The sequence below is a fragment of the Vicia villosa genome, unplaced genomic scaffold, assembly GCF_029867415.1.
Source record: "Vicia villosa cultivar HV-30 ecotype Madison, WI unplaced genomic scaffold, Vvil1.0 ctg.000029F_1_1_1, whole genome shotgun sequence".
NCBI lineage: Eukaryota > Viridiplantae > Streptophyta > Magnoliopsida > Fabales > Fabaceae > Vicia > Vicia villosa.
Window position 1 is genome coordinate 164,051 of NW_026704961.1, and position 72,089 is coordinate 236,139.

General features: G+C 33.1%; 3 protein-coding genes across 7 annotated transcripts; 1 reads left to right on the forward strand and 2 right to left on the reverse strand.

Annotated features, from left to right (window-relative positions):
- Positions 1 to 22,372: 22,372 nt before the first annotated feature.
- On the reverse strand, positions 22,373 to 29,961 carry LOC131622315 (pleiotropic drug resistance protein 1-like). The gene is made up of 24 exons (XM_058893341.1): positions 29,531 to 29,961; positions 29,304 to 29,424; positions 29,129 to 29,217; positions 28,956 to 29,040; positions 28,705 to 28,864; positions 28,389 to 28,465; positions 28,227 to 28,280; positions 28,042 to 28,132; positions 27,596 to 27,897; positions 27,207 to 27,488; positions 26,729 to 27,045; positions 26,253 to 26,413; positions 26,045 to 26,148; positions 25,707 to 25,863; positions 25,519 to 25,623; positions 25,283 to 25,434; positions 24,764 to 25,096; positions 24,385 to 24,675; positions 24,197 to 24,280; positions 23,947 to 24,080; positions 23,651 to 23,878; positions 23,383 to 23,554; positions 22,923 to 23,177; positions 22,373 to 22,777 (listed from the first exon to the last, which is right to left on the reverse strand). Exons 1-24 carry the CDS (start codon positions 29,842 to 29,844, stop codon positions 22,508 to 22,510), a joined length of 4,338 nt encoding a protein of 1,445 aa, XP_058749324.1. The 5' UTR covers positions 29,845 to 29,961; the 3' UTR covers positions 22,373 to 22,507.
- A 6,583-nt stretch (positions 29,962 to 36,544) lies between these two features.
- LOC131622316 (large ribosomal subunit protein uL18-like) lies at positions 36,545 to 40,325 on the forward strand. Of its 5 annotated transcripts, none has more exons than XM_058893345.1 (7): positions 36,545 to 37,107; positions 37,986 to 38,065; positions 38,624 to 38,740; positions 38,838 to 38,960; positions 39,058 to 39,225; positions 39,490 to 39,562; positions 39,666 to 40,323. In XM_058893345.1, the coding sequence occupies exons 2-6, from the start codon at positions 38,057 to 38,059 to the stop codon at positions 39,523 to 39,525; spliced, it is 453 nt and encodes a 150-aa protein (XP_058749328.1). In that variant the 5' UTR covers positions 36,545 to 37,107; positions 37,986 to 38,056; the 3' UTR covers positions 39,526 to 39,562; positions 39,666 to 40,323. The 5 variants fall into 5 exon arrangements, with proteins under 5 accessions (XP_058749328.1, XP_058749327.1, XP_058749325.1 ...); XM_058893344.1 differs by having other exon boundaries at positions 39,506 to 39,562; XM_058893342.1 differs by having other exon boundaries at positions 39,506 to 40,324.
- Positions 40,326 to 50,663: 10,338 nt separating this feature from the next.
- On the reverse strand, positions 50,664 to 58,477 carry LOC131622292 (pleiotropic drug resistance protein 1-like). Its single transcript, XM_058893315.1, has 24 exons — positions 58,165 to 58,477; positions 57,937 to 58,057; positions 57,762 to 57,850; positions 57,589 to 57,673; positions 57,329 to 57,488; positions 57,098 to 57,174; positions 56,937 to 56,990; positions 56,761 to 56,851; positions 56,311 to 56,612; positions 55,923 to 56,204; positions 55,450 to 55,766; positions 55,001 to 55,161; positions 54,791 to 54,894; positions 54,448 to 54,604; positions 54,260 to 54,364; positions 54,003 to 54,154; positions 53,318 to 53,650; positions 52,937 to 53,227; positions 52,750 to 52,833; positions 52,499 to 52,632; positions 52,196 to 52,423; positions 51,930 to 52,096; positions 51,519 to 51,778; positions 50,664 to 51,345 (listed from the first exon to the last, which is right to left on the reverse strand). The coding sequence occupies exons 1-24, from the start codon at positions 58,473 to 58,475 to the stop codon at positions 51,076 to 51,078; spliced, it is 4,335 nt and encodes a 1,444-aa protein (XP_058749298.1). The 5' UTR covers positions 58,476 to 58,477; the 3' UTR covers positions 50,664 to 51,075.
- Between the last annotated feature and the right edge of the window lie 13,612 nt (positions 58,478 to 72,089).

Here is a 72,089-nt window from a genome sequence, read left to right on the forward strand (position 1 = left end):
AAATCATTTTCGGTGTTCATGCCTTCATCACAGATACATAGCACATATAATTAAAACGAACAATTATAACATTTAATTTAATCCTCGAAATCACTTCATTAAACAAAATTATTTAATCTCGCAGCGGATTCACAAAACTTCATAATTTTCAATTTAATCATAAGCTTTAGGCTACAATTCAACAATAAAACATCACTAAAAATTTAGCAAGTAACAAATAATTAAAACACGCATTTATCCCCCCGAGTGCTACGTATCAGAGCGACCACCGACTCAACTCACAGCGTCTAATTCTTCATCAAGCTATCACCTGCACGTTACCAGTATAAAGGTAACGGCGAAACAAAAGAAAAGGGTGAGATATCAAACAAGATAAACAGGGTGATGATAAACAGTATATTCAGGTTCAAGTTATAATAATTATCGCCTTGCGGTATAATCGTTACCGTCTAGTTTACTTCACTGTTTCAATCAACAACACAAATCACAATATCTCACATAAGATCATATTCAAAGTTCCCAACAAGTCACATAAATTCACACATCAAACCACATAACATCATAATCACACAAATGAAATGTGACTCTAACAAATGCACATGCATGTGGTACCCAGGGCTTCAGCCCCCATCGCCAATTGCCAGGTAATAAAGGCATCAAAACAGGCATAAGCCTTCGTCGCTGTTTGCCAATCCAGGCCGTCGCTAAAACATGCAAATCATGAGACACTGATGAAATGCAACAAATCACAAACATCACAGAACAACGTCGCGAGGCATACGCCTATATCACAAACACGTCGCCAAACATCGTCACAAAGGCATTCGCCTACATCGCCAAAATATATTAAAAGTTATTGATAAACAATCGTCGCCTTAAATCCTGTACTTCGCAATAATTCACAAAAACTCGTCGCAACATCGCAATATATCACACGACAAATCAACAACAATAATTCATCACAGATAATTCACGCAAACATTGCCATACTTCACAAAACTCACAAAAATACGTCACGTGGCAACATTACCAAAACACCGCAAGCACAACAGTTATCGGATTATTCCCGAACACTCCTAATATTATTCAACTCGCTATATATTTTTTCGTCTATTATTATATTCCTTTTCTATTTATATAATGTCTCTGTTACGAAATTGGTCACTACACTGATGGGCAACAAAGTGCTACTGTTATTTTCATTAACTCCTTCTATATTATTAACTCAAAAAAAATTATAATAATATATAATTATAATTCGACAGAGTTTTGAAGGGACTCTAAACAACTCTACAATAATTCATACAGCTCTAAAGTGCCTAAAAATACCCTACTGACAATTCTTATTATATATAAGGGTAACTGTTATGCATCAAATTGACTAATAGTCTCACTCAAGTAATAATAAAACAACTCTAAAGGGTCAAATACCTTCAATTTTAATCTATAGTTTATCAGATTTTACTCTAAACAACTCGAAAGCAACTCTGACAACCCTATTGACAATTCTAACAACACTGTTGAAGATAGTTTAAATTAACCAAATAATACAAATATTCATCTCTAACTCAAAACTCCTAAAAGAAAATATTACACTACTAACATTAAATTATTAATATTATTATTATTATTATTATTATTATTTATACAAACAAATTAATATATTAACACACTTGAAATAAATAATTAAATAGATAAGCATTCACTAAAAATTGATTTGATATATAGACTTACGTAAAACTACCTCCAAGCCAATTTATGTTATTCCTTTTATCTTTAGTTTACCACTTTCACTACTTTGGGTTCAATACATACACCGTACAAGAATAAAACAATTAATGAATTTTCTTATATCTAGAATAGACATTGTCTAATTAACAATTGACATAGTTTGTTTGGTTTCCAAACATGGGCAAGCGATACACAATATATATTCACAGTGCTACAATAACTGCTACTCTTTATTCTCAATCGTCTCCAATTCCACCAAACTGGGGCGCCCGTCCTCAAAGGTGTGGCCCCCGTCCCACTAAGGGCGCCTGTCCCCTGCACATGGGCCGCCCGTCCTCATAATTTAGGGCCCAATTCTTTTTCTTTTCAGACTCAATTTTTAACTTTGGTATCAGTTTTCAACTAAAAACAAATTTAAATTCCAGGAAATTTATCATCGCAGCGTCACCAAACCAATTCACAATACAAAATATACAAATTTATCATGAAATATAAATTTAATTCATTCCAACTCACAGGCAACACAAAATCAACAAATATTCACAAAGCAACCAATCTTCATAAACGGTTCACAGAAAATTTCACACAATAACAATACCGACGCCAAAATCATACCAACACACAGAGACAATATTAATGCCCTAAACCCAACATACGGTCCATCATATCCCCGTTTATAGAGCAAGAACCCCACCCTTACCTTGTATTCGGAGTCCGCTCTACAACTTCCGGTCGAATTCTAATTTCCGGCTTCGCGTAATCCTTCCGGTTTCTCCTTCCCGACACAGCTCTCGTATCCCTTTTCCAACCACCGAGCTTCCAAACCCTTGTATTGTTTCTCTACGTACCACAACAAAACCTATTTCTTTTTCTTTTATTCCACTTAACTAATAATAATAATAATATTATTAATTCATTGGGCCTAATACTCATACCTTCTTATTGCTATTTCACCCACTACCGACAAACCCAACTACATTAATTAAATAATGTCCAATGATAATCATATTACTTCTAAAATTTATTTTCTGATTAAACCAACTAATTTAATCCGACTTTCAATTCAGCCGCTCAAACGATATAATAGTCCATTTACGTCCCTTAGATTAATTTCGATAAATTCCCAACTTCGACAATTCCAATAAATAAATTCTTAATAATTTAATTAAATAAATAATTAAATTTGGGGCATTACACTAAGTAGTTTGAGTTACAAAATATACATTAATTCAACTAACAAATGAAACAACTAAATAGGTCCCCCACGGGCTATGTGTCATACCCGAGATAATCCTATAAAAACTTCACCATCTAGGTTTACCAAACCCATGAGGTTATCCACAATAAGACCAATCATGGTGAAGCGCTCCTAGTCATCTGTGCTTGGTGGAGTAGGTGGTTGGGGCACGTCGCCATCTTGTACCTCATCCTGTAAAAACCCGGCATCGAAAGACCCTACAGTAGGTGGTATGATACGAGGGTGTGATATAGGGAGATACCACTCCAGGTAAACCATCTTCACATTGCGAAGGGTGTTGAACCCTCACTGCGCTAGCCTTAATGGCACAAGAAGAACTGATGATATTACTCTAAAATTATCTGTCAATGCCCCCCAACTGGAACATCCAGAACTGGTCAAGGGATACCCTGTACATAACCATATTGTCGTTGACACCTCTTGGGAAAGTGTCTAGCCACCAAGGTCTCCCACCTCATATGACGTGAATATAAGGAAGACTTGTCAAACTCTCAGTGGGTCTGATGACCTGTGTATGGTGCCTAGATGACATCATCTACTACCAGAGCACAAGCCTCCTCATATACTCTGCAACACCATCATGATGAGCTTGCTTCACCTTCCATCTCGTCATCCGTGGAGCACCTACTATAGCGTGTTGCACTCTTCTATCACAGATGTTGGAAAAATGCGCGTATATTCAACACTAAAGAAAAAAATTAACTAATGTCACAAACAACAATTAAATAAAAGCAATTAAGAAATGCTTGTATACCTGGAATAAACTCAAATAACCAGCAAACTGTCTGATCTCAAAGGTAGTCGCAACTCCAAGTGTCGTATAAAGCATGGTTAACACAACTACTCCTCAAGCCCAACATGGAGCCTCTAGGCTACTAAATAGCGTCAAGTATCGAACATCAATTTAATCATGAGACTTATCCGCAAATAGAGTACATACCATCAGATGTAGCTTATACGCTTTAGCGACAGCCTCATACTTATGTGCCTCAACAAGCTCATGGTACATGTCCCGAAGCCAAGATGTTCGAAGGTTAGCTCCTCTGTTAGCATCAAACTCTGGGAGCACGACTGCCTTAGTGACTTGCAGATCTTCTACAACCTGATGCAATGTCGTCATATGGTTTATGACAAAAGCAGTAAAGAATCTACCAGCAATGGGGATATGAAACAAGGAGGAGACATCATCCATAGTCATAGTCATCTTCCTAAACGGAAGATAAAAATAAGATGTCTCCTTGTTCCCTAATAAATAATTTGCAATTAAAAATAATAACATATATATCTCTCCCTGTCATACTCTGTATGCGACATGGTCAACATACTCTGTGAGAACAGATCGATCATTAGGTCCTCCTAGGAAGGCTTCACCTGTGTGAACAGATGCCTTTGTAGAAGCTGGAGTCATAGCTTTTATATCTATTGGAGTATCATTATCAACAACCTCCTCAGCAACCTCAACATCATGTATGGGAGCCTCCTCGGAAACAAGTACCTCCTTGGCAATCTCCTCAGCAACAGGAATCGCATCAGCAACCGAAACCTCATTAGCTAGGAAGACTATGCCTTAGCAGCCCTAGACTGGGTTACCGCTCTATCGGTCAACCTGCATCCAATGTACCCGTCCTTCCCATGGTCTCAGTGAAAAATGAAAAAAATGTAAAACAAAAAATTAGAGTAAGAAGACTGTACCAGAAATTTTGAAATTTCCAGAATTTTTAAAATAAAATTGAACTACCAAAAATATCAAATTTCCTATAACGTAACCTAAACAAATTCCGGAAATTTTGAAGTTGCTAGTAAAATATACCGGAACTTTCATAATTTCCAATAAATTCTCCCGGTAATTCTGAAATTTCCGGGTAAATCTTCCGACAATTTCAATTTTTTCGGTATGTAACTTACTTTTTCTAAAGAATATCCGGTATGTACTTCAAATTTCCGGTATCTCCTATAAGAATTTTTGGTATGCACTTGAAATTTCCGATATCGCCTAGGAGATTTGAAATTTGCGCTTTGTGTAAGTTAATTTTGAAAAAGTTGGAAACTTGGATTGGGGTTATTATGGTCTTTTGCTTCAAGTTGGGGGTGTCAGGATCAACATAGAGGTGGTAAGTTAAATTGTCTTTAACTTGCCACTCCCAAGTTGAACCTAACACCCTTACATAATGGCTCCTATAAACTTTATGCCCTTATAAAAAAATTATGAAATTTTTTTTTGTGTCTACCGAAATTTTTTGAAATTTCTTAAAGAAATATCGGATTTATCGAAAAAAATTGGTACTTCATATTCAACAAAATATATTTTTTTTATACTATCGAAAATTTCCGATAAACTACAGCACTTTTCGATATTTCAGAGTGTTAAAAAAATTTTTTAAAAATTATACCGAAATTTTGGTATGTTATTGAAAATTTTGAATAATCTGTCAGAAATTTTGTTCTTGCTACCCTTCCAAATTTGTCCATGAACAATTTGAAAATTATAAAATTCCAAATTTAATTGTGGGGTGGCAAGTTAAAACCTCCCCCGTTAATCCTTAAAGAATAATAAATTTATAGACATTAGATAGTCAATTCTTCGAATTTATGAACCAACTTTTCAATTTTGTTAAAAACTTTTTTTTTTGGCTTATGTTCAAAGAATTTATGCAAATCAAATGGGAATTCACTTTCCTTAAATGATGTCCAAAGTTTGACTAGACAATGCTAATAGTTTACAAATATCTAGCTACATTGATCTTGGGAAAAAAAAATTTAAATATCTAGGTTTCATAAAAAAAATACGAAAAAAACCATGTTTTCGGGGTATTTACCAAACTGTCTAGGTTTGGCATACCAGAACACTGAATGCGCCAAATGAAATGGCGCATAGGTGTATATTTTGGGTGCATGCGCCAAATGAAATGGCTTGCCCTAAAAATCCCATTGCATGCGCCAAATGGAATGGCTCATAAGTCTAGGGTTTTGCCCTAGAAGCCAAACCATTTGGCGCCATAGTTCTAGGGCCTTTTTTTTTATTTTATTTTTTCAATTTTTTTTTAATTCATTTTAAATTGGGAAAATGATAATTTTATTTTTTATTTTTTTATTTGTTATGATGTTTACTTAACAAAATTAGTAGAATATTTTTTTCGGCTTTAAAATGAAATGCAGAAAACGATAATCAAAAGTGTAACATCGATTGCAATATAAATTAAAAACTAAACATCGATTACAATATTTTTTAAAAACTGAACATCGATTACAATATAATTTAAAAGCTAAACATCGGTTACAATCAAATTCAGAAACGACACAGAAGACTAATGAAAAGTACAACAAAATGATCAATGACGGCCATCACCAAGATAGCCATCCGTTCCGCAACTTGGTCTTGTAATGAGCCGTTTACCGCGATCGTTGATTCCGCCGCGAATATTGACACCGCCTCTTGCCCTAGCCCTACCCCTGCCCCTTTGTGCTTCTTGTTGGGTTTGTGTCACCGGGGCTGGTACTGGGATGTCACGTGGATCGCTGTCTATGAATTCGTCGATGCCCCCATAATTATCCGGAAAACCGCTGTTGTAAAGTCGGTTACCCATTCCCTCAAATGTGTTTAGTCGTGGCGGTGGTGTTGGTTGGGAAAAGACTTCGGGTTCATAGCATCCAACAGCACTAGAACTACCTTGATTAAATCCGAATTGGTTTGAAGGCGTTGCGAAGCCGGAGGGGGCGCCACGGTAAGAGGATTCGCCATGAGGCCCATCGTCGGGACTAAGATGAAGGCTAGATGTACCAGGGGTTAGGTTTTGGCCGAATCCCCTTGATGACCCAGCAAATGTTGAAAATCCGAATGGTTGCGAGTGGGTCTGATATTGGTCAGAGGAAGGATGGCGGTCTTCATACCCTTGTAATGGTTGAGATTGGGATTGGAACATAGTTGATTGGCGGATGTTGCGTGCGGAACGGGATGGAGTACTGAAAATGTTTTGTTGTTGTTGCTGGAGTTGTTGTTGTTCCTGGAGTTGTTGTTGTCTTTGTTGTTGTAGGAGTTGTTGTTGGCGGTGTTGCAGGCTTTCTTGTTGTCGCTGGTGAAGTCGTTGTTGTTGTCGGAGTTGTTGTTGTTCATGTTGTTGTTGTTGTTGTTGTTGTGGTTCTTCTTCTGGTTGTTGTTGTTGTGGCAAGATGTAGTTTTGTGCACGGGGATCAATTAAATAGAACGGAGCTGCAAGAAACAAGTTTGGGGTTGTGGCTGTACGATACCAATTCATGTATTCAGGAGATGGTTTCATTTCATGGTCACTAACGGGGAAGTTCAGGACATACTGGCGACGGTTCTTCCACATCTGGCGATGATCGGGTGCAAAATCCTTCCAGTGTTGGTGTGTCCATTGATGGTTCACTCTTTTTAGGTGCCACACTCCCAAGTCAACAGGAGGGTCGGGTATCCGTTGACGCATCCCAAACTGAAGCATTACCCGGTCGCTGTGATGCATTTCTATTATGTTGTACCGGATTAAGCAGCACTTTGTCGTCCAGATTTCTGCATCCTGCGCTCTAGGCTCATACTCGCACTCGAGATACGGTCGCCATATGAACTGCATGCATGAGATTTATACATTACTTTGGGAAAAAATATTTACGGAAAATACTTATAAAACAGAAGAAAAGAATTAGAGATAATACCTGATGGGGACCAAGGTGATCAATTAGAGATCGGTACATTGTTATGTTTGATCGAGGATTACGTGTGAAGTCCATTTTTTTCACACAATATCTACAACAAAAATATAATGATTTAGTTAGAATGGAGTAGATTGTGTAAAGAGAAAATGGTATACTACAAACTTACCTCAAGGCATACGGAAAGTCCCAACTACCGTTGTTAACCGGGGCCAGTATGGGCATCTTCCACCACCCCCACACCTGCACCAACAGGGCGCATCCGTAGAATGTGCAGGACTCAGCAACCGCGTTTTTGCATAGTGACTGGTACAAGGTAGCCAGTACCGCAGACCCCCAGCTGTACAGACCAACTCTACTAAAATCCATTAGCAAACGAAGATACATAAAGTTAACCGTGTTACCAGTGCTATCTGGGAACAAAACGTTTCCTATAAGCAACAATAAGTAACACCTAGTTTTCTGCAGTATGGTCTCTTGGGGAGACGCATCATTCAAGTGAAATTTTTTATAATAATCCTTTAACCTCTTGAGGTTAACACCTTGCCCCCTAGCACCAACGGCTCCTTCTATCAAGTCTATTCCAAGTGCCTCTTGGCATAAGCTATTCGCCTGCATAACACAACCATTAATTGCCTTACCATCAACAGGAAGGCCTAGTAGCATATGGACGTCTTCAAGGGTGATGGTGCACTCCCCTGTCGGAAGATGGAAGGTGTGTGTTTCTGGCCTCCAACGTTCTAGCAAAGCAAGAACAAACTTGTGGTCAATAGAAGACTCGGCGATCCTGCTAATCGGACCGAAACCAGCAATGTTCAGGTATGGTATAATGCGTTCGTCCGGGGCGATGGTATGTTTACTACGAGTGCGAAAGCGTTGAACGTTCTGAAAAGAGTAAGAATGCCAAAAAAAATCAGTTAGTTTATCAGTTAGCAAGGCGTGATTTTAAAGTAACACTAATACACTTACGAAGGTAGCGATGTTCTGGGGGGTTCCTCTGTGTGTTTCGCCCATGGTTAGGAGAGACATGGTTGAAGGCTGAAAATTCGTAAGCTGATTGCAAAAGGATTGTTCTAAGAGTAGATGAGTTACAATGGTGATGTATCTGCAGAATTCCAAGTGCTTTATATATTGATGAGGGAAAAACGGTAACATCATGCATGCTTGACATGTCAACACAGCCATAATTGTTTGGTGTTGCTTCTGCAGGATGTGTTGGCATGCATGCAGTCAAAGTATCGGTGACAAGGCATGGTTAGATGCATGCAGCTCAGGTCTATGTGACAGCTCGGGTAGCATGCATGCAGGAGTAGGAGGAATCCTGGCTGGAATCTGATCAGGAATCTTAGCAGAAATTTTTACAGTCGCATGCTTGTTAACAGTAACTCCATGCTGGTTTACAGTAACTCCTGGAATCGTTTCAGCACATGCATGTGGGGACCATGTGGGGCCAGGTGGTGGTCCACACCAACAAGGCATGAGCCAAATCAATTGGCATTTATTTTAAAAAATTCTTCTAATGCGCCATTCCATTTGGCGACTTCCAGTAAAGAAAAGGCACTAATGCGCCAATTCAAATGGCGCATTAGAAGGATCATTTTTTTTTTTTCAAAATTAGGGTTTCCGTTTATGAATTAGGGTTTTGGTACTGTCACCTACTTGGTCTTCCCAGAAGAAACCCTAATGAGAAAATGAGGCAACGGCAAGACGTCTATGCCTCTATAAATTAGGGTTTCGGGCGCACTAGTACCCACACTGAAAAATGAGAACTCGAATAAGGCCAGATGGTTCGCACCGGACTTCTGAGCCTCCACCTCCTGTTAGGCGTCTGAATTATCAACCGGACGTTCGTAGAAGGAACGGCTACGTTATCTTCTCGGCAGTCAAACCTCCCATGCAAGTGATGTTCTGGAATATCCAAACCATGGAGCAGCTTAAGAGAAACATCCTCAGGTTTCTGGACGGGGAGTTCGTTCCAGGCGAACAAATCCGATCTATCAAGAGACTTCGAACAAGGGGAGGTGTTTTTCTCGGAAGGCAGCGTTGGTGGGAGACTATGGAAGACGACATCCAATGCACTCTAATGATGGAGGACAGAGAAGACATTGTTTTAACCGTTGTTATATCCTAGGCGCTACTATTTCTATATCATTTCAGTAACTTCTGTATTGTTCAATTAAATGCTCTTAGCATATCTGTACCTTTCAATTAAATGTTGTTAACATATTTCAATGAAATGATATTTTATTAAAGTTATTAATAATTAACAATAAAATTTCCCTCTGCCTTCCACCCGCTATAAATAGCAGTGTCTGTGTGGAGTTGAAGTCCCAACCCTTCTTTCAGTCATAGTGTAAACACTTAGAAATGAACTCTGTTTGGGCGGTGGTCTTCTATGAGGAAGGTAGTCACATGCGGGTTTGCCTCAACCCTCACTGGAATTTCCAGAGAGTTGTTAGAGCCATCAACACTGGGTTTCGTCAACTCGATGGTCCAACCAGAAAAGTTAAACAGCTAGAATACCGGTGTCCATACATTACGTTGACCGATAATAACCCTGAAGGCACCTACATGTATTATTGGGATCGTGTGAAAGACGATGTGGACGTGGATCTAATGTTTTGGACACATAGTGGAGAAGTTAACCGAGGCGTTGAAGATCCCCTTGTTATTGCAGTGACACTAGAGTAATTTAGATTAACTGTTGTTTTATTTGTTGCAAAGAGTACTAATTGTTCTGTGTTCTTTTCTCTTCTTTTGTATTCTGCAACGTAACATCGTGATTTACCGATGGTTTTGTGTTGTCAACGCATGGTCATGGAATTAAAAAAAATGTGGTTGTTGTGTTAGTTGTTTTCGTCTGGACAATATTTAACCTAGTGGACGGGTACAATAATTAACATACATATAATTGATAATTTATATACGTAATTATTAACTATAGTTATAATTAGTAAAATATATTATTAAAATACAAATAATTATTAATTACAAATTTATTTGTTTATTAAATAAAATATATATGAACAGACCTAGATCAGTGTGACTGTCCTTTTTTAATCAATTCGGAATCTGGTGGCAGGCATAGATCAGTGTGTCTGTCTTTTACAGTCAATACGGAATCCTGTTGCAGACCTAGATCAGTGTGTCTGTCTTTTATAATCAATTCGGAAGATAGTGGCAGACCTATACTAGTGGGTCTGTAAGAACCACCATATATATATATATCTATATATATATATATATATATATATATATATATATATATATATATATATATATATATATATATATATATATAAATCTATATTTATATATAATTATATATATATATATATATATATATATATATATATATATATAAATATATATATATATATATATATATATATTTATTTATATATATATATATATATTTATTTATTTATATATATATTTATTTATTTATATATATATATATATAATTATATATATATATATATGTATATATTTATTTATTTATTTATTTATATATATATATATAAATATATATATATATATATATATATATATATATATTTATATATATATATATATATATATATATAATTATATATATATATATGTATATATTTATTTATTTATTTATTTATATATATATATATATAAATATATATATATATATATATATATATATATATATATATATATATATATATATATATATATATATATATATATATAATTATTGCAGAACTAGCTGCCAGATAGGGTTGCATGCATGCTCTGCCTAGGGGAATCGTTACAGGAATCTTATCAGGAATCATTTCAGACGCGTGATGGGGTACAGGACATAGATCAGCGTGTTGAGATAATGCAAGGACATATGAACCTCAATTTATAAGACATCCAACATATACTGAACATTACAACTCACACCAACAATTTTACCTAATCTGACCTGAGATTACAACACCCGCACACTTTCCCCTCCAAAAAATGACTTCATCAACCCAGTATCTTGTCCATGCCCATCTAAACGGTGAGACCTACTCTCATGAGATAGCCGGTTTTGTGATGAGAAACACTCAGGTTGTACCATTGTTGTTGAGCAAAAGAGCAACATTTTCGTACTTCATTCAACGACTGTACTCTAAGATTGCAATGGGTCCTATTGCAAGCGTTTTTTACCAATGTCCCAATTTCAATGAAGACAACACCGTCAAGTTTTACGAAATGGAGATTGCCAATGACGAAGACTTGCAAGATATGTTCACCACCCACGAATACTGTGGGTTGGATTCCATCGAGCTGTACGTCACTCTTCAGGCTGAGACACAAGAAACTAATGTTGTCCAGTCACAGGTTATTGACCCACCAGTCAACGAGCAAGACGAGGTTGACGTCATTGACGAGGAAGAAGACGATCTGGAAACCGAATTTGACGACATGGTCAACGAGGAATCCGACGACGAGCAGCAAACCTTGGTGCCTCCAGCTCATGCGTACGCACCTCCAGCACATATGGGTAACTTGAACCTCCAAGGTGACAAACCATCATCTGACATCTTCTTCACGCCCTACATCCAAAACGACGAAGAATTAAAGGAAGGAGACAAGTTTCCGTCTAAGGAGGCATGTCTGAGAAGAATAAAAAAATGGCACATGGCGAACAACGTTGATTTTGAAGTAGACCGTTCAAACCTGGAACGGTATGTAATCACTTGTAAAAATCCAGAGTGCGGGTTCAGACTGTTGGCCTCTTATAGGAAGAGAAGTAATGCATGGAAAATAGGGTCGATTACGCAGAAACACACGTGTGTCAACCCTAACAATTCCCAGGATCATACAAAACTCAGTGCCGATCTTATGTGCCAGGAGATCTTGCCTCTCATAAGCTCTGATCCGTCTCTGAAGGTTAAAAATATAATATCCCACATCGTCACAACCTTCAACTACACTCCATCTTACAGAAAGGCGTGGGTTGCAAAAACAAAGGCAATTGAGACAGTCTACGGCAACTGGGAGGAGTCATACAAAATTCTTCCCCGATACCTCAATGCGCTACAAAGTTACGCACCTGGCACTGTTACGATTCTAGAGACACTGCCCGCGCATGCCCCGGATGGAAACCCTGTCCAGGGAAACGGAATATTCCATCGGCTTTTTTGGGCGTTCAAACCTTGCGTCCGAGGTTTTGCACACTGTAAACCCATACTTCAAATTGATGGGACATGGTTATACGGCAAATACAAAGGAACCATGCTCATGGCGGTTGCACAAGACGGTAACAGCAACATATTTCCAGTGGCATTTGCTATCGTCGAAGGTGAAACTGCAGCGGCTTGGAGTTTCTTTCTAAGGAACCTCCGGGAACATGTTGCTCCCCAGCCTGACATATGTTTAATCTCTGATAGGCACGCTTCCATAGAGAGTGCTTACAACAATCCAGCGAACGGATGGCATGACCCCCCTTCAAAACACGTATATTGTATTCGCCACATCGCCCAAAACTTCATGCGGGAGATCAAGGACAGACATCTAAGAAAGGCCCTAGTCAATGCTGGTTATGCGTTAACCCAACCCACATTCCAGCATTATCGGAGTGAGATTGTAATGACAAATCCAGAGGCAGGTACTTGGGTAGATAATCTTTCCAGGGACAAATGGACAAGGGCTTACGACAATGGCGTGCGATGGGGCCATATGACAACTAATCTCGTGGAATCCATGAATGGCGTTTTCAAAGGCATCCGTAACCTACCAATCACAGCACTGGTGGAAGCCACATACTTTAGGATGGCTTCACTCTTCTCAACAAGAGGCAGGAGATGGGGTGATGTTAGGCAAGCTGGTCAACTATTAAGCGATAGTTGCATGAAATTTATGCAACAGCAGTCGGCAAAAGCGAACACTCATCAAGTGACTTCTTTCGACCGATTCAATCGCACGTTCAGTGTGCGCGAGACAATTGACCACAATGAGGGACTGCCAAGGCAACAATATAGGGTTCTTCTTGACGAAGATTGGTGCGACTGTGGAAGGTTTCAAGCTTTTCGTATGCCTTGCTCACACGTCATAGCTGCATGTGCGTATGCCCACCGCGACGCTATATCACTACTGTCTCCGATTTACAAGACTCAGACGTTGCTCAGAGTTTACAGTGTTGCGTTTCCTGTGGTGGCCAAGGAGGATTACTGGCCTGAGTATGATGGAGAGGTAGTTTGGCACAACGACGCAATGCGGCGAAAGAAAAAAGGGCGTCCCAATAGTACACGGATTAGGACTGAAATGGACGTCCGCGACAAAATGGAACGAAAATGCAGCATTTGCCGTCAGGTGGGGCACAATATAAAGAGATGCCCTAATCGTGGCGCGACATCGTCGCAAGTTTAGTATAATCTGTATTTTTTTTAATGCAATGTATCAGTTTCGCTTACCACCTCTTGTAACCGTTCACCTCTTGTAACCCTTCATCGGTCTTTCATCAATAAATTGAGCTTTAATAAAAAACCGATATCGATAACGCATACATTACATTATTTAGGGTTAATAAGATTTTACAAACTTGATTTATTAGACGTTTTTACGAAAATAATAGACCGAAATCGAAAACGGTACGCGAAAATACCCGAAACGGGTTAATTTTGAAAAAAAAAAATGGCCCACACATAGGAGCCAATTGGTTTGGCGCCTATGTGTTAATACATGGCCACATGCGCCATTTCAAATGGCTTGCAATTTCTTGCCCTAATTTTCCTTCTTATGCGCCAAATGGTTTGGCTTGTGTGACATGCATGCGCCATTTCATTTGGCGCATTCTCTTCCAATATGTCCCAAACCTAGACAGTTTGGTAAATACCCTGAAAAGGTGGTTTTTTCTGTATTTTATTTATTAAACCTGGTTATTTTAATTTTTTTTCTGATCTTGGGCCACATGTGAAGATATGGTGTTAAATGGTTACTGTTAAATCTTGCTACAGTAGAAGTAATTTTTTGACTGAAGATAATGGACAATATTGCCAACGCAATTGGAACCTTGCAAGTTGGAGGCTGCTCACTTGCAATAATTATCAATAGGCTTCTCCCACTTTAATAATATTATAAGATATCATCAACAAATTATTATTCTCATGTGCTTTTCGTGCCACATTTGTATTAGATTGAACAGATAGTATAACATCTTTGATGAAAAGAAAACTATGTGAAGGATTTGTTAGTAAGACATAACAGAAGCATTCACAAACATTTACAAAGATGTTGTCTTAAGTGCATCTCTGTGCCATAAAAAAAATCAAATAAACAAAATTTGCATAACATATTCTACTTTCTACGAGTACTAATGTTATAATAATACTCTTTGCTAGAAAACCAAATGACAAGAGAAACAAACATAAAATTCTAATTTTTCGAGACAGAAGATTCAAATATATCAATGCTAGGCTGGTTGATCATACAAACAACTGTTCTTCCAGTGTTTATCGTGTTCTTAAATGTTCTCTACATTCTTTATATTCATTCAAATTCTTAAGAAAAATCTTAATTTATAGACTCAGTGAAAAATTCTTAAAAAACGATTTCATGATAGGAGTTTTTATTCAAATGAAAAGTAAACATTAAGGCTATGTTTGGGAGTTTGGAGGGAAGGGGAGGGGAAGGCTTTCGAAAACGAATTTTTAAAAAAATATAGAGAAATATTTGACATTTTTTGAAAAAATAATTTTGTTTAGAATTATAAAAGAGTCATAATCATTACAAAATTTTTAATTTTCAAAATAGTATAACAACCTAACAAATATTTGGAAAATTTATATAAGCCCTTCAAAACCCTCCAAAACCCTCCTTCAATACAATTTTTGAGTTCCCCCATTTTATGGGGTTTTTGGTGTTATGAATAAAACCAAATCCTCCAAAACCCTCCTACTCAAAATCCTTTTATTTTTTTCACCCAATTCTTCTTATTTTTTAAAGCCCTCCCCTCCCCTTCCCTCCAAACTCCCAAACATAGCCTAAATGTGGTAGCCAGATTCCATGCGTTTTTTTTTTTTTTTACAATGTGGTAGCTTTTTTTATTAGAAAAAAATTGAAACTATACATAGAGTCTAGAAGCGAGGAATCGAATTCACATTCTGTTACTACCAAAAAGAAACCCGCAACGGTGGGCTACTTTAGATCTGTTCATCAAGACTGCAACTAGTTTTATATAGTGTTCAACTTTATATTTATATTAAGCCCAAAGACAAAGTTTGAGGCCCTTAAAATGTGGAGGCCCTGTGCGGTGGCACTCCTTGCACACCCACAGGGTCGGTCCTAGTGGAACGTTGGGTCATTCCGTAGAGGTTGGTGGAGTTTGTAAATAATTTTATACATGAGATGAAGGTTGATCTTGTTAATGATACCGAAGAGAAGAAGAAATCATGTATATTGTGACTCATCTATTACATCATGAGTCAAGCAATATAGAAGAGAGAGAAAAGTTTTTTTTGTGATGAGAGGCCTCTTTATTTTTCTCTTTCATTCACGGTGAAGCTTGTTAGCGGTTATGTATTTTAATGTGTTTGTTTTCTTGCAGACGAGATGAACAACGCGAGGAAGTTGTTTGCTAGAAAGAAATGGGAAAAGTCCTCGTTGTCACTTCCTCGAAGCCAGAAGAAACTTGTTTCTTGTTGGAGGTGGGGGCGGGGAACAAATATTAGCCCTGACCAGATTTGAGGGCGGGGGCTAGTCTGGGTGGCGGGTCTGGGTATGCATAAACCCGCCCCCGATCCGCCCCATTTTCATTCCTATAAGCTAGGGGAGTCTGCTGTAAAAAAGCAGAAGACAAATTCTGCCGTGAAACATTTCATTCGGGGTGATAATGAATACTCACCTCCTTCTTCAATGGTTGTTGTCGCAACGGACCGATGGGTTCAAAATCCTATTTACTTCACAAATTCAAATCTGAATCTAACAAGCATCAAGAATATAAACTCAAACTCGACGCAAACGATTTAAGGATAGGTTCAGTATCCCCACTCCATCATTTGTTTATTTATTGAAATCAATTTTTTAATAAAAATATTCATTTTTCCTAATATCAAATTGCAGGGGACTACTAAGGTGGAGATTAAATTAGCACTTAGTTTATCCGTTAGATTAAAACAAATCTTTTAAATATTAGTTCTCTCTCCCAAAATAAACGACACATTTGTAAAAATTATTTGTCAAAAAATAAGTGTCACTTTTAGTTCTCAATACAATTTTAGTTTTTATCTTCCAATTGTACCTTTTAATTAATACTCTTCATTTACTATTTCTCTCGTATTATATTAATGAAGATAAGAATACTCCAATAACAAATAAGTATAATTTGGTAAAATTGTGATTCTCTCTCTTTCATTTATTATATTTTCTTAATATGTGTGAAAGTGTCAACTATGACACTTATTTTGGGACGGAGGGAGTATTAATTAGGGGTGGATAAATTTGAATCGTCTGTTAAAAATTGACCGAACCGTTGTTTTTTGTGTAAATGGATCGGGTCGGATTGATTCAGTTGTTTAATTTGGATAATGTAGTATTGTTTCGGGCAAGTTCGAATGATTATTTTAGACCCATCAAAAATCAAAACCGACCAAATCTAATAAATATTTATTTTTATTATTATATGACTGGCTCAATATAAAAATAAGATTTATAATATTGTGAGATTATTATTTTTATAATTTACTTTTATAATTTAATTTAATTGTGTTATTATGTACTCACAAGAATACATATACATTATAAAATTTTAAATATTATTTGATTTGTAGCTTAAATTATGGTAATGATTAAATTAATGTCAAATGATATTTAAAATATTATCATATAATAATTTTTTTTCATTAATAAAAGTATAGTCTTTCTTTAAGTTATTTTAAATTTTAATAAAATTTTTAAAATATTAAAAAATAAATATTTGTGAATTTAATAAAAGATGAATTATTTTTATAGATTTATTTAATAAATATTAAATTGATAAAACCTACTTGATTTATCAGTCAAGCCAATTTAATCGAATCCGTTGAAAACAAAAATATTATTGGTTGAAATTTGACCTTGCTGGTTTTATTTTACATATTTATTTATAAATATATACAATATTTTTTTAGGTCAAATTTATTTAAAAGATGCTTTATAAAAATTATTCTTAAAAATAAGTGAAAAATTTAATTGAAAGGTAAAAAATGAATATTAATCTATTAAAAAATGAAAGAAAAATAAATAAACAAAATAGGCAGGCAAGCTCGTGCACCCTCCACCTTGGCGAGGCGGGTATGATTTTTATGTCCATTTTACTTGGCGGGCTTGCCTGTCCCGCTCTCTTTTCGGCGGGCTTTAGACAGGGCGGGGCGGGCGATCTGTTTTGTCACCCCTAATATTATGTGAGAAAGAAGGGATTGTGCATGAGATGGTGTCACCCTACACTCCACATCAGAATGAAACTGCAAAAAGGAAGAATCGAACCATCATGAATATGGTGAGAAGTATGTTGAAAGACAAGAATTTACCTAAAGACTTTTGGGGTGAAGTTGTGTCAACAACAACATATATTCTAAACAGATGTCCGACGAAGAAGCAAGAAGGAATAACTCCAGAAGAATGTTGGTCTGGTGTGAAGCCTAACTTGAGTCATTTGAAAGTATTTGGATCTATAGCACATAGACATGTTCCAGATCAATTCAGAAGAAAATTTGATGACAAGTCGAGTCATATGATCCTAATAGGATATCATTCGATTGGTGGTTACAAGTTGTTCAACCCAGTGAATAAGAAAGTAGTGATCAGCAGGGATGTGATCATAGATGAACTTAAAGAATGGGATTGGACTGAAAATGCCTACAAAGATTCAGTGGGAATCTTACTCGAAGAACCAGAAACTCAAGTCGAAAGAGAAGTTCCACAATAGGAGGTTAGAGATCAACCTAGTATAAGCAGATCTCAGAGAACAAGACACATTCCTGCAAGGTTACAATTTTATGTGATTACATCAGATGATATGGTCAATGATGAAGGTGAGCTAGTACATTACGCTTTCTACGCAGATGTCAAACCTGTCAATGCATTTGAGGCATTGAAGGATTCGAAGTGGGTGAAAGCTATGAATGAGGAAGTAAAATCCATCGAAGACAACAATACTTGGTCACTTGTCGAATTGCCTCAAGGCAAAAAGGAAATTGATGTCAAATGGGTATAAAAAGTGAAGATGAATCCCAAAGGAGAAATAATTAGACACAAAGCAAGGCTCGTGGCGAAAGGATTTCTTCAGAAGGAAGGAATCGACTTCAATGAAATTTTTGCACCTATTGCCAGGATCGAAACAATCAGGTTAGTTGTTGGTCTAGCGGAAATAAACAGATGACACATATGTCAGATGGACGTGAAGTGTGCATTCTTAAATGGACCCTTAGACGAAGAAGTATATGTTTCACAACCAGTTGGGTTTGTGAAACATGGCGAAGAGAGAAAGGTGTACAGGCTTCATAAAGCCCTTTATGGATTGAAACAAGCTCGAAGAGCTTGAAATAAGAAGATCGATGGTGTCCTAAGGGAGAAGGAATTTGTGAATTGCAAAATTGAACATGGAGTATATGTAAGAAGAAGCAAGAATTAATTGCTTATACTATGTCTCTATGTCGATGACTTGTTAATAATAGGTAGTTGCAAGAAAGAGATCGAAGACTTCAAAGGTGATCTCAACAAGGAATTCAAAATGTCTGATCTAGGTGACATTTCATATTTCCTTGGCATCGAATTCTACAAGAGTAATATAGGCCTAATGATGCATCGGCGAAGATATGCAAGTGAATTTCTCAAGATATTTGAGATGGAAGAATGCAATTCGACTTTGACACCTGCTAAAACAAGACTGCAACTGTCGAAGAACCCAAAAGAAGATGATGTCGACCCAACCTAATATAGAAGACTTATTGGGTCACTAAGATACCTCTGTCATACGAGGCCTGACTTAGCATACAATGTAGGTATGGTAAGTAAATTCATGCAGAAGGTAAAGGTATCACACCTAGCAACGACGAAGAGGATATTGAGGTATCTAAAAGGAACGCTCAACTATGGCATTTTATTTTTTGCAGCTGATAAAGGAAAAGAATGTAAGTTAGTGGGGTACACTTATTCAAGTTGGTGTAGTGATGCTGAGGATCGAAAATCCACAGCAGGATATGTGTTTATGCTGGGTGGTGCACCAGTTGCTTGGAGTTCGAGAAAGGAACCAGTAGTGACATTATCATCATGTGAAGCAGAGTACATAGTTGTTTCTCTTTGCGCATGTCAAGCAACATGGATGGTGAATTTGGTCGAAGAGATAACAAGTAAAGATCATGGAGAAATTACCATGAAGATCGACAGCATGTTAGCTATCAACTTGAAAAAGAATCCGATAGCGCATGGTCGAAGCAAGCACATCAAAATGGGGTTTCATTATCTTCGAGAGCAGGTAACAGATGTGAATATGAACTTGGAACACTACAAAACTAAGAATCAGATTGCACACATCATGACGAATGGAGTGCAGGTCGAAATATTCAGAAGACTAAGAGTTATGATGAATATAGATAGCTTAGACACAATGAATTAGGTGGTGTGTTGAAAGTGTAATTCCTTGTGTCGAAAGAGTTTGTTCGACAGAGACAAGGGAGTGTCGAAAATATTTGTTTTAGATCTAGAGAGATTTAATTTAGATTTAAAATAGATTAGATTTGATTTAGTTCCAAAATATGCATTTTGGACCTTTATAGTTTTGGGCTTTTGGCTCAGGGAGCAAGCTAACCAAAATCTATAAAATAGGGAGTAACCCTTATTATTTTGTAATCAAGTCAATTGAGTTGTATTCACAGAATTTGTAGTTGCAAGTGAATAATAAAATTTTCCATAGTTTGTGGGCAGAGAGAAACTATGCAAAAAATCATTGTCTTTCTTCCTTTCTTTTTTTATATTGTTCATCGTTATTGTGTGGTGATATCAATCTTGTTAATCCAGATTGGTAGAATTTCATTGGGTCTGTTTGATAAAATTAGCGGTTGACAGATAGGCTAGCTGATAGCTTATAGCTTATGACTGATGGCTGATGACTGATGACTTATAGCTTATAGCGGATGGTTGAGACTGATAGCTTATAAGCTAATTGAAGTGTTTGGTAAAATTAGCGGTTCAATTAACTAATAAATGTAAAATGACATAAAAGATATTTAATATATATTTATTTTATTTTAAATTAAAATAAATTATAAGCGTTAAAAATGGATTTTAATTAAAATAATAAGGATAAAAAAAGGAAGAAAAAATGATAAGCTATAAGACATAAGCTAAAACGCTATTTGAAATAGCGTCTGAAAAATAAGCTATAAGCTAGTAAAATAAGCTATAAGCTCGTGATGAAAAGACCGTTACCAAACGGGTCTAAATTATCATATGAGCTTATAAGACATAAGACATAAGCTATAAACTCGAAAACATGACTTACCAAACAGAGCCATTATAGGTTTTGGTAGATTTCCAACCGACATCACCCAAATTACATTATAAATAATAATAAATTTACTAATAAAAAAAATATTACAAATAATAAAATAATCTTAAAAAATTTCATAATTATATTTCAAAAATTTTAAATAATAAATAAATTTCAAAATATCAAAATATTAATATATTTAACATTCTAAATTATTAAAATTAAATAATAAAATACATAATAAAGTAAACGCCCGGGTTCGAAGGTGGGTTTACGTTGGGGATTAGTGTCCCCATTACCGACACGTCACCATATTTTGTACTCAGAAAAAATTTAAACTAAGTCAAAATTGATTTTTTCCATCAAACTTGAGGCACATAAATTTAGATGAGTCATTACATATACGGGTTATGTTGTCATGCCTAGTTACTCCCGGTTCAGGTCCTTTCATGCTCCCATCAATCTTACCTTCTAATTGTTAACCAAGTGAATTGTGATATAATTTTTCTTACAAATTTAGAAAGAAAGAAAAAAACAGTTTTAAGGTTAACTTTAAGAAAATTAGCTAAAGATGAAAACAAGTACAAAAAAATAAATACAGAAGACAGAAAAATAAATATATTGGAGAAGAACACATAGGATTTTATCCTGATTTTCTCAAGAACACGTGTGCTATGTCTAGTCTCTAAGAAGTGACCCTTAAAATTTGCTCTAGTTCCTAAGGAGTGACCCTTAAGATTTTGCTATCAAGGAATTTTTACAATTGTATCAGCTCACAATTTTCTTATAGTAAACTTATATCTCAAATTCAACTTGCAACCTTTCATATCTAAATATCAGAGCCAAGAGAACAATCATTTCTTGATTACAGTTACATATCAATAGTAGATTACGCAAGATAACTCTACATAAGTATTTGCTCTCTTGGTACTAAAATAGTATCTTATGTAAATATGAAATTTGGAAGAGTAGTAGAAAAAAGATCATGAAGACTTCTTTAATCGATTATTAAATGAGTTTTACTCGATTACCCAAGTGGCATAATCATTTAGAGGGGGAAATTTTACTTCATAATCAATTAAGCAAACTTTATAACCAATTAAACTTTGTTTTTAAAAGGCTTGACCACCAATAAGTTTTAGAAGATGGTTTTTTGAAAAAATGAAAATTTGAAAAATATTTTTAAGTGTGTGTGTGATACTAACTTATTAATTTGGGAGCATATTCTTTTACATTTAATCCTGTAAGAAACCCAAATGACCAGGTACAGAATAAAGGAACAAAGGAACAAGATAATGATTTGAATTTCTATACAGTAAAGGTTGTGGGATATTTTATTTCATTAGATGGAATTCATATACAAAAAATCTTAATTGATATTCTTAGCGCTTTTGGAAATTAAACATCTTAATTGATATGGCAAAGATGAAAGCAAAAACTATTGGAAATGCAACATTAACAACAGCAACAACTCCTAGAAAATCATGCTTGAAACCAAAGTAATCGCTCAAAAACTCATCCACTGTTGTTACTCCTCCATCACTGGCTTCAATCTTGCTTTTTACATCTCCATATTGCGATACAACCAATCCATACAAACTCCAAGCCACTGGATTTGCCCAACTATACCATCTCCACCATACTGGAATTTTCTGTTAGCACAAGCCATAAAATTATACGATAATTTAGCTATATACTTCTATGCTTAAAAAACATGAATACCGTTAAGGTTACAAAGACAAACTTTTTAACCTTAAAATGAAATGTGCTGAGAATTTGAGGAAATTTAAAACTTACTGGTCTTGGGACTATGAATCCTGAGAAGAGATTCCATACTGAATAGAATGCAGAGGAAACTATATTTGAAATGTGGCTGTTTGGGGTCACGGCCACTGACATCATACCATAAAAGGTGAAGTAGAGGAAGGTGAAATACGTGAAGAATAGATACCAAAAAACTTTAGCCACAGACCACTCAAAACCAATCAAAGCATAAACTATTAATCCATAAACCACAGCTTGTATAAAAACATATGGAAGCTCAATTAAAACCTGCAATGCAAGAAAATAAAGGTGAAGTAAAAGTAATATTGAATATATAAATTGTCAACCTTTTTTAATGTTCTTTAAGATATTAAACGAGAATGTATATTTTTATAATTGATTTAGAAGTTCTTCACTTTTGTTTGGGATAAATTGATTTAGGAGGATGTTACAGAAGTCAAACAACAGAAAAGTTTTAAAATTAGAGGCTTACCTGAGCAATGGCATATGGAAAAGCTGAATACATTCCGGCAGCTCTTTCTCTATAAAACACAGTTCTTTCAACGGCAACCACTGGCTGCACTGCATTAGCATTCTTTACGCCAATGAGGAGGACAGCAGCATACATGGATCCCATGGCATTAAAAAGATCCTGAACCTTATCGCTGCAATAATTTGATATGAAGTTTTAATGTTAGATCCAAAAAATATATAGAAACACAAGAGTTTAAAGCTGTAAAATGTTTCCCATTTGATCTTACATTTTGGAGCCAAGGTTCCAAAACATGGTTCCAACCAAAACAGCTACCACGGTTGAGAAGAGAAATCTTATAGCAGTGTATATAGGATTGCGCCAATAAGACCAATGTTGTTTCCATAAGCAAGCCAGGCATTGTGTATAAAAAGATCGGGAGTACTGTGAACGAAAATAAAGATCTGTCGAACCAGGAGCAGCAGTACTCAATTCTTTGATGAGTGTTTTGTTTCTCCTGAAACAGTTAAAGTAAATTATTATCCAATGACTAGCTCTATATTCGTTTCATATAAGTGAAAATACCTGTATAATTCTGAATTTTTGTAAACATCTGCAAAATCAATCCCCAATTCCACTTCTTTAGATGAAGATGTCACTTCCAACATCCATGTTGCAGGATTATAGCCGTCTTTAATCTTGTTAACGCCTTGGTTTCCCTTTAATACAAAAATGAATGCATGATGAACTTGAAATTTAAATAAGATAATAATTTGAATCATAAAAATTAATTCAGTATTCTCTATTTTTCATTGGATCTATATTTTATACCAACCTCAAGATAGCGGATTAAATTGGAAGAATGATGTCCAAGGGGCCCCACATATATCTCTTTCCCTCCTTGCTTTAATAGCAAAAGCTGCATTTCATTATGAGAAAAATATTAGACACATAGTAAGTTGTAATGGAAGAAAACAAACATAAAACTCTTAATTTCTAGATTTTTTCGACTTTCTATTTCACCTCATCAAAAGATTCAAAAATATCAATGCTAGGCTGGTGGATGGTACAAACAACTGTTCTTCCGGTGTCTACTGTGTTCCTAACTGTTCTCATAACAATAGCAGCAGCTCTTGCATCTAGCCCAGAAGTTGGCTCATCCATGAATATTATAGAAGGATTAGCTACCAACTCAACTGCAATAGTCAACCTTTTACGCTGCTCCGTTGAGAGACCACTTACACCAGGAAGTCCTACTAATGCGTTCCGCAGCTGTTTCAGTTCCACAAGTTCCATAACTTCCTCAATAAACATCTGCAACCATTAGTCAGTTTCAAACTTAGCAACATATATAAAACATGCTAGTCTTTATGAAAAAATCTCCGGTGATTCAGATGCTAACCTTTCTGGTTTCATCATTGATATCCGGGGACAATCGGAGCCACGCTGAATAGAGCAAAGATTCATGGACAGTAACATGAGGAGAGTGGATATCATTTTGCTCACAGTATCCAGAAATTCTTGCAAATGTTTCTTGCTTCTTAGGATATCCAGAAATTCTGATGTCCCCGCTTATATAGCCACCAGTTTTTCTACCAGCGAGCACATCCATTAGAGTTGTTTTACCAGCACCAGTCACACCCATCAAAGCAGTGAGAACACCTGGTCTGAAAGCTCCACTTACACCTTTCAAAAGAACCAACTTATCCTCAACAACACCTCGGTTTTGCATTTCCTGAAAGTTCAGTTCAAGTATTTGATAATCTTTTCTTCACAATAATGCTTTAAACGTTCAATATGATCTTTTGCCACGGTCAGTGTAAAGATTTTTATACTGTCAACAATTAATAGTTGCTGACTAGGTAAAACTTTTTATAGTGTATTTTAATTAAACTCTTTACTTATTCGGCTTCTATATTACCTGTGGCATGTCTACTGAATATGTTACTTCATCGAAGGTGATTGAATGTGGTTCAAAAGGAAGAACCATTCCTCTTTTCGTACTACGATTTGTCTCGGCAACTGTTTCTTGTCTACTGGATAAAGTACTAGGAGAGGTGCTTCCATTTATCACTGTGATTGTCGCTCAAATGTTATCCATAAGGTGTTATGTGAATTGAAAACATTACATGGAATTTAGTTATGAGATGAAAGTACCTTTCATTGAGTGTTCTGAAAAAATATCCTTCATGTACTTCAATACATTAGTTCTATTTATGCTTTGAGATTCCTCTGGTATAACAGTTTGATGCTTCCCAAATGCTGCATAATTAATTTTGTATAATTAGTACATGAGCTTGTCGTAACATTTTTTATTACACATTTAAGGTGAAGAAGTAACTCACGTTTCAAGAAAGTGAGAGCAAGGATATATCCAATGTTGAAAAATAATGTATATCCAATCAAAGCACCAACACCTATCCAGTACCAGTATGACTCAGTAAAGAATCCGCGAGATTTCAAAACTTCAATTCCCAGCGGCTCCGTTGAGTTAGGAAGCACCTTTCATAAGAAAAAGTTTCAAGGCATCATTATATTATTCATACTCTTTGATGAGTTCGAATTGAACTCGGTACTCAAGAGTTACAAATTACAACGCTAACATCCATTTGGCACCAACCACTTGGACTATATGTTAAGGATAACATAGAAAATGAATAGATAAAATAGTAAAAGAACTTACATGTTTCCAGTTATCCCCAAGGAACTCATTATTTACAATTGCATTTTGTCCATACATCATAGGTGATATCCAAAATCCCCATATCCACCCTTTCTTTATACCGTCTGTGAGCATAAAGCAAAGAAAAGAGGGGAGAACTCTTAGTAATATAAGACATAAATGAGACACACCGTGATTGTTTAATTGTTTTATATTCATGTTATGATACCTTTTGATAGGACAAAACCACTCATAGAAAAAAGGATGGCAAATGTAAATGATCCGAATGTTAGAGCCACTGTCATATCCCTCCCAACTGCCGCAACAAATCTGAATAATCCAGAAGCCATCTGGTGTACTAGTACAAGAACAAGGTATTGCCTAAAAAATCTGCATTAGGTAGCAGGTTGTTAAAACAATGTAAACAAAGAACACAATATTAGATTAAGGAAGTTGGTCAATTGTGACCGGGTATCTGATTCCAGAGCGGCCGCGATATCTTTCTATTATTTAAATTTAGGATTTATAGAGTATGGCTTGTGCTTAAATACTACAATCTAGTTTACAAGGTTGGAGTCATAATTATCGGTAAACTATGAGTCACACCCAACATAGACAAACAAATGCATATCACAATATAGAAAATGAGATTAGGGGGAAAAAAGGATCAATTTCACAAGTATACTTGGGACATATCACTCTTACCTTTCAATATTTGGATCAAAACCAATGACATAGTAGGTGAGGAATACCCAAACAGCCACTTCCACAAAAGTCAGGGGAATTTTTAGAATCCATCCTGGAAGAGCATATGCCCATGGAGGGAAAAAGAGGTATCCCCTTTGCTTGAAGAAAACAGGAAGCCTTGAAACAACCATGGAAATTTCAGCCATTCCATTGAACATGACCACAACAACAGCGTAGAACAATGCACCTACATATATTCCTCCATGATCCACTGAATCTCTGTGCATCTCAGTCCGGAGAAAGATGGTCATCGCAACCATTGCCATTATAGATAACTAAAAGTAGAGGGAAATCATCAATAAAGGATTTGAATAATGTAAACAGGCAAAAATGTTTTCACATTGCTAGGGAACCGAGGCTAGAGGCGGTTTATACAAGACCCAAAGTGAATAATACCTTGGAAAAACACATTACATAATCAAATTTTCAAACTTACTTGACAAAGCTTGAAAATGTAGACGAATGAATTGCGTTTCATAAGTAAATATTCTTTTGACAAGCAGGCTTTTAACAGTTCCAGTTTTCCCACTCCATATTTCTTGGTTGTCAAAGCAGCTGGGTGGCTCTTAGACTTGTCAAATTCATTATCAAGTTCATCACCAAGCCTAATGCCAACATGAAATGATTTAAATGCCTCAGAAAACTCTTCCGATGTGACAAATCTATAAGGCTGATCTTTGTGTTCCCAGTACTGCTCTTGATCTTTCTTGGATGTCACCTATAACATAATAATTTTCAAAGTAAAAAATTAAATTTACTATTGCATTACATAGTCTAAATTATAAAACCATTTTATTAAGGCACGGAATATAACGTGAAACTCACTTCTTGCAAAAAATCTGCCACTCCTTTCCTATTAGGACATTTAAAACCCAATGACTCGAAAAATTCAAGTACATGTTCCCGGGGACCATGGTATATAATGTGACTATCTGAGAGTAGAATAATGTCGTCGAAAAGATTGTAAGTCTCTGGTGGTGGCTGTAGGAGTGAGATAACCGCAGTTCCTTTCATAATATGGACATATTGCTTCATTGAATTCACAATTTGAAAAGTTGTTGAGCTATCCAAACCAGTAGATATTTCATCCATGAATAGAGCTTTATTTGGTCCAACCAACATTTCCCCTACATCATAATAATCAATTTATTAATGCGATTAAGGATCGAGGTTCAACTTCTGATAAAAGAGAAAAAGCTAACATAATATCTAATTTATACTAACAATTTCTGCAGTTTTTTTTATAAGGTGGTTAATCAGATTTGCTTTACCTGTTGTAACGCGTTTCCTTTGTCCACCAGAGATACCTCTTAACATTGCATTTCCTACAAAAGTATCAGCACAAATCTCTAGTCCCAAAATCTGCAAATGTATAGCAAAGAAACAAGAGACTTTGAAAAACATAATAACATGACTACAGAACGCAAATGGTTTTGAAAGTATAAATTAGTTTTACCCTCAGGACATAATCTGTTATCAAATTTGCCTTCTGGCCTTCAGTTGCTACAGCCTGTGATCATTATGAATCAAAAGGACAACCATTTTATTACCAGTCATTTCTATTTGAATGGACAAGAAATGGACGGTCCTCTAAGTATAAAATAACCTTTTGTATTACCTTCATGTAGACATCAATATCTGGATCAGGCTTGATATTTGCAAGTTTTTCTTTTCTGGATAATTCTGCTAGCAAGTCTGCATAATTTATGAAAACAGATTGACTGCATGTTATCTTTTTCTATAAAAATAGTTTATACATAAGCATTTATATGATAAGCGTTAATTAAGCTATTTATCCAAACAAACCTTAATACTTTGGCTTATGTTTTCAATAAGCTATTTTATATGATAAGCCTTTAATTAAGCTATTTATCCAAACAAAACCATATGTTTTCAATAATGAATATATGGGAAAAGCAAAATTGCAGACTAACCATAGCGCGGCCCAACTCCTTGGACTCTAGCAGAGAAGGCCAAGGTTTCTCTAACAGTCATTTCTCCAACGTGAAGATCATTTTGATCCACATAAGCAGAAGTTCTTTGAGGAACAAACTCATTCATCTCATGACCATTATAAGTTACCTTTCCAGAAAACTGATCATGAAGTCACACAATATTACCAATTTAGCTAGAATATGAAGAAATAGATAATTTAAAATGTGTGTGTTCTTTTATATGTTCTAACCTTCAAATTTGGATCAAGTTTTCCAGCCAAAGCCAACAAGAGTGTGGTTTTCCCAGAACTTGGAGGGCCTAAAAGCAATGTCAATCTGAAAGGAATCAAATTGAAACATGTTATATTTGTTCAAGAGGTCCCAAGAGAAATCAATGAATAGAACAGTATTTGTATAATGATACCTTGAAGGCTTTATTATTCCACTAACATCCTTAAGAATACTTAGATGCTGTTTTCTACTAGGTAGTAGATGAAGAGAGTTCAATAGTACCTTCAAAATTAAAATGTATAGTAAGAATCTCCTTCAATAAAAAAATCCCATAGCAAGTTACTTTTTAGAAAAAGTTGATATTTTACCTCAACTATATTAACCATGAAGTTAGAGAAGGTAGGCAAAGATCTGCTTCCTACACGAGCTTCCGCTTCGATATTCAAGTGATTGAATCGAACCTCTATCGTAGGAAGATCAATTCCAACTCTGATAACATTCAGTGAATAAAATTATAATAAGGAAATAAATCAGTTTATTTCTAAAGCATATCTTTTAAAATCGAAAAGAACAAAAAAAAGATTGAATTTGAAACCTGTCTATTCGGTCCTTGAGTTTGAGCAAAAACTTCTCATTGTCATCTTCATTAAACTTAACAAGTCTTTCAAGCAAATCTTTTCTTTCTTGTGACCCAAGTTTCTTGACATCGATCTCAACCGCTTCTCCTTGAAGCGAAGTAAGCAAACCTTTCCTCATGCGTGCAAAAGTAGGAAGTTTCTGAATTGCAGCCCATTTAAGAGCTTCTTCATCCTCTTGTTGATGGAAAGAGTTTGAAAAAATCTCATCGGCATCATTGTTCCTCCAAATTGATGAACTACCACTCCTAAAACTACCTCCACCCTCCATCATCCCACCACCACAACAACAATAACAAGTTTTATACCGTATAATACAATGTTAACGTATTCCGACTATACTTAGGGATTTGCATGAATGTGAAACAAAAATAAACAATGTTGAAGTATATATATAGAAACAAAAAAGGGAAGTCACATGCGGATTTTGATTTTCATATTAGATATACATGAACATGCCAGCTATATAACATGCTACATATTGTCTTTGAATAAACAATGACATCATTGAACATGTAATAAGAAGTAAAAGAAATACAGCAACATAAATAACCAGTTAAGTTGACTTGCATAAGAAGCTGTTTGTGTCGCCCCAATAGTTTGTATTTTGAAAAAAACAGTATAAATGCACGTGTAATAATAATTAATATTAAATAGTTTGCCTCCACTTTACGATTCATATCGCAAATGATACTAGTAGTATCTATTTTTTTTTTTAAATAAAATCAAATAATGCAGAGTTTGATTTCACACTAGCATGAGTTTCAAAATACTATCTTTCTTCAATATCAATATTTTAGTTGTGGCAGCAGCTTCAAAGCTGAATCTTTTCATTCTGATCTGTTCAGAATATATTTATATTTATCAAAGTCAAATCTTAAAATAAATATAATAAAATAGGAAACTAAATAAAAGGTGTATTAAATGCCATTTTCAGTATTCTGAAAATACAGGAAACAATATACATAAAATTATAGTATTATTTAACAATACATTGAGAAAAATTAGGGTTCATATAGATGGAGAAAAATGAGGGTTTGTATGGTAGAAAGAAAAAGCAGCAGCAATGGCAGCAAAGCAGAAAACAGAAAGAACAGGGATCATCGGAAAATACTCTAGGTCTGTTCTGAATCACACAAGAGGGAAGCCTGAGCCATTAAGGCCAATGACGGTGGTGGTTTTCCCCGCCACGATCCCCGCCCTAACCCTGAAGCTCCGGTAGGTTCAAGGGGGAGAGAGTAGTGTTCCTCCTCATTCAGCTTCCGTGTGGACTTCATTCTCGTGATTGGTACACAATATGCACGTCATCAAATTTAAAAACTGAATAATTTATAATTATAACTTATTAATTCCTCCTCCTGTCACAATTATAAAAAAAAGTATTATATTGATTGAGAAAGTTAACTAATTGTAATTAATTTCTTTATATTATGTGCAATCAAAGCAAATTTTATTATAATATTTTTAATTATATATATATATATATATGATAAATTAAGGGTATATTTGTTTCGAGATATAGCAGGGGGAAGGGAGAGGAGAGGTGAGGAGAAAATATTTATAATAAAATGTGTTTCGTGGAAACAAAATTCATTCAAATAAAATTTTTAATTTTCCCGAATCTTCACATGAGGGTAAATTTTAATATTTATATTTATATTTACTAATTTTTTTTGTCATTTTATATAAAATTATTTTTCTAAAAAATATTAAATATTTTATATATGTTTTTAAAAATTTTGTTTTTGCAAATAAAATCTTAGGAATTTTGTACGCTAACTATCATATTACTTTTTTTGTTAGTAAATACTTTTTTTCTCAATTAAAAATATTTCCTTTTATTTGTGAGCACGTTTCCTTAATTTAGTGTTGGAGTTGAATTGTATAAATGGGAAGTTGAAATATGTTTTCACATTAGCATTGGACTACACTTTTTTTTAGATGAAAGGTGGGCAGAGCCACCACAAAATATATTAAAACAAAAAGAAGATACAAGGAAGAGGAAATTGGGGGATCGAACCAAAACTCCTTAATGAGTAATTCTATAGTAGCGAAGACCAATAGAATTTCTGGCAAAGTCCATTAGGATCTTCCTATGTATAACATCCCACCAAATAAAATCATTAACATATAATTCTATGGTAGCAAGCCTATCAGCACAGTGATTCCCTTCCATATAAATATGTGTTACCAGAAAATTAATCGATTTTGAATGATGAAGAACATTCTCCCATCTATTCCGAAGCTCCCAAGGAACAATAAGAGGTTTAGAAAAAGCGAGAACCACTAGCTTTGAATCTGACTCGAGCCAAAGGTTACACCAATTATTCTGTTTTGCAATTTCAACCGCAATAATAGCTTCATACAACTCAGCCATAAAAGAATTACCAACTCCAATAAATTTGGAGAAACTACCTTTATGATTTCCCACGTGGTCTCGGAAGATACCACCACAAGCCGCACACATAGGTACTCCAGAAGACGCATCGTCAGTATTGCATTTTATCCAATGAAGAATAGGAGGATGCCACAGAAATTCCTTAACAATAAAAGCTTTAGGAGGATTGACTTTATTATTGAAACTTTTGAGGAGTTTGAAATCCAAAATAGAGTTCGACCCAACCTTCGGAGTGGTATTTCCGCTGTAAGCAACTTCAACCTTGACCTCATTCAGTAATGAAGTCCAAAGAAGAGTCTTATCCTCTAAACGACTAACATTTCTCGCTTTCCAAACCTTGCCGACAATGCAAAGCATTGCTGCCAGCAGCACTACTTTACCCTGAGCCGAAGATAACATGTTGTAAGCAGCCCAAACATCATCAACTGAACCTGTGCGACATAATTAATGATAAAAAGTTCCAAAACCAGAATCTGGCCGCAAAAGAGCAAGAAAAGAACAGATGATTAGTGGATTATTCATGTGAGCCACAAAGAAACAGAAGGAAGGGAGATGAAACCCCCGAATTGCTAAAGTAACATCCGTCGGGACCTTGTTATGGAGCAACCTCCAGAGAAGAAGAGAGTAAGAGGCGGGAGTATTCACATTCCAAATAATCTTTCCCCAATCAAGAACATTATGAGTGCGAGATTGAAAATCATAAGCAAGTTTCAAGGTGAGCAAGTCGTCCGTAGCTGGGGACCAGACAAGAGTATCCTCCTTTTCATCAACAGACAGGTGTATATTTGACAGAAGATTGGAAAGCATTGGAAACATAACCTGAACATTCCTAGGAAGACTCCATTGCCGATGCTGTATGTAGGCAGCAGCTTTGTCATTGCGGAAAGGATGAGAACCGGCAGAGGAGATAAGAGAATCAATCGCAGCTGAACCATTCCAACTGTCGGACCAGAAATTAACTCTATTGCCATTACCTATAAGCCAGCTAGAATTACTCTTGACGTCTTCTAAAGAGGCTTTCATGCTGCTCCAAAGAGAAGGAAAAATATGGTATGATATCTGCCGATTGTTACGTAAAACTCTAGCTCTAAGCAAGCAAGCCCATTGATCCTTTGAAACCAATCTTCAAATAATCTTTACCTTTTTAAATTTAAAACCAATCTTCAAATAATCTTATTTTTCGTGAGAATTAAAACTCAAATCCAATTCAAATGAGTTTGGATTGAGTTTGAGTATCTCTCTGTACCATTTATTTAGTAAAATTAATTTTTTAATAAAAATACTTTTTTTTAAAATCAAATTATAATATAAATATTAAAATAAAATAATTTTAAAAACTATATATATATATATATAAATAAATATATATATATATATATATATATATATATATATATATATATATATATATTTATAAATATTTTAGATAATAAATATAAATTAAAATATTAATATATTTAATATTCTAAATTAATAATATAATAATAATATACATAATAAAATAAATGGAGCGAGTTAGTAATATAAATATTAATTAGTTTAGAATTTATTAACTTCTTTTATCATAATAGTGACTTATATTTATTTTCTTATAATAATAATAATAAGAGGAGTAATTTAATTTTTTAACTTATCAGTTAATTAATAAATTTCTAATTATTATTTTTCTTTCACAATGGACCATTCAATATTTCAATGAAATATATATACCCAGATATTTTGTCCTATTCATTACATTAGTGTAACAGAATATAAATATGAATTATAGTTCTATTTAATTTTTCAATGAAGATATGAAATTTTTTCTCAAACTTAGTCTTACTAATCAAAGCCTAGATATTTGCACTGTATACAATATTCAATTTGTGTAATATCAACACAAAGAGAAATGCTAGCAACACTCTCTTTTGAACACTCTCTCAAACACTTTCTCTCTTATTGGTTGACACATGTGTGGGTCCTACTACTTTATGTGGGACCTATTTTCAAAGTGAGGGGCCCACACATGTATTAACTAATAAGAAAGTGAGTGTTTGAGAGAGTGTTCAAAAGAGAGTGTTGCTAGCACTCCTCTCAACACAAATTTCAACTTTGATTCCAAATCTAGAGCTTTATAAGAAAATCATCTTTTATACAAATGTATTTGTACATTTTTATGAAATCAAGCACATACGGTGGCCGCTATACATAGGCGCTACTAAAGTTGTTTTTCTCTTCACTTGTTTCAAAATTTTTAAATAGGATAACGCATTAAATGTTTCCTTGTCTCAAAATTCATTGGTGACGAAGTTCATGATTCATACATTTTTATTGATGTCATTGCCAATTATGAGAAATGCTACATGTACGCCAAAGTGTGACAACGTATCAATTTTACACCATAGTTGTAAATATTATTTCACTTTGGCTCAAATTTCTATGTACTATAAAATAATTTAAAAAAGAAAGAAAGTGAATTGGACCGTATATATATATATATATATATATATATATATATATATATATATAGATATATATATATATATATATATATATATAAAAGGTGTAATGTCAAAAATGAATGTAAATTTAGTATTTCTCTTATGTCAAATCCACCTTGTTAAGAAAAATGGATTTTTTTCCGCATGTGTGACTTTCCTAAAATTGAATTTCCAGAATGCTATTCTTATAAATTAATGAGTAGTGCTAAATAGTAGAAGGCTTCAATTTCAAAAAATACAAGAATGTGTATTTGTTTTAATATAATTAGTGAGTTAATAAATCAACTCTTATTTATAATGATTACGGGGGGTCGTGGTATTATAACTTTTTTTATAATAATTTGTTTAGAGAAAATATAGGAAGAAAAAATAAATAAAAGAGAGAATCTTCACCTATTTTTCTTACACATGAGCATTTTTAGCTTTCTTGTTAATTTATTTTGTAAAATTAAGCATTTTCCTAAATTAATTTCCCAAATGTCAACTTTTTTATGTATTCTTTTTCAAAAAATGTATCCTTCGTTGCATATGGCGGGCGTGTCAGTCATGGGGCACCATCAGGTATGGAGGACACTCTTTTTTGTTTTTTTAAATAAATTTAAATATTTTAAATTATAAAATGAATATAAAAATTAATAAATAAATATTTAATAATATAAATTAATTATTTTGAAAATTTTGTTGATAATATATTTTAATAGAGCAGTGTTATATGGTGCGACAAATTCTTCGCACAAATTAGGCGAAGGCATGAAACCAAAGGTACTTTGACAAAAAAAATTGTGAATTTTTTGTGCTTACCCATCAAAACCATAACCGCCCAACATTATTTTGAGCCAAATTATAACAAAACAGAAAAGAAGTTAGTGGACAAAATAAGTAAAAGTGTCAAGTGCATACTAAAGAATCACAATAGTTTAGCACTCACTACAAGAAAATATCACATTACGTCAACCAAAAGTCGTCGCTAACAATAAAAATAACAGTTTTCTCTTTAATAACGATGACAAACAATAAAAATGGTACAATAAAAGTAATAGTTTTCTCTTCAATAACGATGACAAACAATAAAAATGGTACAATAAAAGTAACAGTTTTCTCTTCAATAATGATGACAAATAATAAAAATGGTTTTTAGTAGTTATCCTTTAAGTTATTTAATTAATCTTGTAAGTTTGATTTGAGAAAACTAAGTTTATCTACAAAGTAAATTTTAAACTTTGTGAAATCTATCATATAAAAATTTATCATATAAAAATTAGGTGTTGTTAAAAACCCCTAATTACCCTTATTACTCCATAACCATCCACGTGGTACTATTTAGTATTAAGCAATATGATTTTTCTTTGTTTCAAAACTCATTAATTGTATTTTTTAAATAAAAAAAATCAAAACTTAAAACTCATTAAAACCAATTCTCCCTTATTTTATGCAAAACGGTTACTACTTTTTTTCACAAATATTCTCTCACTCATCACCCACGATCAATCCTTTTTTCCATGTCTCAGATCCCTCCTTAGACCATTTACAATGGTTGAAAAACTCAACACCAACTTTTTCAACTCCCAACACTCCACATCATTTTCTCTTTCTTCCACCTAATAACTCAACACCCATTCAACTTTTACCCTCTACAATGGTTTTTCATTCAACACCCTACCCCACCACTTTTTATTTTCATATTCTTATTTAAATTTTATTTTTATGATTACATAAAATTACAATTATCGATTAAAATTAAATTAAAATAATAAATACTTAATAATTTATTTTTTAATTTTTTGTAATAAAAACAAAATTTATTTAAATAATTGGATACGATACAAATTATCCAATTAAATGATAATAATATAGAAAGATAATAATAGAGAAAGATAGTGAAAAACTTGGTTTTTTTTTTCTGTGTCCAAATCAAATGAACCAAGTCTCTATTTATAGAGAAAAAAAAAATCATGAATTTTGGTATAAAAAAAAAAAAAATTAATTTGCAACGAAATAATTGAGTTCAAAGTATTAAATGGATAAAAATCTGGCCAGTCAATCAGAAACAGCCAAGTGTCATTAATTATCTCTTTTTTCTTTCTCTCCTCGTGGGATAAAGCCCACTCTCACTGCTAGAGAGTGGCTCACACGCGCCAGATTTGGACCAGTGAGGCGCTGCCACGTCAGCCTCTGGGACAGATTAATTGGTGTTGAGTTTATTCAACATCTCTCTCCTCCAACACACACTCAACACCACTTTACACACACCACTACACACCATTTTCCCATGTTGACTTCAATTCAACTCCCCATTGCACTTGGTCTTATCGGTTCTTTCATTCAATTTGAAATCCTACAACCTCCTGCTTTCTCTTTCTCTGCTCATGCCTTCTCTGTCTTTGCCCCTACTGCCAACTCTCTCACTTTATCTGCTCCTCAAGAAGGAAGAAGATTAAAAACAGGTTAACGTAAATGGCGTCCGGTGTCGTTCCCACATCCCATTTTCTAAGGGCGAAGAAACTCAAATACAACGTTGTTATACCTTCCAGAGACTCCCCTCTCTCCGGCGGATACGATCTCTCCAGCGCCGCCGATATTAAGGTTTCGGCTTAGGGAAAAGCTCTGATCCCCACCGATCTCTCTATCGCCTTCCCCAAAGGAATCTATTCCTGTGTTGGTAATCCCCTTTCCAATTTCTATAACTATTATTTTTTATTTTAGAATTTTTAGGGTTTTGAATTAAATTTATCAATTTGTAAAGTACTTACTTAAGCCATTGATTAGGAGCAAGCTTTTGAAAATGGGTTAGTATTAGAATTCTTCAACAATTCTGCTTTATGTTCTTCTACTGTTATTAGAAAAGAGCTTTTGCTGATTTATCAAATGTTCCTTATGAATTGACATCCAATATATACAGTTGGGTATAAGTCATATGTTCTCTTTTATTCATCTTATTATTAAAGAAACATGGCTTCACATTATTATTATATATGGAGAATCATAATATTTGACTGTGTTAGGGTGAAAGATGCATTTGTTGCGATTAATCAAACACTGTCTGAACCCAAAGGCACGATTGACTCTTTGGTTTTGTTGAATATGATTTTTTGTTGAATTATCCGGTTCATAGTTTTCTCTTAAAAGTTCAGTTTGTACTTATTTTTAAAATTTTAAACATGTCAAAACCTTTATAAATAAACTATAAATAAAGTTATAAGAAAAGTTGGAAAATCTCCTTATAGAAATTCAGTTGATTCCTGAAGTCGTAAAAATCGCTTCATCCTATTTTCATGAGGTTAGTTTTGTTAGAGTGTTTTCCTTTCATGTAATTCACAACACATGTAGCCTTTCATGAGTCTGTAGAAGCAATTCATGCATTTCAAGATATATTTCCTGATTCAAAAACTCAATTAGTTAAACTTGCTCAAGAATTGTTGAACAACTTAGTATTTGATTCTCAATTATAGTTTTAGATCTTTTTAGTGTAAAACCCTAACCGTAGTATTAGACAAAGAAAGACATTGTTGCTCAAATCGTCTCGACTATCATTGCCAGTGACACTATTCCTGCGGCAGCTTCTGTGCATAAGCTTCCTCACTATGGGCTTGAAGTAGGTCTTACCGACTATGCTGCAGGTACTATTATTACTAAGAGTTTCTCATTTTGGTCATGTTGTAGTATTTTTTTTTTTTACCAAAGCCATATATACATGGTTAATTTATTATGTTTTGAATGTTAATAACAACATATTCCGCTGGTCACCTTTAGGTTCGTCGGGTTCCTAAAACCCTTGAAATGGACGATGAGTATGAGGGTAATGGAAAGGCATAATTTATTTTTCATCTACCTTAAGTGTTTGAATTGAAGTATGGTATTTGATAAAACTTTATGTATGTTGGTTTATTGATATTTGATAAGGCTACTAGAGGAGATTATTCAGTTGTAGTTATGTTTTCGGTTTTGTTTATCATTATTTATGTTGATTATGAATTTTTGTTGTACCATATTCTAGAGAAAATTATTCAGTTGAAGGCATATGTCTCATTTCTATGAATCATTGTTTATGTTGTTTATGATTTTTTGTTGTATCATATTCAGGCTACCAGGAAAGATTATTCAGTTGTAGGCATATGTCTCATTTCTATGAATCATTGTTTATGTTTATTCATGAATTTTTGTTGTATCATATTCAGGCTACCGGAGAATATTATTCTGTTGAACCAGCTGATTCCAAGAGGCCTTTACGTGCTCTCCTTGATGTTGGTTTGCTCAAAACCACAATCAGTAACCGGGTGTTTGGGGAACTCAAGGTATATATGATCTTATCTCTTAAGAATTAAAAATTAATAATGTCTATATTCTTTTGACATGGATGGTGTTTATTAAGTGTGTTTTGGTTGGCTGTAGGGAGCTTTGGATATTCCTCACAGTGACACAAGGTTTGCTGGTTTTGACAAGGAGAAAAAGAAACTTGATGCTGAGATTCATTGGAAGTACATATTTAGTGGACATGTTACTGCCTATATGAAGGTATATTGTAATAGAGTTTTGATCTTTTTTAAGTTGAATTTTAAGTAATTCATCTTATGATGTTTTTGGTGACGTTTTTTATCAACTTATTTTTTAGACATTGATTGAAGATGAACCAGAAAAATATCAAACTCACTTCAGTCAATATATCAAGAAAGGGATAGAAGCTGACGAAATTGAGGAACTTTGCAAGAAGGTTCATGTTGTTATTCGTGCAGACCCATCAATCAAACAGTTTTGGAATCAGCCACTAATGGAACACGAGGTATATAATTTTGATGTTTGTTACTAATCTATTGATGGAATTGATTTTAAATGTAGTGGCTGAATTGAATCTTAATAGTTGCAAAAGTTTTGGTATGATTACTTTTTCCAATAACTACTATTATAAGAGATTAGCTTTAATTGATATGATTAATTTTGGGTTGAAGTTGTTGGATCAAACTTCTTCAAATTGTCTAAATGATGTTAAATCATACGTGTTCTGTGTCTAAGTTTTAGAATTCTATTGAGTTAACTAAATATGCAGCATGCTTATCAAGCAGATTTTTACTTTAACTTATAAATCATGGATATCACAAGTTCTACATGAGCTAAATGAGGTAAAGTATCAATTTTAAGTGTTTTCTAATATAATATCTCTTGAGAGTTCTCGTGTTCAGAACCTGTTGATTTTTTTACTGATTTGGTGCCTGTTATTAATAGATGAAGCAACAATGAAAGATATTATGCTAAAAATTTTATGGAAGAAGTCAAATATGAAGAGCTACATAAAAGAGACGAGGAAAGAATCAAAACGCAAAAGATAGCTCCTACCGTTGCTTCACTTGCTGTTTTCAAAGGGCTAAAATTTGTTTTACTTTTGAAATTGATCAAAATTACAACATAATAGTTAAAATTACAATGCTTCAAAACTATTTATTATGGGTAGCTTTACTAATATTATTATATTATTGGTAGGGAGAGTAGAATAAGATCATTCTTTGCTTAAGTTGCATATATATCATGGGGTTTACCGATGTAGAAAACTTATATACACTTTTATAATGTTTTGTATTGTTTCATTGCTGAAAAAATAGAAACAAAAGACTAATATTTGTAAATAAAAAAATTTATATTTTTATTAATCACTATTTTAAAAAAAAAAAATCTACAAAAATTATAACTTATAGATAGATAGATAGATATTCATTTTTATTAATTATTGGGAGAAAATATGGTTTTTCAAGTATAAATAATGTGTCATTAAAATTGTAAGCATTTAATGACATTAAATTTATATGCTAATATAAACAATACGTAAAATAAAGTGTAAAAAAAAAAAAGAAATCGATAAAAAAATGGATTAAAAAGTGAAACCAATAAGACAATAAATGACATTAAAATTTAAATATATGATAAATTAAAGAAATTATTTTATACTATTTTTATTTATAGTAGTTTTAATTAATATATCATCTTATTTATAGGTTTTTAAATGAATTAATTCATTTATCTATGAACATTATTATAATTTATTTTTAATAAAAGTAAAATCTTTATTATAAAAATTACATTCCCATATTAAATAATTATATTTTTTTAACATTATAATGTAGGGAATTGGATCTCAACAGTGATGCTTTCTACTATATGTTTGCTGCTTAATAATAATGATGAATGAATTATTTAGATTGGATAATAAATTTTATAAAAAATTTGAAATCAATCTTAATTAATTTTAAACTTAATTCTTTTATTTCTGTTAAAAATTAAAAATTAATATTGGTCTATTAAAAATATCTTTGCATAAATTTATATTTGTTTATACATTTTTCTTTTTCAAAATATATGAGTTTTATTTTGAAAAGATTCAAACTTTGATTTTTTTTTTAAAAAAAAATCTTCTGCTATTAATTTTAATCTCAAATTTTTTATAAAATTTTATTTTGTATATTTTTAATGACTTTTTTTTATGATATATCATTAATAAAGATTTATTATATGTTTAGTTTATAATTTTAGATAGATTAAAAAAATAAAAGTTCTAATATTTTAGAGAGATTGAAAATATTTTTCATTTTTATTACATTTTCGAAACAAATGTGTGTAACACATCACTACCCGTACGGACGCATGGGTATGCATTCCAAAATTCGGGCAAACTCACGGGTTATTATATTTTATTGTACAATTAAAAAAATAAAAGTAAATATATTTTAAATAATGTATGAATTCAAACACTGGCAAAACGTATGTATTTATGTTACTAATATTTATTTATACAATTAAAATAATATTTTTAAATACTATGTTATTAGTGGATATTTATAAAACTAAATGATTGCGTAAATATTTTTATAAATAATGTAAAAACAAATTTAATATTTACCTATGGAAAAATATACGGTTGATCCAAATATTTGTATATATAGAAAAATTATATTTATATTTGTGATCCAATTATAAATAAAAATATGTTTTTCTTTTGAAAATAATAAATGTTTTTGGTTAAATAATTTTGTCTTTCGGTTGTTTCATTCTTATTGATTTTAGAAACATATATGCGTAACGCACCAGTACCCGAATGCACAGGTATCCATACTAGAATTTATACGAACCCACATTTTATTACATTTGTTGTACAATTAAAGAAAATAAATGTAAATATATTTTAAATATTGTATGAATCCAAACACGGGAAAACTGTATTTATTTATGTTACTAATATTTATTTATACAATTAAATTAATATTTTCAAATACTAGATTATTAGTTGATACTTATAGAATTAAATGATTGCCTGATATTTTTATAAATAATGTCAAAATAAATTGAATATTTACACATGGGAAAATATACGAATGATTCAAATATTTATATATCTGATATTGGATAGTATTTTTTTGGTATAACAAAAAATTTTAAGCTGGAAATACAGCCATAAGAAAGCAACGACATTAGTTTCTACATATGTGCATAATGGATATCCTTATCCTGTATTCTTCGTTTTAAACAAATGATCTCATTTCTGTGAAACATGTTTTAAAGCATGTACAAGGTGTTTTTTGTTTGCAGCTCTGAGAAAGAAAGGGTTGTGAATGATCGTAGTGAAGCCAACTCTTCAGCCGGAAAGAAAGGGTTGTGAATGATCGTAGTGAAGCCAACTCTTCAGCCGTTGAAAACTACTGCACTTGGAGGAATGAAGTGAAGGATCCGAAGACTTTTAAGAGAAATATCCTGGTAAGTTAGCTGTTACTATAATATCCAAGCTGCATGTTAGAAGTTATATATTATTATATAATCTCATGTTGTTTGATATGCAAATGTACAACAAATACCTCAACATGTGATAACAACATGCGGCTTAGCGGGAATCGTTCGCATACCGCTCTTTGACCCCGACATCGGCGATTATTATAACGGGGTAGTTCACACATACGTGAGGAACAACTACATCGAGAAGTATGTATGCCACGATTGGTATGAACTTGTAAAGAAAAGACGGTCCGAGAAAGGAGATATTGTGGAATTTAGCATCAAGTATCCTCGAAAAAACAGAATCCACATGTCCGTCTTGAACCGTTGGCATGCTAAGATGTTTTTTTTGGGCCGGTTAGAAGTTTGTATGGTAGTGTTCATGAAGATTGTTCAATATGTTTTGTTGAAGTTGGTTCAAATAATATTGTTGTCCTTTTTGGTTCTATGTTTTTTTAGCAACAAATTGACGAAATTGTTATGAACCATTTTGTTTTGATGCGTAAGTTTAAGTTTGAGATGTTGAATCAAAGTAATGCTACATTAACTAATTATAACCTAATGTTAGTAGAATTATGGCTGAAGTAGGATGTTTGACAATAGTGCTACATTAATTTATTAAAATTTGTAATCTTTGATGTTTTTACAAACATTTTTTTTTATTTCTCTTATTTAATTTTTATTATTTACATTTTTTCTAATCTCAAATTATGGGCCGGTTTGTTTCAGCTTTAAAAAAATGGATTTTTTCTTTGTATTTTTGAAAATAGATTTTCTAAAACCGTTTTTCAAAATATTACAAGTTTTTTTATATTCGTTTTTTCTAAAATGAAACACTAATTTTGAGATCTTATAACATAAACATACATAATTGAAGACCAAAATTTTGTCAAAATCATAATTTTTTCAAAAAGTCGTATTTCAAAAATGATTTTTATGAAAATCTATTTGAAATAGCTTCAAAATTAAGTGATTTTTTTAAATTTTGATATCCAAATTTTTTTCCTCATAAATAGATGAAATACCTAAAATCGCATTTTAAGAATAACTATTCAAACAAAAGTTTTATTTGAAGCTTTTATAAAAAGTTTCTTTGTAAAAAAAAAGTTCACAAAATTTGATAACACTATAAAAATCATTTTTAAAAAAAGCCAAAACAAACGTGCCTTATATATGTCTTATTAACTGATTTTTTATATGATAGATTTATTTTCAATTTGTTTTATTATTACATATTACTATATACTTTTAAATAGTATCCTTACTATTATTTAAGATTATTTTAAATTTAAAATTAATTTTTGAATCAAATGCGCGTATCACAGCGGTACCCGTGCGAAGGCACGGGTATCCCACTAGTTTAACCATTGAAATTCTGATATCGATGATACAATTTTTTTTGACGATAGAGAGGATAGTTGTACAAATAAGCACAATGACGTGAACAAGATTGTCTATGAGAATATACAAGTGTTTCCATTTTTATTTTTATTAAATCTGGACCATTAAATAAATTTATTGGTATAATTTTTGTGCTTCACCGGTAAGGGATTTGTTTGAACCCTCACCCTAGACGTTACCCATTAATAAATGTCTCACTCACTTATTTTTTATATATTAATATTATTAATAATATTATTTTTATTAATTAATCATAATTAATTAAAATAATAAAAGAGAGTGGGTTTAAAATAATTGTCACGTTTCCAAATTTTAACAACCATTCTCACATTTTCAATTACTTAATTTAATAAAAATAAATTAAAAGTAACTCCCATGTTTCCAAATTTTAACAACTATTATTAACCTTAAAATTATCAACCTCCATGCTTCCAATTACTTATCTAAATAAAAAAATCTCAACGTCGTGGTTTATTTAAAATAACACCAACCTCCATATTTTCAATTATTTAATTAAATAAAAGGTTTTAAAACTATCCAACACTACCCCCCTAACTCAAACCTACAATCTCCACGTAGTTTCTCTTCACCAACAATCTTATAACATTCCATTATTTTATACATATTTAGAACAACATAGGCTAAATACCCTTTTTGGTCCCGTAAGTATATCCTTGGGTCCATTTTGGTCCCTCAATTTTAAAAAATTTCAAACTGATCCTTTAATTGTTTAAAAAGGTACACGTTTATCCTTTCCGTCCAAACCGTTAGTCAAAGTCAATGGTTTTATCCAGGTGGTATGTACGTGTTATTTTTGTTTAATTAAATTGTGACATGGAATGTTGAGTGTTGTCCACCTGGGATATAACCTCAAAACATATTTGGTATTGAAAATTAGTAACTCATAATTAAGAAAGGGGGATAGAAATAAACCCTAGCGCAGCGCAGCAGCCATTGTAGAATGAGGACGAAGCCAAGCTAAAGTTTTACTGGGAACGAAGAAGAAGTCAAGTTGAAACGAAGACAACATTGCTTTTTAGATAAGTGATATGTCTGTGTTCATGAAGTTATTGTATTTTGGTAGTTAGGGTTTAATAAAATTCGTTTGTCTGAAATACATTTCATCTTCTTCGCTTCTATTTATGGTTTAGTTTGAAATGGATGAATTTCTGAACATTACAATCCATCATAGTGGTTCGTTCGTTCTTGAGGAACTCATTGTATATGAAGGGGGTGAAGTTTCCAGATTGAGAGTAGATGCTGATAAGTGGAGCTTCTTTGAGTTGTTAGGTGCTATTAACGAATTAGGTTACCAGGCCATAGACAAGATATACTATAAGTATCCCACGGATGGTATGAATTTGTTAGTTGATGACAAAGGTGCCCTAGAGATTGCTGATCTCTACAGGGTTCACCTTAGAGTTGACATCTTTATTCAACACGTATTGATGAAGCTTGATTTTGCTGAGGTACCAGTTGATGAGATACCCCTTGATGAAATACCACTAAATGAGATTGTAGATGAGACTGAAGCTGTGCTTGAGGAGATGCTGAATGAAACTAAATTTCCAAGTGATGATGTTAATGGACAAGGGGAAAATGATGTTGAGCTTAGTGATGTAAGAGATAAAGATGCTGGGCTTAGTGATGTAAGGGATAAGGATGCAATAGATACTGATAATAATGGACAAAGGGTTAGGGAGGTCGATGACGCTGATATTTCTAATAGTTCTGATGATGAAGACTTCAATTATGATAATGCAATGGAGGTAGTATTTGATGATGAGTATGAAACTGAGTTTGATGAGGAATATGGTAACCTACTTGAAGATGGTAATGAAGGAGTGAAAAACATAAAAGGTAAAGAAAAGTGGGAAGAAAACAAAGAAGACTTGAAAGGTAGTGATAATGAAAGTGAGGATCTTGAAAGTGAGTGTGATAGTGATGATAGCAGTAGAGTTAGGAGAAAGAAGTTTCTAATATTCAAGGAACAAAAGGACATGTCCAATTACAAGTGGGAGGTGAGAACATATTTTACTACAAAAGATGATTTCATAGAAGCAATTACATCTTATGCAGTCCAATCTGGCAGAGACTTAACGTACACTAAGAATGACAAGATAAGGGCGAGGGTAGGAGTAAAGAAGGATGTCAATAGGAAGCTTATTGTGCTAAGTTGCCTAATGAGGATTCTTGGCAACTAAGAAAGATAGTAGACACTCATAATTGCAGTAGAGAGTATAATGTGAAGATGTTGAAGACTAAATGGTTGAGCAAAAGAATACAAAATTCACATAAGACCAACCCTAGAATGAAGTTGAAGGACATAAAGGAAAAGGTTCAAAAGAAGTAGAATGTGGGGGTCAACAAGACAAAGGCCATAAGAGCTAGGTTTGCAGCTAGAGACATGGTTGATGGGTCTTTCCTGGGGGATTATACAAGGATTTATAACTACTGCCATGAGTTGTTAAGATCAAACCCAGGTTCAACTGTGAAATTGAATGTCCAACCAGCTCAAGAAGGTTCTGATGATCAGAGGATACACTTCAGAAGGCTATACATTTATTTTGTTGCTTGTAAGGAAAGTTTCAAATTAAGCAGGCGTTTCATTGGCCTTGATGGATGTTTCTTTAAAGGACTTTGTGGAGGTCAAATCCTTGCAGCCATAGGTAGAGATCCAAATGATCAAATGTTACCTATAGCATTTGCAGTGGTGGAGAATGAAAACAAGGATAGTTGGACATGGTTCTTGGAGTTGTTTATTGCTGACCTTTGGTGGAAGGGAAGAGTGTCTCACATACACATTTATCAGTGATCAACAAAAGGTATGACTTGTACTCTTTTACACTTTGCTTTTACACTTTGCTTGTGTCTTTTGCAAACTGAATGTCATAGGGGTTATTGCCTGCAATGGGTCAAGCATCTCAAGCATTGCCTACTCAAGCATCTCAATCAGTTCCTGCTCAAGCATCTCAAGCATTCCAATCAGTGCCTTCTCAAGCATCTAAGCAAGTGACCTCAAAGTCCAAGAAAGTGACTCAAAAATCAAAGAAGTATCCCGTCAAAATGCCAACTACCCCTTTCATAGCACATGGACCAACAACCATATTGAATGCAGCCAGAACTACTGTTGGACCAACAACAAGAAGGACAACTCCTACCAAGAGACCCACCCCAAACTGGAAACTTTAGTTATATTGTAGCACTCTTAAATTGTGGGGTCTTTTGTGTTTCTTTTATGTTATGAACCTTTTAGCACTCTTAAGCAACTATGTTAATTCTGCATTTTAAATCTGATGTAAGATATTTTTGGACAACTACTGTTGGTATTAAGCAATTGTGTTATGTTAGATCTTTTTGGACAACTTATGTTGGTTTTAAGCAACAATGTTAATTATGCATCTTGAAACTTATGATTGTTGTTGTTATTAAGCTTGAGATGGAAACATATTGAAAATGTGAAACTCATTATTGAAACACTTAAATCATCCTTTAATTGAAATGGAAAATGATACATCTGTTACAAACTTTTACTACACAAATCCAATGTGTAGCATATGACCCAAACTATGTTAAACTTGTGAACCTATTGCAACATCCTAACAACAACAACTAAAAGAAAACAAAACAATGTTAATTATGCATCTTGAAACTTATGATTGTTGTTGTTATTAAGCTTGAGATGGAAACATAATGAAAATGTGAAATTCATTATTGAAACACTTAAATCATCCTTTAATTGAAATGAAAAATGATACATCTGTTACAAACTTTTACTACACAAATCCAATGTGTAGCATCTGACCCAAACTATGTTAAACTGGTGAACCTATTACAACATCCTAACAGCAACAACAACTAAAAGAAAACAAAACAATCTCTTCCAAATTTTTTCCAGATTCATGCTCTTCTTCAATTGATTTTGTAATTCTCTAATCTTCTTATTTAAACACTCCACCTCCATTTTTGCAGCCTTAATTTCCTGTTCAAGCTTCTCCAACCTACTCTTTTAATTCCTCATAAACTGATCTTTTTCATCCTTAGCATCATCATAGAACCATTGAAAGTAGCCACATCCGAGTTGTGTTGCACCCTGTGTCATTCAGAATAAAATCCCAATCAGAACAAACAAAACAATGGAATGAGATTAAATACGTTTTACCTTATAATTACGACAACCCCAAAATTGTCGCCCATAGTTCGTGACAGTTGAAGCTCTTCGAAGGATAGTCATGTCTCCACAGCCACATTCAGGTTTCCAACGCAACAGCCCGTCCAATCTCCCATCTTTCTTCAAATTGGAATCGTATGTACATTCTCTAGAATTTGTTGAGGAAGAAGACTTCATTTTCCACGATCAATTTCAACCTTACTTGACAACAGACTCTTTGATTTAGGTCTGAAACTGTGAACCCTATAAACTGGGAAAATTGGGGACGAAGATAGATGAATGAATCTGGGAGCAATGAAACATAGAATATAATAACATATAAACAATTCCACATCACCCGTCAAGTAGGAAAATTTAACTTCCGTTACACCCTATTTGACAGAAAGGACAAACGTGCACCTTTTTGAACAATTAAAGGATCAGTTTGAAACTTTTTAAAATTGATGGACCAAAATGGACTCAGGGGTATACTTTTTTCTTCTATAAGGTAAGTTTCTTTCTATCAATTTTCATGATTGTTGTGTTTTTCTTTGCTTTTCTTGATTTCTTAGAAGGTACAATATTTTTGCATGCATCAACATGTCATTGATGGAGCTTCTTTTTTTTTCTTTTTTTTCTATGTTTAAACTTAAGTTTTATTTTTATTTTGTTTTTGTTTTTGCAGGTATAAACATGTCATGTATGGAAGAAGGGTCAAATTTCAAGATAAAATTCTATTTTTGCATGTATCAACATATCATGGATGGAGATTCTTCTTTAATTTTTGGTTCTATTTTTTAACTATGTTTTATTTTCATTTTGTTTTTGCAGATATAAACATGTCAAGGATGAAATAAATGCACATGCAATTATAGTATTCTTCGATTATGTTGTTCATTCCATTTTAATTTTGTTAGTTTTTTGTATTATTACATATTTTTACTTTTATTATTTGTTTTTAATTTTTTTCACTTATATTTTCTTTTAATTTTGTATTTAGATATTAACATGTGGTTATTTTTATTTTTGTAGATATAAACATGTCATGGATGGAGGAATCATACTATTTGAAGGTCAATGATGATTTGAGGTTTATGATTTAATCAGGGACGGATACATGTGTTGGATATTGGAGGCACTTGCCCCCACTTGATTATATATTTCATTTCTACTATTAAATAAATTTATCTTTACTCTTATTAAAAAAGAAGTATTGACCCCATTAAAAAATAATGAAAAATATACAAAGCCAACAAATTTCTTATTTTGGTCCTCATCAAAATATAATACTTTTAAATTGCTATAACGATTACTCTACCTACAATTTTAGTATTTAATATTAAATCCATATATATTTTGTTTGATGCTTTGCACACATGTTTTGAACTTTATAAAATTGCATTCATAAAAAATTATTTTTCCAAGTACACACATTTACATTTTATCTTGAGGTCTTCCGGTTTACAATTATTATATTTAATGATTTTAATGATAATAAAATCATATTGAATAACCTAAAAATTTATATTATTTTAAAAAAAAAATCAGAAATCATTCAAAAGTAAACATGTTTTATTTTATTTCATGAGAGACTAAAGCTCTTTACGAAATAATTTTGTAAAGATTTCAAAATATAATTTTTTTGTGGTAACAAAAAATCTTGACAATATTATTAGAGACTAAAAACATATTTAATTCCAAATTTTAAAAGTTAATGTTATCTCATTTTATTTTATTTTATTCTATTTCATAATTTATTGTTAATATAATAATATAGTTTGTATATGTATTTATGATATATATTTTTGTCCCCACAAATCAAAATTTCTGAATCCGTCTCTGGATTTAATACATACTTTTCTCTTTCAACGATGGTTTCAGGTAGGTGATTTAATATATAATTTCTTCTTTTATTTTTGATTTCTTCTTTTATTTTTGAGGTCCATGATGGTTTTAGATTTTGGATCTAAACAATCTTTTTTTAGCAAAGATCATTGTTGTAATTTTTATCATACACAAATTTTAATTTTATGTTATAGTTACTATCCTATTTTTTTTTTCATTTTATTTATATATTTTTATTATACTTTTGTTTTTATCTTATAAACACTTTTTAGAATAAGCTTTTATCAACAAAATTATCCTTTTATTTATATAAATAAAAAATCATATTTATATAATAGTTATTTAAATTATTAATATTTTTTATTATTTATATGTTTCAAGTATAAATTATTTATTATTTAATTATTTAAATAAATCCGTGCATAGCACGGGTGTACCGACTAGTTTAAAAATAATTTTTGTAATTGTCAAAGAGTTGAATAAAAAAAACGAGGCATGTCTTTTACCAACTCTACTAGGCAGAATATATGTAAATTATTAAGTTATTTTATATATTTATAACTAAAATGAAATTTCTTACTTAAAATTTTGAGACCTAAAACCTTTATTTGGGTCGCTTTACCTTTGAGTCAGTCTTATTAAGTTAAAATGTCTGCACCCCTGATCTAGAGTCCTGATTCAGCCACTTTGACCCAGAGTTCTGGTTTAGCCAGCCACTGTGTGAGTGTCTAGTGGTTAAGACAATTTCATTTGCAGATATAAAAATATCCATCATTTTGAGACGGTATTGTAAAAGGTCAAAAAATTACATAAAACATCCAATATAATGTGGCACGACACAAATTCTTTGAATAAAAATATAAATTTTCTAATGTTAAAAATATATTTAAAAAAACAGTAGCAACAACCTCGCATCGCAATTAGTCACGTAGACTTTTATATTGTTCATAGCAACATATATATTTTACTTTTAAAAGAAGTTGGCCGATAATTTAAAACTTGTGATTTAGTATACTTTACTCACGTAACTGTATGAGCAACAAAACTGCAATAAGGTTTTACATCGCCGAAAAAATAATACCAATATAAATCCATGATAACTTGTTGAACACTCTTCGTCTACAGAGTAAGCGAGAAAATAATGATTGGAATTTTCTTGATATACCTTTATTCAGCACAAAGGCTCATAAAGGACATGATTACAACATCATTCTACAAATAATAGTTGCTAAGCACTTGTTCTTTAGCTGCTGCGGCATTTCTCCCTGAATGTCCTCTTATAGAAGAATCATGCAGCCATTGAAGAATGGTTGATTTATGTATAGGAACTGCAGCAATAGCTAGCTTTCCAGGGTGCCTTTATTGAAGAATGATTGATTAAACTGTAGGAACTGACCAATAACTAGCTTTCCCTGGTGCCTTTATTGAAGGATGGTTGATTGAAGATAATGATTGGAATTTATATACAAAAAATAAATGTTCTTAGCGCTTTTGGAAATTAAACATCTTGATTGATATGGCAAAGATGAAAGCAAAACCTATTGGAAATGCTACATTAACAACAGCAACAACTGCTAGAAAATCATGCTTGAAACCAAAGTAATCGCTCAAAAACTCTTCCACTGTTGTTACTCCTCCATCACTGCCTTCAATGTTGCGTTTTACATTTCCATATTGTGATACCACCAATCCATACAAACTCCAAGCCACTGGATTTGCCCAACTATACCATCTCCACCATACTGGAATTTTCTGTTAGCCAAAGCCATAAAAAAATACAATAATTTACAAATATACTTCTGTGCTTAAAAAACATGAATACAGTTAAGGTACAAGGTCAGACTCTTTAACACTAAACTGAAATGTTCTAAAAAAAACACACTAAACTGAAATGTGCTGAGAATTTGTGAAAATTTAAAACTTACTGGTGTTGGGACTATGAATCCTGAGAAGAGATTCCATACTGAAAAGAATGCAGTGCAAACTATACTTGAAATGTGGCTGTTTGGGGTCACGGCTACAGACATCATACCATAGTAGGTGAAGTAGAGGAAGGTAAAATACATGAAGAATAGGTACCACAAAATTTTAACCACAGACCACTCAAAACCAATCATAGCATAAACTATTAATCCATAAACCACGGCTTGTACAAAAACATATGGAAGCTCAATTACAACCTGCGGTGCAAGAAAACAAAGGTGAAGTAAAAGTACTATTAAATGTATAAATTGATTTAGAAGTTCTTCACTTTTACTTGGGATAAATTGATTTACGAGGATATTGCAGAAGTCAAACAAAAGAAAAGTTTTAAAAATAAGGGATGCTTGCCTGAGCAAAAGCATATGGAAAAGCTGAATACATTCCGGCAGCTCTTTCTCTATAAAACACCGTTCTTTCAACGGCGACCACTGGCTGCACTGAAGTAGCATTCTTAATGCCTATGAGGAGAACAGCAGCATACATGGACCCCATGGCATTAAAAAGATTTTGAACCTTTTCTCTGCAATAATTCGATATGGAATTTTAATGTTGGATCCAAAAAAACAGTTATACAAACTCAAGAAATTGAAGCTGTAACATATTTCCAAATTGATCTTACATTTTGGAGCCAATGTTCCAAAACATGGTTCCAACCAAAACAGCTACCACAGTTGAGTAGAAAAATCTTATAGCAGTGTATATAGGATTGCGCCAATAAGACCAACGTTGTTTCCATAAGCAAGCCAGGCATTGTGTAAAAAAAGATTGGGAGTACTGTGAACGAAAATAAAGATCTGTCGAACCAGGAGCTGCAGTACTCAATTCTTGGATGAGTGTTTTGTTTCTCCTGAAACAGTTAAGGTAGATTATTATTCAGTGAGTAGTTCTATAGTTTGATTTCGTTCCATATAAGTGAAAATACCTGTATAATTCTGAATTTCTGTACACATCTGCAAAATCAATCCCCAATTCCACTTCTTTATATGAAGATGTCACTTCCAACATCCATGTTGCCGGATTATAACCGTCTTTAATCTTGTTAACGCCTTGGATTCCCTTCAATACAAAAGTGTAAGCATAATGAACTTGAAAATGTTAACAAGACAACGATTTGAAGCATAAAAATGAACTCAGTATTCTCTACTTTTCATTGGATATATATTTTCTACCTACCTCAAAGTAGCTGATTAATTTGGAAGAATGATGTCCAAGTGGCCCCACATATATCTCTTTCCCTCCTTGCTTTAGTAGCAAAAGCTGCATTTCATAATGGCAAATATTAGAAACTTGGTAAATTGTAATGGAAGAGAAACAAACATAAAATTCTTAATTTCTTGAGGCAGAAGATTCAATAATTCACCTCATCAAAAGATTCAAATATATCAATGCTAGGCTGGTGGATGGTACAAACAACTGTTCTTCCGGTGTCTACTGTGTTCCTAACTGTTCTCATAACAATAGCTGCAGCCCTTGCATCTAACCCAGATGTTGGCTCATCCATGAATATTATAGAAGGATTAGCTACCAACTCAACCGCAATAGTCAATCTTTTGCGCTGCTCCGTTGAGAGACCACTTACACCAGGAAGTCCTACTAGTGCGTTTTGCAGCGGTTTCAGTTCCACTAGTTCCATAACTTCCTCAATAAACTCCTGTAACCATTACTCAGTTTCAAACTTAGCAACATTTATAAAACATCTTGAGTATCTATAGAAAAAATCTCCGGTGATGCAAATACTAACCTTTCTGGATTCAGCGTTGATCTCCGGGGACAATCGGAGCCACGCTGAATAGAGCAAAGATTCATGGACAGTAACATGAGGAGAGTGGATATCATTTTGCTCACAGTATCCAGATATTCTTGCAAAGGTTTCTTGCTTCTTAGGATATCCAGAAATTCTAATGTCCCCGCTTATATATCCACCAGTTTTTCTACCAGCGAGCACATCCATCAAAGTTGTTTTGCCAGCACCAGTCACGCCCATCAGAGCAGTGAGAACACCTGGTCTGAAAGCTCCACATACACCCTTCAAAAGAAACAATTTATCCTCAACAACACCTCGGTTTCGCATTTCCTGAAAGTTCAGTTCAAGTTAAATACGACTTTTGCCACTGTCACAATAAAGAGATTTGGGAAATGCTAACAAGTGCCCCAGGGGCACTCTTTAAGCATTCTATAAAAGTAAGTTTTTCTTGGAAATATAACTAATTAATGCATCGAAAATTGAAATAGTGAACTTTTTAAAGAATATTTTCTTTAAATAGAATGCTTAAAGAGTGCCCCTGGGGCACTCGTTAGCATGACCCTAAAGATTTTTATGCGGTCAAACAATTAATTGGCTGTGATTTGCTGACCAGGTAAAACTTTTTATACTGATAGTGTATTTTAATTAAACACTTTACTTATTGAATGTGGTTCTACATTACCTGTGGCATGTCTACTGAATATGTTACTTCATCGAAGGAGATTGAATGTGGTTCAAAAGGAAGAACCATTCCTCTTTTCGTACTATGATTTGTCTGGGCAACTATTTCTTGTCTACTGGATGAAGTACTAGGAGAGGCGCTTCTATTTATCACTGTGATGTCGCTCAAATGTAATCCATAAGGTGTTATGTGAATTGAAAACATTAACTATTACTCATCAAAACAATACATGGAATTTAGTTATAAGATGAAAGTACCTTTCATTGAGTGCTCTGAAAAAATATCCTTTATGTACTTCAATACATTAGTTCTATTTCTGCTTTGAGATTCCTCTGGTATAACAGTTCGATGCTTCCCAAATGCTGCATGATTAATTTGGTAGAATTAGTACATGAGCTTGTCTTCAAAAAATTTATCATACATTTAAGGTGAAGAAGTCACTCACGTGTCAAGAAAGTGAGAGCAAAGATATATCCAATGTTAAAAAGTAATGTATATCCAATCAAAGCACCAACACCTATCCAGTACCAGTATGACTCGGTAAAGAATCCGCGAGATTTCAAAACTTCAATCCCCAGCGGCTCCGTTGAGTTAGGAAGCACCTTTCATAAGAAAAAATTTCAAGGCATCATTAGATTATTTATATTTTTTTTATGAGTACGAAACGAACTCGGTACTCTAGAGTTACAAATTACAACACTAACATGCATCCATCAGGCACCAACCACTTGGACTATATGTTAAGGAAAACTTGGAAAATGAACAGATAAAATTGTAAAAGAACTTACATGTTTCCAGTTATCCCCAAGGAACTCATTATTTACAATTGCATTTTGTGCATACATCATAGGTGATATCCAAAATCCCCATATCCACCCTTTCTTTATACCGTCTGTGAGCATAAAGCAAAGAAAAGAGAGGAGAAATTTTAGTAGTATAGAACATAAATGAGACAAACATGGTTATTGTTTAGTTGTTTTATATTCATGATATGATACCTTTTGATAGGACAAAACCACTCATACAAAAAAGGATGGCAAGAATAAATGATCCCAATGTTAGAGCCGTTGTCATATCCCTCCCAACTGCCGCAATAAATCTGAATAATCCAGAAGCCATCTGGTGTACTAGTACAAGAACAAGGTATTGCCTAAAAAAACTGCATTATGTAGCAGGTTGTTAAAACATTGCAAACAAAAAACAAAATATTAGATTCCAGAGCGGCCTCAATATCTTTCTATTATTCAAATTAAGCATTTATAGAGTACGGTTTGTGTTCAAATACTACAATCTAGTTTACAAGATTGGAGTCATATTTATCGGTAAACTATGAGTCATACCCAACATAGACAAACAAATGCGTATCACAATATTGAAAATGAGATAAGGGAAAAAAACAAAACAAAGGATCAATTTCACAAGTACACTTAGGACATATCACTCTTACCTTTCAATATTTGGATCAAAACCAATGACATAGTAGGTGAGGAATACCCAAACAGCCACTTCTACAAAAGTCAGGGGAATTTTTAGGATCCATCCTGGAAGAGCATATGCCCATGGAGGGAAAAAGAGGTATCCCCTTTGCTTGAAGAAAACAGGAAGCCTTGAAACAACCATGGAAATTTCAGCCATTCCATTGAACATGACCACAACAACAGCAAAGAACAATGCACCTACATATATGCCTCCGTGAGCCACTGAATCTCTTTGCATCTCAGTCCGGAGAAAGATGGTCATCGCAATCATTGCCAACATAAATACCTAAAGGTAGAGGTATACATCAATAAGGGATTTAAATAATGTCTAAATCTATTGAGGCGTCTTTTAACTAACGACAAAATTGTGAGGACTTATACAAGACCCAGAGTGGATAATACCTTGGAAAAACACATTACATAATCAAATTTCCAAACTTACTTGACAAAGTTTAAAGATGTAGACAAATGAATTGCGTTTCATAAGTAAATATTCTTTTGATAAGCAAGCTTTAAACAGTTCCAATTTTCCCACTCCGTATTTCTTGGTTGTCAAAGCAGCTGGGTGGTTCTTAGACTTGTCAAATTCAATATTAAGTTCATCACCAAGCCTAATTCCAACATGAAATGATTTAAATGCCTCTGAAAATTCTTCCGATGTGACAAATCTATAAGGCTGATCTTTGTGTTCCCAGTACTGCTCTTGATCTTTCTTTGATGTCACCTATAACATAATATTTTTCATAGCAAAGATTAAATTTACTATTACAATGCATAGAATAGATTATAAAGCTATTTTATTAAGGCATGATATATAACGTGAAACTCACTTCTTGCAAAAAATCTGCCACTCCTTTCCTATTAGGACATTTAAAACCCAGTGACTTAAAAAATTCCAGTACGTGATCCAGGGGACCCTGGTATATAATGTGACTATCAGAGAGTAGAATAATGTCGTCGAAAAGATCATAAGTCTCTGGTGGTGGCTGCAAGAGTGAGATAACTGCAGTTCCTTTGAGAGTGTGGACATATTGCTTCATTGAGTTCACAATTTGAAAAGTTGTTGAGCTATCCAAACCAGTAGATATTTCATCCATGAATAGAGCTTTATTCGGTCCAACCAACATTTCCCCTACATTATTACATCATAATAATCAATTTCTGGTAAAAGAGAAAAGGCCAACATAACAACTAATATATACTAACATTTGTCTCTGCAATTTTTTTATTAAGGTGGTTAATCATGATGCACGTTAAGATTGAAATCAAATTTTTTTTACCTGTTGTAACGCGTTTCCTTTGTCCCCCAGAGATACCTCTTACCATTGCATTTCCTACAAAAGTATCAGCACAGATCTCTAGTCCCAAAATCTGAAAATGCGTAGCAAAATAAGAGAATTTTAAAAACGTAATAAGGATGACTAGAGATGGTTTTGAAAGTATAAATTAGTTTTACCCTCAGGACATAATCTGTTATCAAATTTGCTTTCTGGCCTTCAGTTGCAACAGCCTGTTAGCATTTACGAATCAAAAGGACAAACATTTTACTATCAGTCATTTCTTTTTGAATGGAAAAGAAATAGACGATCCTCTAAGTATAAAAAACCTCTGTATTACCTTCATGAAAACATCAATATCTGGATCAGGCTTGATATTTGCATGTTTTTCTTTTCTGGATAATTCTGCTAGCAAGTCTGCATAACGTCAACAATATTATACATAAGCACCTTTTCAATTTATTTCCATAAGCTCTTCCTGATAGTATATGAAAAATTGTCTATACATAAGCATTTACATGATAAGCGTGTTCAATAATGAATATAAAGAAATAGCAAAATTGAGACTAACCATAACGCAACCCAACTCCTTGGACTCTTGCCGAGAAAGCTAAGGTTTCTCTAACAGTCATTTCTCCAACGTGAAGATCATATTGATCCACATAAGCAGAAGTTCTTTGAGGCACAAACTCATTCATCTCATGACCATTATAAGTCACCTTTCCAGAAAACTGATCATGAAGTCACACAATATCACCAATTTAGCTAGAGCTAAAATATGAAAAATAGATGATATAAGATGTGTGTCTGTGTTCTTTTATGTGTTGTAACCTTCAAATTTGGATCAAGTTTTCCAGCCAAGGCCAACAAGAGTGTGGTTTTTCCAGAACTTGGAGGGCCTAAAAGCAATGTCAATCTGAAAAGAACCAAATTGAAACTTGTTATATTTGTTCAAGAGGTCCCAAGAGAAATCAATGAATAGAACAGTATTAGTATATTGATACCTTGAAGGCTTTACTATTCCACTAACATCCTTGAGAATACTTAGATGTTGTTTCCTACTAGGTAGTACATGAAGAGAGTTCAATAATTCCTTCATAAATCAAATTGTTTAGTAAGAATCGGCTTCAATAAAAATTCCCATAGCAAGTTACTATTTAGGAGAAGTTGATACTTTACCTCAACTATATTAACCATGAAGTTAGAGAAGGTAGGCAAAGATCTGCTTCCTACATGAGCTTCTGCTTCGATATTCAAGTGATTGAATCGAACCTCTATCGTAGGAAGATCAATTCCAACTCTTATATCATTCAATAAGTAAAAGGATGATGAGGAAATAAGTCAGTTTATTTCAAAAGTAAATCATTCAAAATCAAAAAGAACAACAAAAAAGTTTGAATTTGAAACCTGTCGATTCGATCCTTGAGTTTGAGCAAAAACTTCTCATTGTCATCTTCATCGAGATTAACAAGTCTTTCAAGCAAATCTTTTCTTTCTTGCAACCCAAGTTTCTTGACATCGATCTCAACGGCTTCCCCTTGAAGTGAAGTAAGCAAACCTTTCCTCATACGCGCAAACGTAGGAAGTTTCTGAATTGCAGCCCATTTAAGAGCTTCTTCATCATCTTGTTGGTGGAAAGAGTTCGAAAAAATCTCATCAGCATCATTGTTCCTCCAAATTGATGAACTATTACTCCTAAAACTACCTCCACCCTCCATCATCCCACCATCACAACAATAACAACAAGTTTTACAGAACAAATGTCAACGTATTCCAACTATATATAAATCAAAATAGTTATATTGTTTTGATTTTTCAAAGAACCCTTTACCACTTTGGGATTTGAATAAAATGTGAGACAAAAATAAACAATGTTGAGGGATTTTGATTTTCATATTAGATAATACATCAACATGCCAACTATATAACATGCTACATATTATTTTTGAATAAATAATGACATCATTGGGTACATGTAGTAACAAGTGAACAAAAATACAGCAAAAAACTCACTAGTTAAGTTGACTTTACAAGATGCTGTTCGTATTGCTCCAATAGTTTGTATTTTGAAAAAAACAGTATAAATGCACCTGTAATAATAATAACTAATATTAAATTGTTTAGCTCCATTTTATGTTTCAATCGGCAATGGATACTATCTTTCTTCAATATCAATATTACATTAGTGGCAGCTTCAAAATTGAACTATCTTTTCATTCTGATATGTTCAGAATATATATATATATATCTATGAAAGTCGAATCTTTATTAAAAAAAAACAAAAGGAAATTAAACAAACGGTGGATTAAATGAGTGTTCTGAAAATACAGGAAACAATATCTATATAATGATTATTATTAAACAATACATGGAGAAAAATTAGGGTTTCTGTTGTAAAGAGCAGAGTAGCAATGGCAGCAAAGCAGAAAACAGCAAAAACAGCGAACTAATGAGAGCATGAGAAAATACTCTAGGTCGGTTCTATATCACACAAGAGGGAAGTCTGAGCCGTTAAGCCCAATGACGGTGGTCTTTTTCCCGCCATGATCCCCGCCCTAAGCCTGAAGCTCCGGTATAGAAGGCTCTCAAATTCAAATTCTTGCTGACCGTTTACATTTTGGAAAAATTCTTTGATGAACACGATATAAGAAATTGTTTTACACTCAATTAATCATAAAATTTTAATTTATTAGGGAATAAATTAAAAGTTTTCTGTCTCTTTCATAATTTCAACCATTTCATAAATTTATTTAAAAATAAAATTAAAATTAAAAAAAAATTCTCTAAGATAAACAAAAATATATCAGTTGGCACTTGCTGACTGAGCGGGTGTAGGTTGTTGGTCCAGAGTTCGATCCTTGGCAACAATAATGTAGTATTTTCTTTGTAAACAAGTTGATGGTACTTATAAACCATCAACTTTTTTTTTCAAAAAAAAAAATTTAAAAATTGATTTGTCCCTACAAAATCACTCAATTCAATTTTTAGTCTTTATAAAAAAAAATCATGTTTTAGTTTTTATTAGTTCTTGTAGAATAACTAAAATGTAAAATATATTTTTTATATGGATTAAAAATTAAATTTGAAATATTTATAGTGACAGAAATATATTTAATTAAATAACTATTTAGTTTAATAAATTTGTAATTATTATTTGAATTTATTATAAATGCACGTACATATGACCTTCTTATATTAGTATAACCTAGCAGGATACGTGCGTTCGTACGAGTACGGATACGGTATGTGTATTTGTTTTTAAAATGTAATAAAAAAAAAGTCAAATTAATTTAACCAATAAATTTTATTTTGCAGTGTAGACAAATTTCAACTTAGATTCCAAATCAACAGCTTCGTTGAATAACCATTTTTCTATACAAATGTATTTATACATTTAAAGAAATCAAGCATATACGGTCGCTACAGGCTCTACTAAACTCTTTTCTCTCTCGTAGCAACAACTTGTTTCAATATTTTAAATAGGATGTCAAAATGGTTCATTTAAAATGATTCATTTAACAACAATTGGACAATGAAAACCTATTGGACAATGAACGCTAACAATGACATCAGTTAAATAGTTTATTAAGGAGACCTATTGGACAATAAACACTAACAATGACATTAGTTAAAATGATCCATTTTTTCTTATTTTATTATTATTCTATGACTTGATATTTGAGCCATTTTCAAAGTAATACATAAAGTAACAGTGTAGTCAAATACGGTATGTATAATAGGGTAAGCATAGCATCTCTCATCTCAAAAATATACATAGTGGCAAAATTTTCTTATCTCATTTTAACTGATGTCATTGTTAGCGTTCATTGTCCAATAGGTCTCCTTAATACTACTAAAAAAATAAAATAAAAAATAGAAGTTGTCGGAGTCACTCTTTAAACATCTTCAACTGTGTTATTTATTTTTGGGTGTTTTTAACTCATTAATCAGTTTAATTTTAAAATATTTAATTCAATTTTAATTACAATCATTTAATTTTAAAAAGTTGGATTCCACAACTTTACCTTATATATTACTAATATTTTATTTATAATAATTAAAAATAATAAGAATAAATATCATCACATAATTAGTTAAATTTAGATTTTATCATCATCATGTTTAAAATATTTTCAAATATACTCAACAAAGTTTCTTTGAAGTTGTAAAATTTATTTTTCACGAGACTTACTCTTTGTAGTCTTGTTGCAAGATTCAGACGAGGACTGTTAAATATTTCGGTTATTAAAATATTGTTATCCATATTGTCATAAACGTAATCACATACACCTTGATAAGTGTTCGTTCGTCTTCAACAATTATGTTGTATAACATGATACAAGCATATATGATATGTTTGAGAGTTTCCATGCGTTAGGCTCGTGTTGTACCACATATAATTACATATTGAGATTGAAGTGAAGTTGTATGTCTCTGATACCTTAAGGGTTATAGTTTTGTTGCTTGTGTTTTAAGCTTTTGGTTTTAATTTTATGTCATCGAGTCTCCTCATCAATTGTGTATTTCTGGATCAAGTTTTGGATTTGTATTTTAGCATGTATAATTCAAAGTGATTGATTATAACTTAAGCAATATGATTGAAATCATTCTATTAAGTTTTTGAGTCAAAAACTATACATGATAATAATTCAAGTCATAACCATTGTAGAATCTCAAAAATCCTTTGAAATGTAGAGAAAAATGGATTCTGCTTGTGTGACTCAAATCACACAGTTTGTCTTATACTCTTATTGAATCATATTTTACATGTTTATAAGCTCTAGACAACGTGCTCTTGAAAATGAACATGCTTTTGATGATTACAGCTAGCTTTTGATAATAACAACAAAAGTGCAAGCATAACAAACAATTAAAAATGCAAGCAAGTCAAATTAGGGTTTGATGATCATTGCAAAGGTTCTTTAATGATGACACTCAAACTGAATAATCCTCAAGCTTAATTTTCAAAAAGAATTCAAAAAGTATTTATATGATTGGATAATCTGACAAGTCTTGAAGCTTCAAAGTGAGAAAGAGGGGAAGTGGATAATCTGACAAGGGCTTTTTCGTAAAGTTATACGGTTAAATCACACCCACACTAAAATATGTTTTCAAGCCTATTTTCTTAAATAATTATTTCTAAAAATATTTTGAAGTTATGTAGTTGAATCAAGAATTGTTTGAATGTTTTTGAAAAAAAATTGTCATTGCCCATTCAATTGGCACTTATACCCAATTGATTGGTGCATAAACGGTCCCAAAACATTTATGATAGTGTCTTAATGAAAGGCAATAACTATATATTATTTCCTTCCTTTTTAAACATCTTAAACGAGTAATTTGAGGCCTTCTAATTAATTGGAGTATGATGCTCAATGATTGTCACATTAATTTTGGCCCAAGAAACTTTCCCTTTTTTTGCCACTCTTTAGCCTATAAACAAAGGTCTCTTCCTTCATATTTTCACATCCACAATTATGAATATTCTATCTCACACCTCGGTCTCTCTCTAAAAATATTTTCAACTTTCTCTCACTTATATTTAGTCATAGAGCTTCCAAGAAAGTTCTATTGTTTAATGAGAATTCTTTGTAATTCTGGAAGAGTATTGTTGTAAATTCACCAAGGAACATTTTACCTTAGTCGAATAATTTATTTATTAAAAGATTGATTGTTTGGATTCGAAGCTAAATCCCTTAAAAGCTTTGGTTTAGGTATTTAGTTACTAAATCATGTTTCGGTTCGTAATCTCAATCCGTTCAAAAGCTTTCTTCGATTTGAGATCTGCCGACATAAAATCTCAAGAACTTTTCGTGGTTATCCTAGTAAAAAAATTGGTTTAGTTCGTAAGCTTAATCCGATTAAAAGCTTGTCTAGGTTCGAAATATGCCCAATATAAAATCTTAGTGGTTGGTGGATAGCCTGTTCAAAACCTCGGTTTGATTTATGAGTTCAATCAGGTTTAAAAGCTCACCTTGGTTCAAGATGAACCCGTGTAAAATCTCGGGTTTAATTTATGGACTAGCCGCTTCAAGTTGTTGTTTGGAAAGAAGATTAACCGCTTCAATCCTTCATTTGGTAGGAAGACTAACCCTTTCTCTCTGTTGACCGCTATTTGGTTGTAAGTTTGCCAAAAACTTCAATTTTCTTGTATAAGGGAGTTCGAGAGTTCTGCCTGCTAATAGTTCTTAAGATTTACTACATGCTCTAAAAAACAAATCTTGGAGTGAGGATTAGGCATTTTCTTTTTTACCAAATATCTATAATTACTAGTTTTATTTCTTTATCTCTTAATTTTTTACTTTCCCCTACAAATTTCTCAAACGTTTGTAAAAGTGTTTTTAAACTTTGAAAATGATTATAAATTTTTTTCAAACTACCGTTTTTCTGAAACATACAAGTTACTCCCCCTTCTTGTGTGTGGAGTCACATGTCCAACAAATGGTATCAAAATGTAACTTTTGTGTAATGATTAATCGTTTTAAGAGGAAGATGAATTCCAAATACATTTTTAAACAAGAGCTCTTTCCTAAACACACCTCCACCATTGAATGGTGCTAGATTTAAAATATGAAAAACTAAATTTAGAATTTTTATTCAAAGTATTAATAGTGAATTGTGGGAAACTATAATTAACGGTTCGGTTATCCTACGCTAAATAAGTGAAGAAATAGTAGATAAACCCGATATTCTTTGGACCATAGAAGAAAAGAGAACATTTAAAATAAATTTTAAAGTCAAAAACTCTATAGAAATGACTCTAGATGATATTAAATTTCTTTATATCTATAACTTATAAAATCTTTTAAGAATATATTTGTGAAAGTCAAATCTTAAAACAAAACCAAAAAAAAACTAAATAGGATGGTGCATTAAATTCCAATTTAATCTAAGGTCTTAGGTTCAAATTTAATCATATATGCAGCAACATTAATTTTCTTTAGAGAAAATTTTGTCATCGATTATAGTCCTATCAACTTAAGGGTTAATTTTTTTTTTTTTTGGTTTATAACCACCGGTTTAGTCCGGTTCGGGGGAACAGCTCTGGCATCAAGTGGGTCAAGCCCCCTCCCGATCGCAGTTGCGGGGGATCGAACCGTGGTTCTCCCTACCAAATTCAGCGCCAATCACCACTGGAACAACTAACGATTGGTATACTTAAGGGTTAATTTTTATAATTACACGTAGGGATCCTAAATTTATAAAAAAAATTAAAAAATTGTTTTTCTTAATGTCATAGACATGGATCATTCAAATCCTTCTTAAAATAAATTTTAATGAAATATATATAACAATCACCATGAAATAGAGTTTCAACCAATCATTTTGTCGTACTCATTAGTCAAAATAACATAAATATGAAATGAGAAAATAAATATTCTTAACTTATACTATTTGATTTCTAATATTTAATTTTTTCAATAATGACATTAATTTTTTTCTCAAACTTTGTCTTACTAAACAAAGCCTTGATATTTGTATACTTACAATATTAAAAATTTATACCATATAAACACAAATTTCAACTTAAATTCCAAATCAACAATAATCATCTTTATACAAATGTATTTATACATTTATGAAATTAAGAATATACAGTGCGTCGGTGCCTATAGGCTCTAGTACTAGGGGTGTTCGCGGTGCGGTTTGGTTCGGTTTTGAGCATAAAAGTCATCCTAACCGCAAGATAAAAATGCATGCGGTTCGGTTTGGTTTGGTTAATTTTTAAAAAGTCATCCAAACCAAACCAAACCAATGCGGTTAAAATCGGTTCGGTGGACTGCGGTTTACACTATAAAATAAAAATATACTGAAATAAAAAAAAATTTAATAATTCATTCTTCCATACATTTATTACATATATTACAGTACCATTAAAAAGAAATTTTTCATACTAATTACACCAAAATAATTCATTCTTCCATACATGTATTTTACACCAAAATTACTACCATATAAGTGTATAATATACTTTACAGTACCATACTATGTATTTTACATATACTACATACTAAATTACTAATATAACTTCAGTTATTCATACTACATACTATATACAGTTTTTCATACTAATAAACTACATACTAACTAATAAACTACATACTACATATACAAGTATCAAATAACTTCAGTTCTAAATATTAATACAACATTACAACTTCAGGACTAAATATTATCAGTACTACATATACACCAAATGCTTCTCTATAATGAGTGAGAGAGAAATCAGAGAATGAAGTTGAAATGTTGAATAGGAAGGAAGAATGAAGGAATAGTGAGTCATGTGACGTGAGTGTACAATATTGCAATTGGATTGGAAATATAATAAATTAATTATAGAAATTCAAAAGTTTAGTTAAATATGCGGTTCGGTTCGGTTTGGTTCGGTTTTGTGAAATGAAAACCGCAAACCGAACCGAACCGTGCAGTTGGGCCCAAAAATCATCCAAAACCATCCAAACCAAACGCGATTTTTGCGGTTTTCGGTTTGGATTTGTTCGGTTTGCGGTTTTCCTTTTGGATTGGTTCGGATACGATCACCCCTAGGCTCTACTATACTCTTTTCTTTCTTCTCTCAATGAATTGTCCTTATCTCAAAATCCATAGGTGGCGAAGTTCATGATTCATACATTTTCACCGATGTCATTGGCTGCTATCATTATCTAATCGGTCTCGTTACGCTAAAGCACCGATTATAGCTTGTGGCAGCTAGCCTATGTCCCTCAAGAAGGGATTTTTGCTTCATTTTTTTTCTTGTTTGCTTGGTCTTGAAAAATGGAAAAACTCCTCTCCATTTGATGAGAATTATGTAATGCACTATTAATCTAAATTAATATCGCATATACACAAGAGAAATATGTAACAAAAAATTAAATAGTTTGCATTGTCAAAAAGAAAATGTGTTGGCATGAAACCAACGGAAAGGAGTGTCAATGTTTTGTACGTTTTGTCCACACTTTAAATAGGGAGTGCGGATCTAAAATATTGGCTCATTCTGCAAAAAAATGATTTAAAATATGTTCGTTATGTCCATATTTTTTTGTGGAACGAGTCAATGTTTTAGATTCACACTCTCTAATATGTTCACACTCTCAATGAATTGTCCTTATCTCAAAATCCATAGGTGGCGAAGTTCATGACTCATACATTTTCACCGATGTCATTGGCTGCTATCATTATCTAATCGGTCTCGTTACGCTAAAGCACCGATTATAGCTTGTGGCAGCTAGCCTATGTCCCTCAAGAAGGGATTTTTGCTTCATTTTTTTTCTTGTTTGCTTGGTCTTGAAAAATGGAAAAACTCCTCTCCATTTGATGAGAATTATGTAATGCACTATTAATCTAAATTAATATCGCATATACACAAGAGAAATATGTAACAAAAAATTAAATAGTTTGCATTGTCAAAAAGAAAATGTGTTGGCATGAAACCAACGGAAAGGAGTGTCAATGTTTTGTACGTTTTGTCCACACTTTAAATAGGGAGTGCGGATCTAAAATATTGGCTCATTCTGCAAAAAAATGATTTAAAATATGTTCGTTATGTCCATATTTTTTTGTGGAACGAGTCAATGTTTTAGATTCACACTCTCTAATATGTTCATTATGTCTGGTCTTGCACCACACTTACTTTTTTGTAGGACAGGACAATATTTTAAGTCCGCATCCTCAACAAAGCATATCCCACATTGCGTCATTTTTTTTGCGGGTTTTTCAGAGCAGGCCTAAACGAAAGGGACATGTTTGTTTGCCACCCTACCCATAAGGTACATCTAAAGTGACTATTTTAATCCTGAACGTTTAGTCTATTGATATTATTTGCGTTCTTGGGACTCCTCAACAAATGGTATCACCTAGTTTGAAAACACATCGTGAATCAATCTTGCAATCTTCCCCTTCATCTCTGTATTATCCTCCATGTCATTTGATTTCGTCTCATGCAGCGCATTCTTTACACTTTTCTGAGCCAAAATAACCTTGACCCTCATTTGCCTAATTTGAAATTACTTGTCCCGTCGAATTTTATATTAGGTGATAGCTCTTTTATTTTCTTGTTATTGTATGATGATGATATGTTGATTGTTGCTAATCATTTACATGATGTAAATGAACGGAAAATCATGTTGGAAAAGGAGTTTAACATGAAAGATTTAAGATCTAATCAACACTTTGATTTGTGACGATAAAGAATAGTAGCAACCAAAATAAATGACCTTCAGTAATAATAATCAATAAATAGAAAATATATCATAAGAAAATAAGGCGAGAAAAAGCGAAAGGTTTGTTTGCCCAATTCGATCAAAAAATTTACGTCTGGGGTAGAGAGCAGTTCTCTAATTCACTATACTCAGAAAGTTGTTACAAGATATTACAAATGAGTTACAAGAAAATAGCATTCGCCTTCAGAGTTCTCAAGAATAAATCCTGAAGGCTCCTAAGAATAAACATTTATTTTCTAACCAAGTGTTTCTCAACCTCTCCAACTCTCAATATATGAATCACTCAAACTCAAGGTTTTAGAAGTATTTCCCGACCCTTCTAGATAACTCTAAAAGAAGTCCCTTGATTTCTAAACCCTTATTTCTCCCTTTTGCTCTAAAGCTCTAAAATTGTCAATTTGTCATAATGTAATAACAGAAGATATATATATATATTTATATATTTATAATTCTAAAATCCAACAGATCCATAACAAAGCCCAAAACAAAACTTATTAATTGTTAGATTAAAATATTATAAATATCTTATAATATCTTTTATATTAATTTAGACTATTTCTAAATTAATATAAAATATATATCAAATATTCTAACATCAATGAACAGATTCGCAAACTAAACTAATCAAATTCGATATCTGCGAACCGCCCGAATCGGACATTTTTTATGCTCTACTGCTTCTTGATTTTTGGCAATCTCGAAATACATTTTCTTTCTCTTCATCAACAAAAATTTTAACGCATACTTTAGGGATGACAATTTTATCCATCCCCAATGGATACCCTCAAAAATACCCAAAACGATTAGGGTAAAACCCGCAAGAATGGTTACAAATACGGACTCATGTAATTCCCCACTAAATAAGCGGGTATGAGCACGGGTACGGGTACCTTAGTATCCAACCCGCCCCATACCTGCACAATATATATATTTACATATTATTATTATTATTATTTATTATTATGCACACATGTTAATTTATTAATTTTATTAAATAACTTGTACTCATTTTAATATAAATGTTTGTTTGTTTCTTAACTGAACTATAACATCCTTGAAATTTTTTTAATGTTGTTAAAATGATTTAAAATATCATGATAAATTATAATTGATCGATTATTTTTTTATTAAAAAATACAGGTAAACAGGTATGGGTACTTGGGTACCCATAGGATACGGGTACAAACGTTGATGCCCACGCGGGTCTGGGATCAGTGATGGGGATTTTTTTAAATGCGAGTATGGAGATGGCTATTATAGCATCATGCCCAAACCCTGCTCATTGTCATCCCTCCCATACTTCAACAATATCCCCTTTGACTTTAAATCGTATTGATGTAAATTTAACCATCAACAAATTTACTGCTCTTTACCACGTTGAAACTATAATCAATAACCTTGATCAAATTCAAGACACTCTTGAACCTTGATATCTCCACTTGCATCCACTTGTTTTCGATCACCTTTTTCTGCCTAGAAAATCTAGCAAGCCCACGAGTATGATTGTTCAACCATCGTCGACTCCATGTGCCTTTCAACGCATCCTTGAAAGTCTTTGTTTCTTTATTTTGCAACCCTTCAGTAACATTCAAATCATAACATCCAAGGCTAGCATAATCGTCCCTTTGTGATGCCACGATCCTCCTTCTTACCTTATCACGAGTCATATGATAATCAGAGATTTTTGTAATTGTTTCCTCACTACTACTATTATCTATAGTAGAAAACTCCACCTCGAACTGAGTTTTCTCTGTTATTCTTTCTCTGAATTCTTTATCAACCAAATAAGTTGTTTTAACATCAAACCTTCTCCCAAAACCCAATAACAACTCAGTGCTCACATGCATTTTTATCCCTTGTTTTCTACAAAATTCATTATGCACTTTTGAAACAGCTTCAAGGCATCCATAACACCTTGACCTCAAATCCCATAGCTATTTCTTGTCATGAAAGCCTCCACTAGTTAATGATGAATGAATAACAACATTAGAACCTACTAAAATATATAGACCAAATATTTTATACCCTTTAGCAATAATCACTTCATCATGCAAAATCTTCAACACTCCACGTTCAACTCTAGTGTAATAGCCTAGATCATCAAACACGCTTAAAGAAATTTTGCTTGAGTTCTGGAACATACCTCACATTTTGAATAAGAAACTCATGATAATCAAACATTTTAAGTTTGACCTTACCAATATCATGAACATTGCAAGTCTTATGACCACTAAGGTGAACAACTCCACCTTGCACCAGCTTCAAAGTCTCAAAGTATTCTATTCTTAGAAACATATGATAAAACCAACCAGAGTCTATGACCCAACTATCTTTAGTCTCCAAACTCGATACCACTAGTGCACCAGCATCCTCATAACCATCCTTATCTAAGGTAACTAAAACTTCAATTGAATCATCATTGACCTTTCTCTCAGGACAATCCTTCAGGACATTAAGAAGTATCTCAAAACTCAAGAGTATCCCCCAGAAGCGTCTATGACGGATAATAATTTTCTGAGAAGGTTCACGGATTCTTCCTCAATGGCGGTGTATTGTACAAAAGGCATCATGATAGTGTGTTGCTCAGATGTGTTGAAAAATAAGAAGCTTCGAGAATCATTGAAGAAATGCGCGGGGGCGAGTTTGGTACCCATGTAACGCCTATTGATTTAATTAATAATTTAATTAAATTATTTTCGAATTATTTGTTGATAAGTTGTTATATGTTGCATGGTGTTGCTAAGTTGATTATTTTGTTGATTAGTTGGTCAATTTATTTTAATAATAATATACTAGAATATTAAGAAGACTATTTGTTGGGCTCATTCTATGGTTGTGTGTAGCAAAAGTGGGGGTGTGAAGTTTAAGCCCAATATGAATTGATAAAATAATAAGGTTAGGTTAACTATATAAGGATTAGATTAATTAGAAGGAAAAAAGTCTTGAGGAATTGGTCATGGGAAGTTGCAGAGAAGAGAGAAAGAGGAGAGAAACTCATTCCCGTTTTTCTTGCAACAGTCTCACTAAATCGACGATCCCCGAATCGTTAGCCGTTAGATTATGCTCCAATTTTGAGGGTAGGTTCGCAACACTTATATCTAACTTTTGACCGTTGGGATCTTCAAAATAAGGTCTGAATTGTGAGATATCATCATCGCACTGTAGCTGCATATTTAGGAAATTTATAGCTTTTGATTTTGATTAAAAGAGGCAAAGGTTGAAAGCTAAGGCTAGAAGGCTTCGATCGGTAGAATTGTTGAGCAATCTCTAATCCAATCTAAGGGTGGGTATCTGACTCTATAATAGGGTATATGATGGATAATATGTGGGAATTGGTTGTATGAAATTATTGTATGTTTGATTCTATGTGAAAAGTGTTGTTGTGGTGTTACTGCCATATTTTATTGCTAAAGTTGCAGTGATTCAGTTGATAAATTTGTTGTTGGGAATTATTCCATGGTTGATATAATTGTTATGTTGTTGTGTAATTCATGTTGTTGTGGCCTGAAATCATTGATCGATGGAATTAATTGAGGTTATGCGTTGAAACGGAAGATGAAACAGAGTAGTTGCGTGAAAAAGTGAAGCCATGTCGAGGGGCATGCTATTGTGCCGAGTGGCACATGTGATTTGGGAGGGTTTGCCGAGTGGCACAACCCTGGGACGGACATCACAGAAACCAAGTGTGTCGGGTGGCACACTATGTGCTGAGGGGCATATGTTCTTATCCTTATTTTGTTTTGTTTGATTTGCCTTTCATGTCTGTGCTGTCAATTGAGTGGGAATTTTAGATTCATATAATTATCAGAGGAACATTGGTAACAGTAATTTAATAATAGAGTTAATATTTAGCAAAGAAGTATTTAGTGTAAGTTTCAATATCATTTTTAGTAATGAATTAATAGGACAATATTATAGTAACAGTATAATTAACAGGGGCAGTATATTAATTTAGCAAAGTTGGTATGTGTATGTAGCAGTGTAATAGTATTAGAACTAGTAGTATTAACAGAAAATAATAATAATTGAGGTATATATTTTTAGTAGCAGTGTTGTAAAAAGTTACAGAGATAGTTATAACAGAATTATCAGTAGCATGATTAGTACTAACAGTATAGAATAATAGTAGTAGTCCAAAATAGAAAATATTAGTACTTTTAGCCGATAATTAATTAACTTGAAATAGTCGAAATCGTCCGAATAAATATGTGAAACAGTCATAGTATATTTTAGTCGTTACGGTGTATTATTTAGTTGTTGCTAATATGTTGTAGTTGTCAATAAACGTTGTTGTCATTGTTGATGTTGAATTGTTGTTATATGATTGTTGTTGATTATTTTGTTGTGATTCCACTATATTTTGTTGATAATGGGAAGTTGCATGGAAGTTTTGTGATGATGAATTACCTCTATTTAATGGTAAAAATGGTGATATAGGCGTATGCCTTGCGATGAGATTTGTTGTTGTTGAGTATGTGATGTCGCATTTATTGAGTCACATACATTTGCATTATTTTGCGACGGCCTGGATTGGCAAACTGCGATGAAGGCTTATGCCTTGTTGATGCCTCTATTGGCAATTTAGCGATGGGGGTTGCAGCCTTGATGGTACCATATGCATGTGCATAGTTAGTGTCACATTTTATTTTGCATAAGTATGAATGATGTGAAGTGTTGCGACTTGAATTGTGATTTGAAATGATTGAGGTATATGAGGTTGTAATATGAAGTGATGTGCGATGTTAATAACATGTGAAATGGTAATTTTATGTGATCTAAATTTTAATATATTATTTATCATAAACTCAATTATATGGTTTGATATCTCACCCCTTCTGTTTGAATGTTACCCCAATGTTGGTAACGTGCAGTTAATCCAGAATGAAGGTCGTCCACCTTCATTAGTTTGAGTCGGTGTTGTCGCTCTGATACGTAACACTCGGGGGGATGAACGTTATTTGCTTTATTGTTATTTTGGTTTCTATTGCTGAATTTTATGTTGATTTGATTAAAGTACTGGTTGTTTTGAAGTGATTTATGTTGGACGAAGGTGATACGCTTTTTTGAGTTGAAATTTACGAATCTGCTGCGTAGTAATGAAAGTTATTTTAT

Bases quoted from the DNA above. Each gene is read 5' to 3' on its own strand.
- LOC131622315 (XM_058893341.1), bottom strand. From the start codon at position 29,844: ATGATGGAGGGTGGAGGTAGTTTTAGGAGTGGTAGTTCATCAATTTGG. The intron at 29,425-29,530 runs GTTTCAAATTCA...GAATGTTATCAG, and splicing joins CTCAAGGACCGAATAGACAG to AGTTGGAATTGATCTTCCTA. The intron at 23,178-23,382 runs GTAAGCCTCTAA...CTTGCATTGCAG, and splicing joins TTCCATATGCCATTGCTCAG to GTTTTAATTGAGCTTCCATA.
- LOC131622316 (XM_058893343.1), top strand. The intron at 38,961-39,057 runs GTATATTGTAAT...CTTATTTTTTAG, and splicing joins ATGTTACTGCCTATATGAAG to ACATTGATTGAAGATGAACC. The intron at 39,226-39,505 runs GTATATAATTTT...CTTATCAAGCAG, and splicing joins AGCCACTAATGGAACACGAG to ATTTTTACTTTAACTTATAA.
- LOC131622292 (XM_058893315.1), bottom strand. From the start codon at position 58,475: ATGGAGGGTGGAGGTAGTTTTAGGAGTAATAGTTCATCAATTTGGAGG. The intron at 54,895-55,000 runs GTATCATATCAT...TTATGCTCACAG, and splicing joins TGGTTTTGTCCTATCAAAAG to ACGGTATAAAGAAAGGGTGG. The intron at 52,097-52,195 runs GTAAGATCAATT...GAATTATTGCAG, and splicing joins TGGAACATTGGCTCCAAAAT to AGAAAAGGTTCAAAATCTTT.